The sequence below is a fragment of the Saccostrea cucullata genome, unplaced genomic scaffold (assembly GCF_032062105.1).
Source record: "Saccostrea cucullata isolate Sc308-1 unplaced genomic scaffold, CSIRO_AGI_Scuc_v1 ctg2083, whole genome shotgun sequence".
In the NCBI taxonomy this organism is placed as follows: domain Eukaryota; kingdom Metazoa; phylum Mollusca; class Bivalvia; order Ostreida; family Ostreidae; genus Saccostrea; species Saccostrea cuccullata.
The window spans coordinates 12,065-84,153 of NW_026919626.1; the positions used below are offsets into that span (position 1 = coordinate 12,065).

General features: G+C 34.0%; 4 protein-coding genes across 4 annotated transcripts; 1 reads left to right on the forward strand and 3 right to left on the reverse strand.

The window, feature by feature from the left end:
• Positions 1-3,876: 3,876 nt before the first annotated feature.
• Positions 3,877-11,294, reverse strand: LOC134234860 (uncharacterized). The gene is made up of 12 exons (XM_062716908.1): positions 11,177-11,294; positions 10,627-10,826; positions 9,231-9,358; positions 8,947-9,149; positions 8,710-8,811; positions 8,073-8,191; positions 7,714-7,816; positions 7,369-7,521; positions 7,079-7,197; positions 6,428-6,616; positions 5,891-6,019; positions 3,877-5,170 (listed from the first exon to the last, which is right to left on the reverse strand). Exons 2-12 carry the CDS (start codon positions 10,777-10,779, stop codon positions 5,120-5,122), a joined length of 1,449 nt encoding a protein of 482 aa, XP_062572892.1. The 5' UTR covers positions 10,780-10,826; positions 11,177-11,294; the 3' UTR covers positions 3,877-5,119.
• A 1,210-nt stretch (positions 11,295-12,504) lies between these two features.
• LOC134234884 (uncharacterized) lies at positions 12,505-13,098 on the reverse strand. The gene has a single exon (XM_062716938.1). The coding sequence runs from the start codon at positions 13,096-13,098 to the stop codon at positions 12,505-12,507; it is 594 nt and encodes a 197-aa protein (XP_062572922.1).
• Positions 13,099-33,656: 20,558 nt separating this feature from the next.
• Positions 33,657-37,804, forward strand: LOC134234867 (uncharacterized). Its single transcript, XM_062716920.1, has 5 exons — positions 33,657-34,209; positions 34,321-34,569; positions 34,965-35,143; positions 35,739-35,870; positions 36,187-37,804. The coding sequence occupies exons 1-5, from the start codon at positions 33,950-33,952 to the stop codon at positions 37,284-37,286; spliced, it is 1,920 nt and encodes a 639-aa protein (XP_062572904.1). The 5' UTR covers positions 33,657-33,949; the 3' UTR covers positions 37,287-37,804.
• A 215-nt stretch (positions 37,805-38,019) lies between these two features.
• Positions 38,020-38,931, reverse strand: LOC134234895 (uncharacterized). The gene has a single exon (XM_062716948.1). The coding sequence runs from the start codon at positions 38,929-38,931 to the stop codon at positions 38,020-38,022; it is 912 nt and encodes a 303-aa protein (XP_062572932.1).
• Positions 38,932-72,089: the final 33,158 nt, after the last annotated feature.

Below are 72,089 nucleotides of genomic sequence, written 5' to 3' on the forward strand. Positions count from 1 at the left end.
GTGGCTCTCAAGTTTTCAGTATATTCTCTCACGTTCCGCAACTCTTGTGCATCATTTGCTCTGCAATATATTAAGTCGGCTTGCAATCTTACTTCACTCCCTAACATGATTAGATTCGGAGTCAACTTGTGCTCTCTTGTATGCTAGCTCTGGAGGCTGCAGTCAGGTATTGTAGATACAAGTCCCATTCTCTAACATCACCCCTTTATGAAGGAATTAATCATCTGTATCAATGTTCTGTTAAATCTTTCTATGTTCCCATTACATTTGGGGTTTCTAGGACTGATTCGTGTTTTCTGTATTTCTAAAAATTTGCAGACTTCTTGGAATACTTCCGCTTCAAAACACCCCCCTGATCTGTATGAATAGATAAAGGGCATCCAAATTTTGCGATAAACTCTGCATATTACATTGGCACAGGTCACAGCTGTTTAATTGGTATTGGGTAGGCCTCAGCCCATTTACTGAAATGATCGGTTAGGACAAAAATGTACTGATTTCCTTTAGAAGTTTCTTGCAATGGCCCTACTAAGTCATTGATATTCTGTCGAATGGTGCTCCAACACGCATATCTCCTAAGGCAGCTTGAAGTTTTCGAGAAATGTGCTTCATTCTGGAACATGCATCACATTTACACATCCATACGTTGACATCTTCCCTCATTTCAAACCAATAAAACCTCTGTTGTAGTTTCCTTTTGTTTTCTTTTGGCCTAAATGTCCTCCAAGTAGACTTTTGTGTGTCAATCGCAAAACTTAAGATTTCATTTTTTCAGAAACCATGATTTGAGCATGTTTTGATAGTCCATCTAAGTATGGTACTCTGTGTACAGAATTCCATCTCTTAGGAACAGGGATGACCATAAATGCCAGTAATGAGGTAATGCTAGACTCTCAGTTACAATGGTTCTGTAATCCAGACAATGACTGTTCTTTACCCACCCCATCACCTCCTTTATAGTGGTATCCTCATTTTGAAGTTCGGCCAATTCTTTTGTTCCATATACACCAAATCTAGTGAGTGGTTGAATTAGAGATGTTGATCTGTTCATTCTGTTGTTTATCCTATTGACCTTTTTTGGCGTTTCAGACTCATCTCCTGTACTAGATTTTGTTCCCTGTTCCATTTTTACACTTAGATTTGGTCCTACGTGTACCATCATTTGAGACTTTCTCTTACATTTCTGACAAGGTCCACACTTCAATATCAAAACTTTGCATGCATTTTTTCGTAGATTCCATAAGAAATTCTTTTATCTCGAGAAGCTTTTTCCAAAACTCCGCATGATCTTTGATATCTTCTACAGCGAAGTCATACACAAATTCCAGGGCTGATTCAAATAACTCGGACAATTGTGTTTCATGTCCATCATAAAATATTCGAAAAGATTCCAATATACAAGTGTCCCATTGCAAAACGTGGTTTCCTCCAAACTTTCCACGTTTCACGTCGGAGTTGTAAGAATCGTCAGCAGTTCAAGCATATCCTTATTGCAACAATTGCATTCTCTGGATAATAAATGCGAGACATGGCATCAGCATTTTGGTACTTGGTTCCTGGTCGGTATTCAACGACAAAGTCAAACTGCGACAAATCCTCAATCCATCTGGTTACCCTTCCATCAGGTTCACGCTATTTAAACAGTCATACTTATGACTCATGATCCGCTCTGATCGGAAATTTTCTGCCAAACAGATATTGTCGATAATATTCCGTGGTGAAGTATCGGATTGCAAGAAGCTCCTTGTCTGTCACACAATAGTTTGATTCAGCCTTGTTCAGTGTCCTGCTTCCATAAGCTATCACTGTCTCCCATCCGTCTTGTTCCTGGCTTAAATCATAATTAACAACCCAGTAATTATGTGGAGATTAATACGATATACAGAATATCTGTGGGTTTTCTTTGGTTAATGGGGTCTCAACTAATTTTTTATTTGTCTAAACTATTTTTTAACTATTTATTATCAAAGAATCATCTTTTCAGTGATAAAATATGAATGATTCATTCTTCAAGTTAATAAAAGCGTCACATGGCACAAAATTGAAATGAAAGAAATCTACAATTATAATTTGTGGAAATGTGCCAGAAGTGGGGTGTTTTTATTAAAAACTTTTTTGCATTTTTCATTATTAAGATCAGCATTGTTACCATGCCATATAAATTTGTACATCTTGTATGCGAATGCAGGCAATTCATACTTTACTTCTCAACTTTCCTCAATGCAGGAAATTATTGATTTTGGAGAAGGTAATGCAAAGCTTTGATCAACAATTCAATCTCTCCATACAGGCATTATTTAACCTTATGATTTCTCAAGGCATTGGCCAACTTCATGAGTTCTCAATGCAGGCATTGGCCGACTTTATATAGTTCTCAATGCAGGCACTGGCCGACTTCATTGTCTCTCAATGCAGGCATTGGCCGACTTCAAGAGTTCTCAATGCAAATATCACTTTTTAAAGCTTTGTTTATAGATGACTCGAGCATCACCTTACAAAAATCAATGCTGAAGCACACATTTGAATTGACAAAATTTTACTCTTCAAAGTTGAGCAAAATAAGGTTAAATTGGTAAAAGTAAAATACTGCAATTCCAGATGGAAATGTTTTTACTAGAATCATTTTTCCATTTTACATCTCCTAACCTGCATTGTTGCAATGCTACCGAATTTGTACAACTATATCCGAATGCAGATAATTTACATTTCCCAATTCTCCAATGCAGGATTTCCATTACTATGCAGTATGAATGCAGGCTCAGTCATGCATTGTGCATTATAATGTCTTTCAATGTTAAGTCAGTCAATGCAGGCATTGGCTAGTCATTTACAATGCAGGCAAGAAATCAGTCAGTCAATGCAGGCATTTTTGGCCGACCTCACATCAGTCAGTATGTTAGTTTCCAATTTAATCATACAAGGAGTCAATGTTTTATAGGCTTTTTTCAAAAAAATGTCAGGCATTGGCAGTAAAACTGACACAACAGTCAGACACACATTCAAACAAATGCGCACACTTAATCAGCATTGGCTGATTAATCAGTTTTATGCAGGATATTGACCTTCAATGCAGGCTGGCCAACTCTCAGTCAATGCAGGCATTGGCTCACCCCCAAGTCAGTCAAAATATGAATGCACATCAGTATATAAATGCAGGCATTGTATTAGAGATAAAAATAATAGGCATTATTCACTGCACAACAGTCAGTCAATGCAGGCATTTTCGACTGCACAATCAGTTTCTCTCGAGCTCCAATGCCAGTGTATACCTAGCAAATGTAGGCATTGCTTTAATCTCTCAAGGTCCAATACAAACATTTTCTTTAAAATGCAGGCATTGACTCAGTCATGCTAATATAAGCCTTAGGTATTTACAGACTTTCTTGAAAGTTAATGTAGGCATTGTCATTGTCTGACTTAAGAAATTTCTCAGACTATTTCATGAAGATTCTTACTCAAGTCAAGGGTATGTTAGTTTCCCATTTAATATACAAGGAGTCAATATTTTATAACCTTTTTTACAAAAAATAACTTTTTACAGTAAAACTACACATTTACATGTAACATACATCCATACCAATGGACTCTTAATCGGAATGTTTATTAATAGTTTAATGCATTGATATTGACCTTAACCTGAATATTTCAATGCCCCTACCCCCAACTACAAAAGATGAATCTGCAGTATATAATTTGATCACTGTATTAGAGATAAAAATAATATTTATTCATGTAGTTTCAAGTTCAAGTTCAAGTGCATTTATTTCACTCACACCAACATCAGTGGTACATGAGGAACAACATATAAATTAGTTGTCATAATTGTAAGAAAAATAATAAATATAATTATGAAACAATATAGCATAAATGAGAGGAATAACATATGCACATAGTATAGCAATAAACATACAATGAAAAAAGAATTTAAAAAAAGAAAAGAGAGGGTATGGTAACATTTAGATTATGGAGGACAGACAGTGTCTTTTTTTTCAGATATAAATATACAAAGGTTTTTTAAAGATTCTAAATTTGTCGTTGACATAATTTCACAAAACTTAAGAGTATTTGGCATTTTACAATATCTGGGGTGTAAAAGATTCTTTCTGATACAATTCAATGTTTTACACTCTAAAATAAAATTAATTCATCTGCTATTTGCCCTGTATTACACAATTTACAAACTCTTTCCTCTAATGGAATATTTGACCATCTACCAGTTTCAATAGGGAGGTGGTGGTTTGAGGTCCTAAATTTTATAAATATTTTTTGGAGTTTATTAGGTAAAATACTTAGATATTTTTCACATCCAAATTCGTTCTTAAAAATTTTGTAAATACTACCTTTTGATGAATGATTAATATCACTATGCCATTTTTGAATAAATTGATCTCTTAATCTTTGCTTCACTGCTGCAAGTATCCAATTTATGTCAATAGAACTTTGTTCATACCAAATGTTAGAAAAACCACAAGAGGTTAAAATTTTATAAATGAAATCTACCCATGGGTTTTTTGGACCTCCTTGAAAATAGTGAGAACATAGATATTTGTACAAAACACAAACTATTTTAAATTATTTTCTGAAAAAATTGTGGTAAGCAATTTTAACCAGTAGGAGATCATTCTTGTAAAAATGATAATATACAATGGGAATCGCCCAGTCTCTCCATACACCATATACGATGACCTACTACTCTTTAAATGGAAAATATGTCTTAAAAATTTTAAGTGTACACGCTCAATGATGTCAATGTTTTCATAACCCCAAATTTCACAGCCATAAGTCAAAATTGGAACAACAACTTTATCAAAAAGATCCAACTGACATTCAATTGGTAAGTTAAATTGTCTTATCTTCCTTATAACACCATACATTGCTTTCTGTGCTTGTTCACATAAATGTTTTTTGGCCTTACAAAATGAGCCTGAGCGTGAAAATATTATCCCAAGATACTTAAATTCTTTTACATTTTCAATTGCATTATTATTGTAACAAAATACCTTTTTTGACATTGGTCCTTTAGAAAATACTAGAATTTTTGTCTTACTAACATAAACATTTAGTTTCCATTGTGTACAATACAAAATCATCCAGAGCCTTTTGCAAATCTACATCAGTTTCAGCCAGCTGTTTTCCTTTTCTTTTGGTGTAAGTATCGGCCAGTGTATACCTGAAATTAAAAAGATACGCTTTAATCAACTTTGGTCTCATGAGCCAAACTTTCCTTTACATGTCTGATGCAGATTCATTGAATCAGTAATGTAATATAAGGCTATCTAAGGACCTATGTTCAAAAAGTCTTTATGTGAAATTTTCATAACTTTGACAGTTCTTTACTGACCACTTGCTCTTAATTTTTAGGTATTAAAACAATACCTCTATATGCTTATTTTTACACAGGAGGATGTTCAAAAACACTGTGAAATGCTTAAAATAGATTATTTAATTCAGACATTATTGTTCTACCCCAAATATGCGCAAAAAAGACAAAAATGTTAATTCACATTCAAATCAACAAATATTTAAATCATATGACTTGTATCTTTTAAATGAAGGCAAATTCATTGAAATTCATCTCGCAAAGAGTATACCTTTATGATAAAATATATGAGAAATATGACGTTTTCTTTTATTTTTGTACTCTTGTGTCATAAATATTGATCTTTCTGCACTAAAAAAAAAGCTAAGAGGGACTGACAAACATCTGAATATAAAACTATTTTGCGAAAAAACTAGTATTTTGCTTTGAATACGGCATAATTTCTTACACAGAATTTTCATGTTATTGGACAAATTTTAAAAAACAGGGCAGAATTGTTTGCAAGTGTGAAAGGGCGAAAATCAGACAAGGTTAAAGTATTCTTGATTATACGGTTATGATTATTCATACCAATGACTTTCTTTTTGTCCTATCAACCAGCTCCTGTAGTGTTCTCTCCATTAGTTGAATTGAGTCGGGAGGTTCACTTGATTCTGAGGGGCTCCTTACAGGAATCAAGTCTTCTAAGGGGAAAGTTACCTGTGAAATATTCAAACGTTGAATTATAGTTAAAATATTATAAGCATCTACAAGAATTCTCATCACAATCCATTTTCTGAGAGATGTGGATATTGTTTATCTTTATGACTATAAGGAGTTATGGTATAAAATGTTATTGCAATAACACAAAATTTCCTTTGAAATCCCCCAAAAATGAGTTTTTACACACACATAAGGAGATGTGTAAAATGTCTTTTTAAAACCTGAGAGGCTTTTTTGAGATATCTCGTGGAAATTACAGAGTTACAGATAGACAGAAATAAATACAAATGGATAAAGTACAGACAGACTGAAATCATCCCCCTATTTCAGCAGCAGGATTTTTTCTTAGGTATACATGTATATGAAAGTGACATTACACATTGAATAGATTAAAACTTTATTTACATTGATTGGCGGTGTAAGGAACTTTTCCCTCGCTGTAGAAGAGAATTCCTCCCACCATTGCCTCTCCTCATCTTTCAGAAGCCCACACTCCAGCAACTTTGGGCAGGTTTCCTGAAGAATTCTGTTCAGGTACATGGCCTTCTCTGTAGGGACCACATATTTTGGTTTTGTCCTCAAAAAATCCATGTCCTTCAGTTAGATTTGAAATACATTGACAATGTTAGTGAAAAACATCAGTTACTATATTTGACATTTTGATAGAAATTGTAGAATTAAATTGTATTTGATTTTGATATACATGTACAGTAAAGTATAAACAAAAGACCGTTTCTGCTCATGTGTCTACGAAGTATCTGATCTTGTCAAAAAAAAATTTATACACAAGTACCGTATATACTCGCCTGTAAGTCGGTTGTATTTAATAAGCTTAAAAATCAGAGGGACTGACCTCATATAATACTATTCATTTTATACCTCGCCTATAAGTCGGACATAGAGTTTTGGACCAGAAATTAACTCCCAAAAATCCGACTTATAGGCGAGTATATACGGTACTCTTCTTTATAAATTGGGTTTTGGAATTGTCAGAGGTTACGGCATAGTTATGTTTATTTAGTGAACATTATCTGCTGAAATTATTAATGTAATCACCTTAAAAATTTGAATCCCACACTTATCCTGCTGATGTTCAAAGGAGTTTTCATCTTCACAGTCTGGCAGCCATCTTTCACCTTCACCCCTTCTATAATGGAAGATGGGGGTCCTGCTTTCTGCAGTAACAATCATTTATTAACAAGGTTCTTTTTCTTATATCATGAAATGAAAACCACATGCAATATAAAATATCATTATGAATTGTACTGACAAAAATCATGCAGTATATCAACTCAAAGCAGTTTGTTTTATAAATATAATATTTCAATATTGTCGTACTCCTCTACCTTTGTCAAGAGTATGGATTCTGAATTCAAACTGGTCTCCTAGACCATGGTTGTTGACCAGGTGATGTACCATCCAATCTTTAAAATCCCAGACTTCTTTGACAATTTTTGATTCCTTGATGTAACTTAATTTCTGAAAAGTCCTTGTCAATTCTGAAAAAGAAGGGAGACAACTCTTTATAAATTGTACAGAAAAAAAATACAAATATTTTCGAATTATTTTGATCGGTTATTTAATTTATTTGTAATGTATTTCTTTAAAACACATCTTAATTCTCAATTTTTAAATGCAGCATGCATATACATGTATATCATTGTTCAAATCATATTGTATTCTACAATTACCTTCCAATGTCATTATATCAGCTTTTAACAAGCTGGAAAAATTGGAAAACATGGCATCTATGTCTTCATGGGTATGACCAACGGGTAGCATATGCAAATAACACTAAATAATTGGAAAATAATGACTAAATACTTGACTGTAATATTTCAAGAGTTCATATTGCAAAGGAAAATAATTTAATTCTGCTTGTAACATATGTCACTTGAATGGTTAAAACAATTATTTATGACAATCTTTAAAAGAATATTTGTTTGCTCTCTCCAAACTCAGGGTAAAAAAAAATGGGTTGACAGGAATGTGGAAAATTTCAACAGACATGTGCATATTATTATACATAAAATGGATTATAAATTTCTACCTCTTCAAAAATGCCAAGGTGAACCATAATACCAAGGAAGCCAAGAACAATCTTATTTTTGTTATCAGATGCACTGTCTGTCTGCAAGTGCAATTCCCTTCCCAGGCAGTCTTTGTAGTCTGCAAATATATATATATATATACATATATATAGTTTTAACAAGAATTGTTATTTTATTTTCTTATTGATTACTGGACACTGTGATATTTTCTTTGGATATTTGAGCGAGGGTCGGAAAACGTGATAGAGGACAATTAAGGCTTGCCAAGCCCTCCATGTGTTCAACCCAAGCCCCAAAATTACTAAATTTTCAAGGCGTTATCAATTTTTGTACTGGCCCGGTATTTTGTCTTCTCCTGTAATAGATTTAATTAGGCACATTTATGGAGTAATTTACTGTGACACCAAACTGTAAACTTTGCAATGTATATGACGTCACAGTGGTTACCTTTATTTCATCAATGTAAGGTGTTGTTGCAGGATAAAATCTTTAAAGTCAATACAGGGTGTTTCACAATATATCTGTCACACATTTTACATGTTGAGAAAGTATATACAAACAAATCCTCATGCCATATTCAATATTTGAAATTAAAATTACACTAGATGGGAAAAACTATAAATACAGCATAGTTACCAAGTAGAGTTTGCAGTAATACAGTCAGATTGAGATTGGAGTCATGAGGATACTGGAGAAGATCAAAATAGCCATATCCAACTTTCCGTGCTCCTGATACCTCTAAAGTGTATGAAATATAGGTACATCTTACAATTTTTATAAATGAGAAAACTATACATTGTAATAGCTAAGTTACAAATTATTCAGCTCATATTAAAATAATTTAAATAAATTCAAAATTTATTTGCTAACGACCTGAATCTCTGTGTACAAGGAAGCCCAGCAAATGAGTCCTGACTTGCTGGAGATTGCCAATCTGCTTCGAATTCCTAGATTTGGAAAAAAGAATGGGAATGTTTGTTTTTTTCTGGTCCATTCCATCCATGATAATGGTCAGGCATTTGCGGGGAAACAACCTTGACACTTCTCTCCTCTCATAGTATGCTTCTTTTTGTCTCCTGCAACATCATAATTATTATCACTAAATCTGAAAATTTCTAATGCTTACAAATGACAGTCAATTTGTATACAACATTTACCTCACGTAATCCCAATGCTGCTTTTTTCTCTCAAGAACAATCATTTTTGCATCTCTCTCATATCTTCCACACTTCTCAAATTCGAAGTGGAGAGTTGTGCAAATGTGGCACTTTGAAAAGGGGTTTTCCTATCAATAAAAAATAAGGTGCAAAATTCTAGTTGAGCGGCTGAAATATTAAAGTTTAAGGAGATATGTGTAGATGAAAAACATTGTTAACATAGATTTTAACCAAACACTCAGGCAGATATTAAGCTGATATAGTCTCTATCAGGATGATTTACTATCTAAGTGAGCTAGGTCAGAGAGTAAATTTTACAACATTTTTTTACTGAAGGGAAGCACTTCTAATATAGAGTTAATTAATGGTATGTTATGCATTTAAAGAATGAATTAAAAAGCAACATAATGCCCTGTTCACACGGAGTGTTTAATTTGAATTAGACGTAAAGTTACTGCGAATTAGTTTCGCTTAGCGTTCAAACGGAGAATTTAATGCGAATTAATTTCATTCGAATTAGTTTACTGCACAGTAAATTACTTCGCATTAGCTCATTGTGAACGCTAAGCGAAGCTAATTCAAATTAGCTCATTGTGAACGCTAAGCGAAGCTAATTCGAATTTAATTTTGAGGCATTTGTAATGGCAAAATTGGGTCAAGTGCAACATTTCCGTGGTAAAATTGAAGTATTAATTTGTGCCATCTCTGAGTGAAAAACTAAGGAAAATAGTGTTAATCGCTAAAATGTGTGTACAGACACCATAAGGTGACGTGATTTGCGAATGACGTCATAATAGCCCTTACTGACGCCTGGCCGTAGAAGTAGAATTTTAATTTCGCATTAGTTTACTTCGCATTAGCTGTCTTGTGAACGCAATTTAATTCGCATTATTTTGATTCGCATTAGTTTACTTCGCATTAATTTACTGCGAATTAAACTCGTCGTGTGAACAGGGCATAAGTTTTACTGTATAATCTGGGTTGAGGCAGTTTATGCTTTATAAACCATGGAGCTTGTCATAACTCTGGACATATTTCATCAGCTTAATACACAGAAGTAGAGAAGATTTTCAATGAATTAATGCATTTTTACTTAATAATCAATAGAGCCCCGCCCTAACACCAGAACCCCTGACCCAAGGGCAATTTTGAAAGAGGCACCCTTCCTTGTCATAACTATGTGCATTGTATATGGCATAATACTCAGGTCAGCGCAGAAAAATCTTTAAATCCCGAATAATGCATTTCACTATTTATTCAACTCAGCCCCACCATAGTACCAGAATCCCTGACCCTGGGGCATTGAATTTCAAAATTTTTGTTCCCCTTCACCATAGACACTGAAAATGTTTAAAAATTTACGAAAGCTGAATGCGGACAGACAAAAAGTACTAACTTTAACCACTGTTATGTGTGGAAAGGACCTTTTCCATATCTTCAGAAAGGATGACTTTGTCAGGGATTGAGAGTCAAGGTCAGATGCCATTATTTTCCAGACCTCAGTCTTCTTCATTCCTGCTGGAAGAGTAATCTTCTCCTGATGTGGCATGTGTTCCCCAATATCATTTACAAAATTCTTGAACCATCCAATGCTCTCTACCATAAAAGGAATGATATGTACACATAAAGTAATTTGAATCAATACATGTTGATACATGTGCATGTACATACATGCATGTGGTGTACATGCATGTGAAATAAACAAAATAATGTAAACTTACAGTTAAACAATATTTATCCCCTCACCAAGGCACTGGGATAAAAAACATAGAACTTGTTGGATAAAAATCACATCCAACTACAAATCATGTGAGATCCTATATATTTATATCAATGAAATGAACTAATTATTCTAAAGAGAGCACTGATGTTAATTTTCTTTTTTCAACTGTATTATTGAAGATTTTTAATGAAAAATTCTTGCAAAGCAATTATTATCATATTACCACTGTTTTGAATGGAAGGTCTCACTGATGCTGTGTTTGCATGAATCTTTTCTCTGACACCATTTCTGCTTTCAGTAAGATATTTGTTGTACTTGTATATCGAAACTTCATGAACTTCCCTGTAAAAAAAAAGTGCCAGTGTTTTATTTTTACAAGAGACAAAAGGGTCTGAACACTAATTAAGTTTAGTAGGCCATAAAAGTACATGTGGCTCTAAAATAGTCCATCAATGCCTTCATTTGGCCTTTATGACAGTCTCTCAATGCCTGCATTGGCTTTTAAGACAGTCCCTCAATGCCTGCATTGGCTCTAATAAAAGTCTCTCAATGCCTGCATTGGCTCTTAAAATAGTCCCTCAATGCCTGCATTGGCTTTAAGAAGTCTCTCAATGCCTGCATTGGCTCTAAAAATAGTCCCTCAATGCCTGCATTGGCCTTTATGATAGTGTCTCAATGCCTGCATTGGCTTTTGAGACATTCTCTCAATGCCTGCATTGGCTCATAAGAAAGTCTCTCAATGCCTGCATTGGCTATTAAGATAGTAGCTCAATGCCTGCATTGGCTTTTGAGACATTCTCTCAATGCCTGCATTGGCTCTTAAGATAGTATCTCAATGCCTGCATTGGCTATTAAGATAGTAGCTCAATGCCTGCATTGGCTATTAAGATAGTCGCTCAATGCCTGCATTGGCTCTTAAGATTGTATCTCAATGCCTGCATTGGCTTTTAAGATTGTCGCTCAATGCCTGCATTGGTTTTTAAAATAGTATCTCAATGCCTGCATTGGCTTTTTTTGTAGACTTCTCAATGCCTTCACTGGGTCTTCAGACAGCATTTCAATGCCTGCATTACCTCTTTTTTAAAAAAAAAATCTGACATTGATCATTCTTATTGGGGAATCCCCTTCAAATTCTATTTTCGTAAAGTACATTCTGCATTACAAGTTAATTAATTTTCCTCTTGTCCACCTACATTATGTATTCCTTTTTTGCAACATTTAATTACACGAATACATTTATGCCTCTTTCAACTGCGTATGTGATTCCAATATACACTTATCTAATTGAGAACAAATATTGCCATAAATATAATGGACAGTGTGTCGACGATTCATTAAATATTGATACTGTTAGATTTTGGAAATAAGTTAGTCACACCATAACACTCATGTTTGGCTATTTTTGTGAATATTGATAGTTTTCTTGATAGATTGATAAAATTTCATTTCTTTTATGAATAGAAGTCAACATTTCTTTCCATATTTTCCAAAATATTGACCTCTGTCAAAAAAAAAATAATTGAGACAAATAAAAATTAGTTGAGACTCCACTTAGTGCAGTATTGCTGAACGAATGCTGCGCCAATATCTGTGCATTGGGGAGGAAGACACAACATGGACTGGTGAACCTGGGCATTGTAGGTGTACCCCGTCATAACAGAGGAAGTTCAGGTCACTCCAAAATCCCCTGTGGTGCCAAAAATGGACTCCTTCTAGGTCGGAACATCCTGCCTTAAGAAAATTGTTTGCGGCAACGATTTTCGCATTAAAGTCGCTGGAGGACGCCCAAGGCTGACGACGCAACAGTTGACCGACAATCACAACTGGGATATCCATCCCCTCGTGTAAATAACTTGCTATTGAAAGGATATCCGTTGATAATTTTTCCATCTCATAGCGCAAAATGTCATTTTCGCCAATCTGAATAAAACACACATGTGGTTTGTTTTTAAATTTGATAAAATCCTTTAACTGGGACACACGTAATCCTCCTCGGGCACATACCCACACATTAAAATTGTCCGAATCCAAATTTAGATTCATGAGACTTGAGTTTGAGTCCATGTAACGCTGGAGCCGAGACACAAATGAATGTCCTATTATGCAAACACTGAGACGCTTCACGTCGTCCATGTTGTGGTCCATCTCCCATTTGTAACCGGTTATAACCGGATCGCGCACTGCACGGGCGGGCCGAGCCAAAATTAACAATTAGGGTAGTGCAAAAGCGTTTGTTTACACTCACCGTTCTCTGCCAAACAAAGATATATGATCGATATAATGTCACTAGATGTTCCTTGCAGACGAAGGACGTAGGTACATCAATAAACTTCGCAAAATCTTACAAATTTCACTGCACCAAATTTGTGTGGCTTCTATCAAAATTCAATGAATGCAGCATGGCAGATTGCTGAATTATGATTGGCTAAAAGGCAAAATTTTGGGTTAGGTTAAAACTAGGCCACAAAACGTTTATACCCGTAAGACGGATATGGGTAAAATAAGTGAAAACTAAATAAACACTGCACATGTCACATAAAAGTTATTATTTATAATAATCACTAATTTTGATCATATCCCATTACTTTAAACATAATTCACACAATAATCGGTAGGATTTTTATATACTCTTGGTTGATATATTATGAGAGTTTCCAAATGGTTTTTCATTGTTGCAAATGCAAATGCAACCGTCATTGTAACATTTCATTTTAAAGCATACTTTTGCCTCGCTTTTTAAAATACAGAAACAGTGCAGTTCATGTAACTTCTGTCTTTTCTGAACATTAATATAACACTAAGGCGCAAGATGATAGAAGTATTTCTCATCTGTTTGACTGTTTTCCATGGTAAAAAAGATGGCATTTTTTTCAGGTTAACTTCCTGAAATCTAGCACCATAAAGGATACCTTCCAACGCAAAATTTCAAAGTTTCAGACCATACATGTAAAAGAATTTTCTTTTCGATAGTCACAATTTACTTTATTGAAAGATAAACAACACTTTAGTTTCCCATCCTTTTACATGATTTACTTATGCAGTTTTGTCATTTTTCGGCTGTGAATTTCGACAAAACCAAGACAAGTATGCAAAATGTGCGAAGTACATCGAAAAATACTCATCTTTAAGAAGTAAATTTGAACGTTTTAACCAAAAAATATCAAACAAAGTTCCATTTATTAATATGGAAAAATCTATGATAGAATCATACACATTTAACATCATAAAATTTATAAACAAATTTGCTTTTAGAACATTGACTTTTAAAACTTAAGATAATGATTTTAGAGAATGTGCCCCTTTGAAACATGAAACAATTTAATACTATAAGGGTTATGTCTCGTACCGAAACTCGATAATTTTAAGCTTTATTGCAAGAAAAATGTGACCTTAATTTGTGCGAAAAACCATGTGAGTTTAAAAAGTTTGTTGAGCTGTATAGTCAGCATAAACAAAACGTAGGTGTATCGTATATGTTTTGCACACGGCACTTTATAGGTGATGCAAACAGGTATATATATAAAAAAACGTAGGTAAAAAGTATTTTTTGCACACGGCCCTAAAATAAATCCATGCTATATATATAAACCAGCGCTGGACATTGAGGATCACTCTGCGTGAGTACTTAAAAGTGAACACAAGTAAAAAAGTTTCAGTGGTCAAGTCAGAGGTATGGAACCAAGGTATCGCTTGTTTTATTGAGAATACTGACAAGAGTGGACCCTGGATGAAAACCCTAGAAGAAGCCGCAGGATTACCATAAAACCCATTCAGAGGAATCTAATCAAACAGTATGGACTTGGGAGGAATACTTTAAAGAACTGTGGGGCTTGGATAAGATGATTCCTGAACAATCTAAAGAAAAAGTTGAAGAAACTAAACAAAAAGTATGGTTGAAAAAAAGAGTGAAATTTCCTGAAAATTATGTGGTGATAAGGAAGCACTGCTCTTTTGAGGGAATGAAGGGTTATCACGACTACAAATGGGAGATCAGAGGTGAGGATGATGATGGTTTTCGGATTGAAACTATATACTTCCCCGAGTTAGAATCGTGTATTGAACATTTACTTCTGTACAAGAAAGAAGGAAAAGCCTTAAAAAGACCGCATCTAGGTACTTATACAGAGTATCTCCATGGAATAATTCCTTATTTTCCAAATGAAAAAGGTATCCCTTGGATGACACGAGACTATGATGATGATGATGATGATAATTTGGACTTTATTTTAGATTAAAAGACAGCCTGTAAATTGTTGTATTTTCATTCTGAATAAAATCTGTGTTCTTGATATAATCTGTCTTGTGTGTTATTTGTTATTGTTTTCAGTAAAAATCCAGTTTGAACCGGCTGGCTGGCTAGACTGGCTAGACTGTGAAGCGTGACGTCATAATCACATTCTTGAAATGTTTTGCACACGGCGCATTTACCTGTGTCCATAAACAAAACGTAGTACCAACGTACCAATGTAAACACAGTGTAAACAACTCCGTATTTAGGGATAGGTTAGGGGATAGGGTTAGAGGGTTAAGGGGGTCTAGGGTTAGGGTTAGGGGGTTAGGGTTAGTTAGGGTTAGGGTTAGTTAGGGTTAGTTAGGGTTAGGGTTAGGGTTAGGTTAGGGTTAGGGGGTAGGGTTAGGGGTTAGGGTTAGTTAGGGCCAGGGGGCTTAGGGTTAGTTAGGGCTAGGGGGTTAGGGTTAGTTAGGGTTAGGGGGTTAGGGTTAGTTAGGGTTAGGGTTAGTTAAGGTTAGGGTTAGTTAGGGCTAGGGGTTAGGGTTACGGCTCAACCAATCAAAACTGATCACATGATTCCTCTCAGCCAATCAGAATGCGGGGCTATCGGGACGCCTTATACTACTGACGTTGTGAATTTTAACACTCATGAGTTCTCATAAATAAAGTGATTTATATTTATTAATTGAGTATTTCACAAAAAATGTATATTATAAAATATGTACAGATATTACTTCGATATTCTGTGAATGAAAAATATATAACTTTGAATTTATAACATCAGGTATAAACAAGCTTATGTACATGTACAAGTGAAAATGACAGCGTGTCCGTTCAGCGTGCAAATCGTGGTACACGTAAATAATTAAATAATGATTAATCAATGTTTTATAATAATAATTTTATCAATAAATAACACAAAACTTTATGCATTTGATATATTAATCAACCTGTATAAAGCCTTTAACTGAATAAAACCTGAAAATGATAGCATTGTTTCAATTACGGTTAACACACAGGTATGCACAAGCATCTATTTGTACTTTCACTTTGCCAGAAAGATGAGTCCATCATGGTTTTGAGAAAGTGAACCCAAGCAGCAACGTATAAGCTGCCGATTGAATTATAATTTTTTTCATAGTAAATAATTAAAAACACACGCCTTTCAGTATGATTTTGATCATATTCTCCAGTCAAGAAGTTGTCCATACATGTTAACCTATTGTGACGAAAAATGGGGAGATTCAGACCTCTAAAGAGGTATCGCGTGATATTTGACGCACGGGTTTGTTAAGATATTATTTTTCTCAAAGTAAACATCTTCATGTATTAGCAGAATGCTTTCACGACCAATAATAAAATTTTTTAGAAGAAAATCAAGTAATAAAATGATTCATTTTACATACTCTATACAATGCTTTTATTTCATGACAATCACTAGACAGGGTAATAAAATTTCGTTTTCCCCTGCCATCTTTCTGCTTTTCAAAATATTTAACCATTTTCAACACTTGTGAATTTCGAGAAGTACCTATACTTCGTTGAATAAATACTTCCGCCTTTCTCTAATTTTTTGCAAAGAACCGAAGTATATTTTTGACACAAAAAGGAAATATTGGGCTAGGCGTCTTTAATTCCGCAAGTGGGCACAGTAGCTCTAGTTTTTTTTCTTTTTGGGGGGGGGGGGAGGAGGGGGGCATTGCATTTTGTTATGTAACGGTGAATATACATGTGATTATGTAATTATCTATCTAATATAAAAGGCAAACAATATTCACCTAATCTGAGCACGTTAAATGTTTTTTGAAGTACTGGAGAAGAAAATAGGGGGGCATGATATTCAATCGCAGAATAATATATCCCGACCTCCCGACCGGGGTACATGTATTAAATCAACTTCTGCCATTCTTAGCATATCATTGTTTTTGCGATTCTGTATTTAGTAAAGGTGTAACTTTTTTTATTTCGGGAAAACCTAAATATCGATGTTATTAATCTTAATTAAACGGGCCATTGACGGAAGAAAAATTCTAGTAAATGTTGTGATAAATGGCAAAACATTTTCAATCATAAATATCTATGCTTCAAATAATCTAAATAAAAGGCTTAAGGCTTGACTTACTTTTTTATCACTCTTTTTATAACATAACTTATAATTATTTACTGATATATTAATCACATAATCAACGCAGAGAGGGAATGGAAAGTCCTCCTCTCTCTCTCTCTCTCTCTCTCTCTCTCTCTCTCTCTCTCTCTCTGGGATATACTGACTACCTTTTTTGATATTTAGACTAAATGAAAATATTCAATGTATGAGCAAAATACAAAAACATCAAAGTGTTCAGTAAATATAAACATACAGCATCTGTAACTATATAGGCATTGTTCAACATTAATCGTTCTACCCGAAAATGCGTGATTTTTGTAATACAATGTACGCAGAATGATAAGTAGGCCTAAATATAATTAAATAAATGTCCTAAATAGTCATAATGTTTTTTTTTTTAATTTTCTGCATTTCATTTCTCAACAATTGATTTTTTTTTTATTTGGAGCAGCTAAAAATATTTTATCTGAACACTAGGAAAAATTGTTAGTCCGCGACTTTGACGTCATTTTCTGCACATTGTGACGTCAAGAGCTAGAATAGTTTGACGGCTTGTCAAATGTTGAAAAAAAAAATTAGTAAATAGGCATATTATGGTTATAACCTGGCTGCTGTAGAGGGCTTCTGTTAAAAAAATGCTCCAGAACAGACATGCAAATGTGAAAAGCATAGACTAGTGCAAATACATTTCTCCAATTTTTAAAAATGTTTTTATATGAGCTAATAGGCTATTAAAAAGCTGTTTAGCCTACAATATTTACTACGTATAACTGTTAAATAGTGTATTAAGACTAATTTAAAAGATTTGCATTTCTGTTTTTATAATGTACAGTAGCATTTCTTACGATAGATAAAATCCTTGCAATGTTATATTTTTAATAACAAGAAATTATATAAGGTAACTTTGCTTTCTGCATGATCCACCTGACCAAACGACATTCATAAACATGAATTTTAAAAATGGGGCGCATTCATCTCGGAGAAAAAAAACTTGTTCAGAAATATGCATAAGATACCAATGTTTTATTTTATACTTGAATTTTTTTTTCGGGAGGAATGCGCCCCACGTGAAATTTTGAAATGAATCTGGAAAATCGGTGAAAAATTCCGGAAAACTCAAAACCTTTATAGGTTTTATCCGTTACGATGCAAAAGCCAACATCCGGTTTGACTAAAACTACCCATCCCTGCATTGATGAAGTCGAGTAGATAGAGAAACCACAAATAGTTTTAATGTAAACGATGATTTATTTTTTACGAAATTCACAGGCCGTATATTGTACTTTCTGACTTTTGTTCTTTGTGAGCTATGAAATCATGATATACGGCTTCCGCTTGTTTCCAAAATGTTTATGCGGATACCAAAGGTAACAAAAAGTTCATATGACCAGAGGTCACCTAATATTGTATCATTAGGGGGGACCAGAGGTCACCTCATATTGTACATTAATAACGGGTCCAGAGGTCACCTTATACCTGGTATGTACATTCATAGGGGACCAGAGGTCACCTTAAGTGCACATCATTAGGGGGACCAGAGATCACCTTATAAGTATATCAAAAGGGAGACCAGATGTCACCTTCTGTTCCACGTAATTAGAGGGAACAGAGGTCACCTTATAGTATACTGTACATCATTAGGGGACCAGAGGGCACTTTATATTGTACATCATTAGGGAACCAGAGGTCACCTTATATTGAACATCATTACGGGGACCAGAGGTCACCTTATATTGAACATCATTACGGGGACAAGAGGTCACCTTATATTGAACATCATTAGGGAACCAGAAATCACCTTATATCAAACATCATTAGGGGACCATAGGTCACCTTATATTGTACACCATTTAGGGGACCAGAGATCACCTTATATTGAACATCATTACGGGGACCAGAGGTCACCTTATATTGAACATCATTACGGGGACCAGAGGTCACCTTATATTGAACATCATTAGGGAACCAGAAATCACCTTATATCAAACATCATTAGGGGACCATAGGTCACCTTATATTGTACACCATTTAGGGGACCAGAGATCACCTTATATTGAACATCATTAGGGGGACCAAAGGTCACCTTATATTGAACATTATAAGGGGACCAGAAATCACCTTATATCAAACATCGTTAGGGGGGCATAGGTCACCTTATATTGTACACCAATAGGGGACCAGAAGTTACCTTATATTGAACATCATTAGGGGGACCAGAGGTCACCTTATATTGAACATCATTAGGGGACCAGAGATCATCTTATATTGAACATCATTACGGGGATCAGAGGTCACCTTATATTGAACATCATTACGGGGACCAGAGGTCACCTTATATTGAACATCATTAGGGAACCAGAAATCACCTTATATCAAAAATCATTAGGGGTCCATAGGTCACCTTATATTGTACACCATTTAGGGGACCAGAGATCACCTTGTATTGAACATCATTAGGGGGACCATAGGTCACCTAATATTGAACATCATTAGGGGACCAGAAATCACCTTATATCAAACATCATTAGGGTGCCATAGGTCACCTTATATTGTACAGCATTAGGGGACCAGAGGTTACCTTATATTGAACATCATTAGGGGACCAGAGGGCACCTTATATTGAACATCATTAGGGGACCAGAAATCACCTTATATCAAAAATCATTAGGGGACCATAGGTCACCTTATATTGTACACCATTTAGGGGACCAGAGATCACCTTGTATTGAACATCATTAGGGGGACCATAGGTCACCTTATATTGAACATTATTAGGGGACCAGAAATCACCTTATATCAAACATCATTAGGGGGCCATAGGTCACCTTATATTGTACAGCATTAGGGGACCAGAGGTTACATTATATTGAACATCATTAGGGGACCAGAGGGCACCTTATATTGAACATCATTAGGGGACCAGAAATCACCTTATATCAAACATCATTAGGGGGACCATTTGTCACCTTATATTGTACACCATTAGGGGACCAGAGGTAAGCTTATACAGTACATCATTAGGGGACTAGGGGTAATCTTATATTGTACATCATTAGAGGTACCAGAGATCACTTTATATTGAACACCATAAGAGGGACCAGAGGTCACCTTGTATTTGAAACCATAAGCTGACTAGAGATAAGCTTATATTGAACATCATTAGAGGGACCAGAGGTCACCATATATTCTACATCATCGGAGGGACCTTATATTGAACATCATTAGGGGAACCAGAGGTCACCTTATATTGAACACCATAAGCTGACCAAAGTTAAGCTTATATTGAACATCATTACAGGGACCAGAGGTCACCTTTTACTGTACATTATAAGGGGGACCAGAGGTAAGCTTATATTGAACATCATTAGGGGACCAGAGGTCACCTTATATTGAACACCATAAGAGGGACCAGAGGTCACCTTATATTGAACATCATTAGATGGGCCTGAGTTCACCTTATACTGTTCATCATAAGGGGGACCAGAGGTCATCTTACATGTACATGAATAGGGGAACCAGTGGTCACCTTTTATGTACATAAATAGGGGGACCAGAGGTAACCTTTGATGTAGAGGACCTCAGGTCATCTTATTTTGTCTAATAGGGGGACAGCATGTAGAAGTCACCTTATGTATTAATATATCTATGAGTAGACCAGGGTAACCCTATATTGTACATCATTGAGGTACCAGAGGTCACCCTATATGTACATTATTAGGGATACCAAAGTTTAGCCCATATTGTACCTCAGTAGGGGACCAGAGGTCACCTTATATTGTACATCAATAGGGAGACCAGAGATCAATCCACATATACATCGTTAGGGGGACCAGAGGTAACCTTATGTTGTACTTAATTATAGAGATCTGAGATCACATTATTTTGTATATTATTAGGGAACCAGAGGTCACCTTATATTGTACAATAGTGGGACCAGAGGCCATTTTATATTGTACATCAGTTGAGGGACTAGAAGTCACCTTATAATGTATATAAATAGGGGGAAGGGGTCACCTTATATTTCACATCAATAGGGGGACCAGAGACCACCTGTTTTTTTATATCAAAAGGGGGACTAAAAGTCACCTCTATTGTATATTAATAGGGGGAAGAGGTCACTTTATATTTTACATCAATAGGGGGACCAGAGCCTGAGTTTACTTTTAACGTTCATCAATATGTGGGCCAGAGGTCGTGTTTTGTACATCAATAGTTTGACCAAAGGGCTCCTTTTCTTTTATATCATCATGGAGAATAGAGGTCACCTTTATATTGTACAACACAAGGGGTGACAGATCTAGAGGTCACCTTATACTGTACAAGACCAGACGTCAGATTATATTGTACACATATCGTTAGGGGAAGCAGAGGTCACCTTATACATCAAAAGGGGGCAAGATGTCACCCTATGTTGTAGATCATAGGGGGACCGAAGGTCACATTATTTTACAACACAAGGTTGACCAGAGGTCACCTTATACTGTACATTATTAGGGGAAGCAAAGGTCATTTTATATTGTGCATAAATAGTGAAACCAGTAGTCTCGATTGTCGTAGATTTTTTAAGGACACCAGACAAAAATAAAACTTACATGATTGCAGAGATAAGGCATCAACGATTCTAGACTCGTCTTAACTTAGAGACATCGCAAATGAAAATAAGTGTGGACCAGAGGTTACAGATAAAATGCATATTAACAGAATACCAGAGGTTCACTTATAAGAACACGACAAGAGGTCCATGGGTCTTATAGGTCATCTGAATATCATGTAAAAACTTTACAACGATTGAATTTGGTTCGAGCATGGAACTAGAGGCCATGACATTCGCAATTTTTTTAAAAAAAAAAAAGCACCATTGCTCATCATAGCTATATACTTAGCATGCTTAGTTGGGTGCGTATCATTACCGCGCTACATTTTCGAAATTTTCATTACCACTACAAAAACATTACATTACCGCTACAAATAAAAGTATACATTACCGCTACATTGCCAGCCACTTGTGAGAGAACAGATTGATGTAAGTACAACATATACATGTATAAGACCTGTATCCTCTGAAATACAACATTAGACATTCACATGCGACTGCAAAATATGTAGAATAAGATATAACAAAAAATGGACTACAAATATTATATTTAAATATTTGAAACAGTTAATGATTACATGGCAGCAACCTAAAGTTTTATTTGACTCTGCTATTTATTTCAGATTCCCTATAAATCAAACAAACAATATGGATGTTCTTTTGCTTGTTTAATGTGGCGCTTCTGGCCGCGGTGATCAATTTGCTGGGGCTACCACAGGGCTGCCCCACAATCAACAATCAATACAAATAATGTGACGACCCAAATCGGGCGGATCATGCACTGGGTAGGTCACAAGTGCATGAACGTCACCAATGCAATAATCAAATTCAATCAATCAATTATTAATCAATCAGTCAATCAATCAATTCAAATATCAATCAAGTCAATTACTTGTCAATCAATCAATTATTAATCAATCAATCAATTCAAATATCAGTCAAGTCAATAAACAATGGAATGAGCGTAAGAATATGTGTTGCACTCGTCCAACTGCGTTGAGGTGCGACGGAATACGCCACTTGCAAGGCCATGACTACCCGTGTCTACTACGAGTAATCATGGAACTGCAACCGCCACCAATGGGGTGCCAAGAACCATGGTGACGGCGGAAGTACCTCAACGCAAATGGTCACCGTCGACCAGGGCCTGCTCATTCACCAATAAAAATCTACAGAATAAGTGATTACACAAGTTTTACAAACGGAGCCAAGGACCGGACTTGTCCGTATAAAACAAAGTCTATTTTCTCTAACATTGTTGATACTTACCGACACTGTATTTTTCTATTGGTTTCCAATGGTTGTATAATTTACCTAAAAGGCTGTCACTCTTTATATGGCTTTTAAATCATTAAAACACATCTTACCAAGTTTCCTTGCGGGACAAAGTGATATAGAAATTAGAAAAAATATAACTATCTTTGCAAGTGTTGCATATAGTTGTCTGAAAGGATTCTGTACTGAAACAAACCCAAATGTCATACAGAATTGGAAAAGGAAAAGATACTGTGACCTCTTAGCTTAAGGAACTAAGATACTTTTAACAACTTTTAACAATAACAATGAGTGTCCTAATCCCCCCCCCCAACCGATCCCTTTATATACTTATCTATATAAATTCAAACCCTTCTTTAGTACTTCACAATTTATGAACCAACTATCGATTAGTAATAGGAAAAAATCAGAATACCAGAAAAGAGTGAAAAAATAGGTGAACACATGGTAAATAAATACATTTATTAATGTATAAACGAAATGCTTTTGAAAGGCAGCAATTTTCGAAATTATGATAATACTCGTATCCTCGTCCTCCACTGTTGCATTCTGATGGGAAATGTGTAGTATTTGCTACCTTAATTGAAGTGAGTGAGATTTAATATGTATCCTACAAAAATGACAAATATATCTTATAAACTATCCAATACTGTCTAAACCCACCCGCAATTTCTGTTAAAAGGGAGTTGAACCGATCGTCCCATTCAACCTCTCATATAAATCTTCAATTAAAGGAACCGTATCTTTTAGATTTATATTGCATCTTGTCAACAGGGCAATTTAACTCAGTTAAAACAAAAACAAGAATTGTAAGAATGTTGACCAAAAAAAAATGGTTCGAAGAGAATAGTTTTATCTCAGAAAAATGGTAATAGTAATTTATATCAAGCTTACGCCCTTAACGTTAAGGTTCATAAACCCTCTGCTTACTCATATGAAATTTTTCTTTAACTTTTATGATTTTCCAAAGGAAATGTATATGCTGAATTAAATACAAACAATTAAAGCATGTCTTGCGGGGCAAATTTTGACAAAAAAGGCTCTTAAACTTGAAAAATTTATAAAGGAATAAAAGACATTTGTGTCATTAAGAGTTATCTCTCTGATCAGTGTATCAATGTACCTTAAACCTAGTAAATGTATATTTGGTAATTAAGGTAGATCCTAACTTAAACGAATCTTGCTTAAATTATTTAATGCATGTCTTTGTTATGTTTACTTGAGATTGTTGAGCTTATGGAATTTGGTATATTGTTATATTCATGCGGAATTTAATATTTGCCATCTGCAAGTTTGATTACCTCAAGCTAGGTCATTGTATGCTGACACACAGAGTGATACACGCAATTCTTAGATGCCTTAACGCTAAAAAGGAATTGTTTTTATTTTTATATAAATTTACTTTAGATACATGTATAATTCATTTCAAGATAGCATGATTCTTTATATATTTTTATTTTTAAAATTTGCCAAGAATTTCGGTAAAACTTGATATTACTAAAATTAGGGTATACCTGTCCCAAAGACTGCTTTGTAAAACTTATTTTGATCAATCATGATAAAACATGTGCCTTATCAATTATGTTACCTTACAAACCTTAGATATTATCATATCCAATACAAGTCGGCATAATATAATCAATTAAGAGTTATTATGATTATTAAAAAGATTTAGGGATTTTGTGATGCAGACTCAAGATCAATCTGTTGATTTTTGTGTTTTGGTGCAAAACTACAATATAAAATACTCTACATTAAATTTTAGCAATTGATCTGAGGATTATGTACTCTTAAACAGGTTGTAATTCATGACAATAAGAAAGCAAATATATGTCTTGACTGGGCTTTTTGTTGGTTTATGTTACTTGACACTTCCTTCTACAATGCTTCTTATACCATCATTCACACATGCAAAATAGTTCAGATAAGTTGGTGGGCAATGGACACACCTATGCGTAAATGAAAATGGATTGGTCAATGTACAACAATTTTGAATGATAAAATTAGGTTAAATAGCTGCGAATATAGAGTCTGGAGTATGTTGTAGGTGTGTGACATTGAATACATTAAAGATGTGTTACTGTTAAATACTCAATTTCTTTCGTCATAACTCTCATTTATTACCATTAGCATGTACGGGTGGAATGTGTCCTAATTTATGACCTTAAATTTTGGTAAGAATTATTTCCCTTGATCTAAATTATTTAAAAGAATTAATTTAAAATATTTAATTTTACTTTATTTATTTTTTTTTTATTATTTAATTTTTTTTTTAATTGGCATTCTATTTCTACTGTTTTCTTACATCTTTCCACCCCAGTATTTAATTATAATATTCTATTATTTAATTTTTATTTGTTTAAAAGTTACTTTCCCCCAATGCAATCTTTGTTAAGTACTGCTTAGTTAATGAATTTTGTTTCTCCTGGGCAATGCTTTTTGACAATAAAATGCTTTAATATGTCAGTAATGAGAGTATTACGACATTTAAGGGTAGAGAATTTAGTCCTATTAGAGATTGAAATGATTAATATTTCTATTTAAATGCTTATTTACAAGCTTTAATTTGCATCCCTGTAAATTCTAGGAAGTTATTGCAAACTCAATCTGAGCAGGTTGATGTGTTTTCTTAACAATTTGTGAAGTTTAATTTCATTTTTAAAGGACCAGTATGAATCTAGAGACATCATGAGATAGTAGTAACAGCTTCTTACCCTTGTGCGACTCTTACGCCTTGTACTAATATAATTTGCTCCTTGTTTGTGGCTGAACCCAGCATTTCTATTCTAAGGCATATGAATTATTAATTATTGCTGTTTTACTCTACAGTTTATGAAGCCAAATTCTACAGCAGCTTCTTGTGCTAGAACCTTTGTCACCCTGAGACAAAAATCTCACTCCAAAAAACTCTAAAATTGTACTTTTTTATAGTCATTGACCAGGTGGACAACAACAGTTCCCATGGTTAACCATTAAGTATCCTCAGTTCCAGACCCCCCCCCCCTTTAAAAAAAAATTGTTAAAATATTCTTCGTGTATGCCTTTATGCATTTTCTTAAAATGTTCCCATAGACCAGCAAACAAATGAAATGATACCAAACTGCAAATGACGCATAACAATGATGATATTAACCAACATCCTTTCGGTACTTTCAGTACTTTGATTACTGCAGAAGTGAAAGTGACGCAATATTCGCGTGAAGGCCATTTAAAGACTATTGAATTTTGGCAAAATGTTTAAATACTAATTACCTTCTTCAGGCTTCATAACATTGGAAAACAAAGCTTAAAACGGATTAGTATGCCTGACTTAATATTTCTGCGCTTTACCCCCCCCCCCCCCCCAAGAAAAAGCGAATCGGGAATTGTTTACGTTTTACTCCTAAAAATAATTACTTACATGAAACCATCCCTTGACTCCCATATGTTTTATATTGCTGTTATCTATCATTCAAATTATACCATATTGTGTAAATTCAACCGATTATAAAAAATAGTCGACATTTGATCTTAAAAAATATCGGGCCAAATCCAAAGTAAAATTACACCATCGGCACGTCTAATTTGGCTAGAATTCACAAACCATGATAGTTACTCATGAAATCAAACTTATTTCATTACGAAAATTAAAACATTGCAACAATTCAACTTCACAAAATTTTCCATGACCTTACCGTTTTATCCGTTTATCGAGAAAGGAAGAGGAGGAAACAACTAAATATTAGACTAGTATATGTAAACGGACCTAAATATTCCGGATTGATAGGTTGGGACTAAGGGTACATATAATTATATATCTGTAAGGACTTAAGATATCCGGAATGGAAGGACATAGGGTTACTGAAATAAACTCACCTATCCGAGACCATGCTCGTATAAGTGGTAATATTAAACTTCCGTCAACATTGCCAAAATTTCAAAAATTTTAGAATGAGAACTGTAAAACATCGTGCTGAATTCTTTGTGAAAGCTTTGTGATTGAACATATTATATTCCGTACCTGCATACCCGATTAATTCCATATGTAGCAGTAATAATCGGTCGAAATTTTGAAAAAATTGTATCGGTAATGAGTTGAAATTTTTGGCAATGTAGCGGTAATGTTGACCTCCCGCTTAGTTTGGCTTCTTAATACCCATAGAGAGTAGGGGAACAAAAAGTACATTTCAAATAAGTAATAATTAGTTTTAATTACCAATAATGAGCAGTGCCCATTCACCATAAAAAACCCATCCTGGGGTCATACTTTTCACAATTTTGGAAAAGGCACCATTGCTCATAAAAAAATTTTGGTTTATTCCAAAGAACAAATTTCAAAGCATTATTTCAATTACAGTATTTAATTAGAGCCCCCACTCCTCAATGGTACCTATAAGCCAGTTGCCTTAGTTAGTTTAAAGAGGCTGAGTGGTCGTGGCCATTTTTAAACTATTTTGATATCCATTAGAAGAAGAGCTTCATATAAAGATATAATAAAATGATCAAATTTTAAAGCTAAAATTCATGAATTTTTCTTTGCCAAATGACAGTTGAGAGTTTAAGATATCATATCCCAAAATTTAGGTTATATCTGGTGGTTAATAAAAAAATAATTAGTTGACCCATTAGCCTCCTTAATATATATCCAGGAGCAGAGAAGATCTTTTTTTAAGAATAAATGTATTTTAACTTTACAATTTATATAGCCCCACCCTAACACCGGAACCCCTGACCCTTGGGTCATGAATTTCAGAACTTTGGATAAGACACCCTTCCTCATCATTACTATGCATTTAGTTTGTTTAATATCCAGGAGAAGAGGAGAAGATTTTCAGAGAATAAATTCATTTCACTATATGATTTTTATAGCCACGTCCTAACCCCAGAGCTCCTGACCCTGGGGCAATGAATTTCACAATTTTGGTAGAGGAGGAGTCAATGCTTAAAATAAAATAATTATGCCAACAGTTTTACGGCTTAATGTCACTGAGTAAAGTAGATTTTTAAAGATTGCATCAATTGTAGTGGTTTCGCCCCAACCCTCTGACCCAGGGGGTGGAGGGCAGGGACCATGATTAAAAAAAATTCCCCTTCACACATAGATGCTTTGTGCCAAAATTGGTTGTAAATGGTTGAGGGATTGCAGAGAGAAGCTGAAAATGTTCGAATGTTAACGCACAATGCACAGCGCACGACGCAAGAAAAAAGCCCTAGATATCAATAAGTCACATGAGTTGATTCAGGTGACCAAATAAGGACTCATTTGGTCTCCATATTTATATATATGTAAAATATCAGGCGTCTTCTGGTCTCAATGTTTACTTACAATATAAGGTGACCTCTGGTTTCTTATTGATTTACAACATAAGGTAACCTCTAGTCTCCCTACTGATTTACAATTTGAGGACACCTCTGATCTTTCAATTGATGAACAAAATAAAGTAAGCTCTGGTCTCCCTATTTATTTACTATATAATGAGACCTCTGATCTCCGTATTGATTTGCAATATGAAAGAACCTCTGGTCTCCCTGTTGATTTAACAATTTAAGGTTATTCCTGGTCTCCCTACTAGTTTTACAATGTTAGGTGACCCATAGTCTCCATGTTGATGTAAAATATAATGTGTCTTCCGGTTTCTTTATTGTTGTTCAAAAAAGTGTGATCCCCCTAATGATGTACAATAGAAGGGGACCTCTGGTCTCCATATTGATGTACAATATAAGGTGACCTCTGGTCATCCTACTGATATACAATATAAGGAGACCTCTGGTCTCCCTATTGATGCACAATATACGGTGACCTCTGGTCCCCCTACTGATGTAAAATATAAGGTGACCTCTGAACCCCTTCTGATGTACAATATAAGGGGACCTCTGGTCCCCCTATTGATATACAATATAAGTTGACCTCTGGTCCCCCAAATAATGTACAATATAAGATGTCCTCAGGCCCCCCTTATGATGTGCAATAAAAGATTACTTATGGCCCCCTATCAGTTCAAAATGTGAGGTGAACTATGACCCTTCTAATGATATACAATAAAAGGTGACCACTGGTCTCCCTTCTGATGTATAAAGTGACCTTTGGTCCTCCTACTGATGTACAATATAAGGCATCCTCTGTTCTCCTGTTCTCCCTATTGATGTATAATATAAGGTTACCTGTGGTCCCCCTACTGATGTACAATATAAGGAGACCTCTGGTCCCTCTACTGATGTACAATATAAGGTGACCTCTGGTCTCCCTATTGATGTACAATATAAGGTTACCTGTGGTCCCCCTACTGATGTACAATATAAGGAGACCTCTGGTCCCTCTACTGATGTACAATGTAAGGTGACCTCTGGTCCCCCTATTGATGTACAAAATAAGGTGATCTCTGGTCCCCCAAATAATGTAAAGTATAAGTTGTCCTCAGGTCCCGTTTATGATGTACAATAGAAGGTGACCTCTGGTCCCCTAATGATGTAAAATATAAGGTGACCTCTGGTCCCCCTAATGATGTAAAATATAAGGTGACCTCTGGTCCCCCTATTGATGCACAATATAAGGTGATTGCTGGTCCACCAAATAATGTACAATATAAGATGTCCTCATGTCTCCCTTATGATGTGTAATAAAAGAATACTTATGGCCCCCTATTAATTATACCCGCACTCCGAAGGAGAGGGGGGTATACTGTTTTACCCTTGTGTGTCTGTCCATCCGTCTGTCCGTCCATCTCTCTGTCCGTCCGTCTGTGTGTAACAAACTTTTGTCGCACTTTTCTCAGCAACTACTTATGGCAGATGCTTGAAATTTTAACACAGTTTTCTCTGAGGCATGTCATACGATGAGAAACATATTTGTTCAAACCTAATGTCAACTTCCTGCTTGTCTGTGCATCTGTCCGTTTCATACATACCAAATTTTCATTGTAGTTTTCTCAGCAACTACTCATCACAGAGGCTTGAAATTTTCAGACAATCTTCTCTGAGGCATGCCATATGTAGGGATACACTTTTTTGTCAAATCCGATGTCAACTTCCAGTTTGTCTGTGTGTCTGTTCGTCTCATACATAACAAATTTTCGTCACAGTTTTTTCTGCAACCACTCGTTGTAGATGCTTGAAATTTGAACACAATCTTCTCTGAGGTATGCAATACAACAGGATACATTTTTGGTCAAGTCCGATGTCAACTTCCTCTTTGTCTGTGCGTCTGTCTGTTTCATACATAACACAAATTTTCGTCGCAGTTTTCTTGGCAACTACTCATTGTAGATGTTTGAAAATTTAGTACACTCTTTGTTGAGGCATGCCATATGGTGGAATTAATTCTGATTTAAATCTGATATCAATTTCATACTTTTCTCTGCATATGTCCGTAATTCAACTTGTGTATATTAACATGATCGTGTTTATTCACATCAGAGTGGGGGTATTCCTAGTGAGATTGGCTCACAGATTTCTTGCTTAAAATGTAAGGTGAACTATGATCCTTCTAATGATGTACAATAAAAGGTGACCACTGGTCTCCCTTCTGATGTGTAAGGTGACCTTTGGTCTCCCTACTGATGTACAATATAAGGTGACCTTTGGTCTCCCTATTGATGTACAATATAAGGTGATCTTGTCCCCCAAATAATGTACAGGATAAGGTGTCCTCAGGTCCCATTTTTGATATACAATATAAGGTGACCTCTGGTCCCCCTACTGATGTACAATGTAAGGTAACCTCTGGTCCCCCTACTGATGAAAAATATAAGGTGACCTCTGGTCCCCCTATTAATGTCTCTGGTCCAACATATAATGTACAATATAAGCTGTCCTCAGGTTCCCCTTATGATGTACAATATAAGGTTACCTCTGGTCCCCCCACTAAAGTACAATCTAATGTGACCTCTTGTCTCCCTATTGATTTAGAATATAAGGTGACCACTTGTCCCCCTACTGGTGTAGAATATAAGGTGCCCTCAGGTCTCCCTACCGATATTCAATATAAGGTGAATTCTGGTCCCCCTACTGATGTACAATACTAGTATAAGGTGACCTCTGGTCATCCTACTGATGTACAATATATTGTGACCTCTGGTCTCCCTATTGATGTACAATATAAGGTGCCCTCTGGTCCCCCTACTGATGTACAATATAAGGTGATCTATGATCTCCCTATTGATGTAGAATATAAGGTGACCACTGATGTACAATATGAGGTGCCCTCTGGTCTCCCTATTGATATTCAATATAAGGTGACTCTGGTCCCCCTAATGATGTAAAATATAAGGTGCCCTCTGGTCTCCCTATTGATGTACAATATAAGGTGACCTCTGGTCCCACAAATGATATAGAACATGAGGTGTCCTCAGGTCCCCCTTAATTATGATATGTGCAATAAAAGGTTACTTTTGGCCCCCTATTAATTTAAAATATAAGGTGAACTATGATCCCTCTAATGATGTTCAATATAAGGTGACCACTGGTCTCCCTACTATTGTACAAGATAAGGTGACCTCTGTCCCTCTAAAAAAATCCACGTTTCTGCTGATACATGAATATATATTGTATATATATATTGTATATTAGAAATTAGATCTGTAATACGTTATACATTAGTTTATTTTGGAATAAGACAAAGAAAACCGTCTATTATATGAAATTCAATCAATACACTAGTATGAGGTGACCTAAGGTCTCCGTATTGGTTTGATATCGATTAATTTACTTTTGTGCCTTTAATGCTTGAAGAGTTCCTAAAATGTTTTATTACTACGCAAAATGACGAACTATTTGCGGGGACCCGAGGTCCTAGTTGAGCGTACGTTTTATCCTTCTGCATTTATAGCGGTCAATAGAAGGGAACTATATACACTAACCAAAGGCAGTATATTTGTATTTCAGTAACCTATTCACCAATTATAATCATTCCACCTAACAGAAAATCAACCAAAGCTCGAGCAGTACCAATTCCTGTCTCCCGACACAGCAAAACACGACGGGTACAGGTATCGAATACGGAACCTGTGGCGACAGCTACACCTCTATCCCCAGACGATTTGGAAACGATCACTAGACAAGTCACGCAGCGGGTCACTGCGACAATCAGGGAGGAGCTTACAACGCTCATCAGCAATGTGACCAGCAGCACCATAGCCAATAGTTAGGGGAGTATTACATGTAGTAATAATACTGTGGGGGCTCCTGTCATTAATAATCCAAACATGACTAATTCTGTTAATTGTGGGCAAGAATCGGCTGCTTCATGTGCACCCAATGACCAAGTTATCCAACAGTCGGTTGAAGCCTTGGTCATTAACCATACTGAAAAAATAGCAGGTAAGAGTCCCAGTGATTTTGTCAGTACGGCAGTTCCAATAATGCTCGGGTTTCTGATCAACTCAAGTCCAAAATTTGGTCAAAACAGTACGTTGACTTCGTAAAACTTCTGTCTAAGGACAAGCAAAAGAAAGGTAATTTTTCTCTACAAGTTGAAGATGGTGACAGTCCCGGTAAGTTGAAAATACACCAGGTGGACAACGATTCATTAGATGACACATCTGTCTCTTCCATGCATGACTGGATTAGCATGGAACAGATTTTCAGCAATTTATTGCATGAAATATCCCGATCAACAAGCCATATTGGCAAAGCATTTAGAAGCTGTCAGGGAAATAGCAGATGCAAAGGGTAATTGGAAAGATTATGATAGGGACTTTAGAACACTAGTCGCTCGGGACAAGTAAAGTCACAGTGGTAGCAGAGTGCAACATAACTTATTGTTTCTATATCATGTATGAAATTGAATATGTATAAGATGGAGGGCTCAGGAGGTTAAAAAATGGTTAATTTCATTATCGAAGGAAATGCATATTAATGGAATATACATGGAAGTATGCTATATTGGAATGTTGGGATTCGAACATTGTCAATTATGGATAAAGAAATTTACAATTCTTAAAAAGAAGACTCATTTCTTTCTTTCTTCTTTCATTCTTTCTTCTTGTGATACATATGGAGATAACGAATAGTATTCAAGATCAAAAGTCCATAAAACAATACAAAATAGGAGAAGAGCAAACACGGATCTCCAAAACAATGGAGGTGGGATTAGGTGCCATGGAGAAGTGAGCATCCCCTGCCGACCGATCACATCTTGTCATGATCAGGAAATAACGGAAAAATCCGTCGTCAATTCAGTGTATAGATAATGAACTAACAATTAGTATGAAAAACGTGAGTCAGCATTTGACTTAATGATAAATTGTATTTGCTGACAATGTCTATCTCTTCTTTCATTTGTCGACTTGATTCATCCCCAAATATGAGAAAAAAATATATGAGTTAAGCACATCTGCTTCATGTGCTAAAATAACCGCATTACGTTTCTGAATGAATTCTACTACACGTGGATACAAAAATAGATATGTCTATAATGGAGCGTATTTAAAAATGAAGCATCCTCTTAATATCAACTTTGGATTACTTGTTTGTACGATCGGAATTATTTGAACAAAGTAACTTGTCTGCATACAATAGTTCTATTGCACACAGAGCGCCGCCATATTGAATTACCTATTTATGTATGCGTGTCAAAGGTCATAGGGGAAAAACAGCGTAAACAATATGGACGCCACTTGTTGATGTTGAGAACTTTTGTTACCTTTTTCGATATTTTACTGGTTTTTTGATACGTTTTTACACATTCTGACTTGTACACAAACCCTCACACACATATAGACTCATTTTTCCACACCATGGACACAGAGGACAAGACTTTAACTTTAGAAGATTTTTCACATTGGAAAATTCCTGCTCTGAGAAATTATTTATCATGTCGTTGATTTTCGATTGGCGGGAACAAACAAGAGATGGTTGCGTTGGCATCTCGGCACATGTTATGAAGATTCCACCCCAGGAAACGTCTATTGAAAAGCAAATTGTTAATTCAAAATCTTACAAGGAAATGTTACAGTTCGGCGACATGAACCTTCCAGACCCACTTCAGTTATATGAAAACTGGCAAGATGAAAAGTTTGGGATGAAGAATTGGCCATCACTTTTTATCACCGACTTAACAGCGTTTTTAATGAGGTATGCCTAGCAGTATGATCATTAAGCTTTATGGTGCTTTCATTTGCTTGTTTTTCCATCACTTCTTAATACTTGTGCACATAATTTTATTTGAGTAATTATTTTGGTAAGGTATGAGACAGAAGAGAGGGCAAAGAAACATTTAAACCAATATAAAGTTGGGAAGGCCTACCAGTACTTCCAGAGCCAGTGGCTGAAAGAAGTGTTTTACCACCCTATTGACAGGACCAGCCCATATTGCTTCCTGCGTGCCACATGTACCCCCTCAAAAAGCCTGCGTTCTGAACCTCATACAGTGTGGGTTTGCTGTGTTAAAGACTCGGGGAAAGTCAAGTCTGCTTTCTGTACTTGTACAGCAGGGTGAGCATTACATATACATGATATAAGCAGACACATACAGTGGTGCTATGCACCACCTCGCTATTACACACAAAGGTCATTGATATACAGGTTGAATTATATTTTTTTTCTCTTAAAACATGAACATGCAGGTTCAATTCAGTTTATATGCATTAAAATTGTGTTTTAACTACTCGCAGTAATTTGCTGGGAAAAAAGTATACTTTTTTTCTCAATTGATAGTTGAATGCTTAATAATCAATACTTTTGAGTTTACCTTGCATGGTCAGTAGCTCTTTATCCCACTGAATCTCCATAAAATAATAAAATAATTTATTACTTTAAATTACTTTCAGTTTTGAATTTTTTTTCTAGTAAAGCTGTATTTTAATGCTTTTTTCTGCTCTCAAATATAGGTTTGGACAAACATGTAATCATGTTGCAGGATTGCTATTCCGGGTGGAATATGCCAACAAGATGGGGTGCACTTCATGTACATCTAATAAATGTGAATGGGTTGTACCAAAAGAGCGACCACTAAAGCCAGCCATGCTGAAGGACATGACATTTGAGAGAGCTAAGCATGGAAAAACCGGTATTAAATTCAATAACTTAATAATAGTAAAAATGGTCAAAACAAATTTTATAGGATTAATTCTTTTTTTTAAAAAACAGTCTCAGAAGAATTTGAAACTAGAGGCACTGTGAGCAATGAGCACACGAAATGACATCCCCTGTCTCCCATATGAATATAATGGCAGTATTCATGTTTTGCTCTGGAAAATCCATAATATATGTCAGATCAAAAAGTAAAATAGGGGGTGCTCAATGGCATTATGTCATAAAGATTTTGTGAAAATTTCGTTATGCAGTATGAGAGGAGTTGTAGATAAGAGATGGGTACCTCAAAGCGTAACAGATGGACGAACAGAGAGACAGACAGACATACCAATTACTACCCCGGTATATACCCTCCTGTTTTTTGAGCGGGGGTACAGGAATCATTACAAAATAGTTAAAGAATATTATATCTTATGAATATTACGGAATTTTCATTAAATCAAGTACAATGTTCTTTGCAAATCATTCTAAACAGCACTGTAATACAGAAGAATAGTAGACACTTGTGTAACCTTACATACATATGTACAGTATTACAAGTATTAAATTATAAATTTATTTATTTAAAGGAAAAACGAGAACTCTAAATGGAAGCAGGAAAAACTACAATGCACTGCCAGAGGATAATGAAGAGGACAACTTTTTAGCAACCTTTTCAGATGCATTGAGAGAAATCTTGCCTGATGCCTGTTTATTTAAAGGTAAAAGATTACAATTCAATCTGTACTACATTATATACATATATTTATTTTGATAATGAAGTTTCTATTTTTTCACCATTGATAGAAATCTCTACCCCAAAAATTTGAATAGTTCATCTCAATCATCTGACAAGGTTCCTCAATGAATAATAAAATAATATAACCAGCAGGATGAATCGACAACTATTTGAATTTATTCAATTAAGTTACACATTGGGTGAAAATTGTTGAAAAGAGAAGTATATTAAATAATAAATATTTACATATATTAGTAATATTTTATACCTGGTATAATTTAATTTAATATAATTTAAAGGTCTAGATGTTGATCAACCTCACCAAGCCAAGGGGAAGGAACCACATGCTTCCGGAGCAGATATGACTGTGGAGGATTGCTCACAGATCAACGTTCAACAGTACTTCATGAAGTCTATGTTGTCGTCATTTGAACAAAATGACACTAGCATCAAGATCCCTCCCTCTACCATTACATGTATTAGTAACAGTACTAAAGGTCAATCGTCTAATAGTACATGGCATGATATGAGGATTGGTCGTTTGACATCCTCCTACTTTTATTCTATTCATACCAAAGTTGGTTCAATCAATAATAAACCCACTGTTGTCCATGACGTTAAACCACTTGTTAAACATATTATGGGTTATACAAAAGTGAATCCTAACATAAAGTCTCTAAAATATGGTAGGGAAATGGAACCAGTTGCAAAGGGTATTTATTTGAAAGAATTTTGTACAGCACATAAGAATGCCAAATCAGATGAATGTGGTATTGTTCTTGATTCTGTACACACTTACATTGCAGCCAGTCCAGATTTGTTAGTTTCATGTTCATGCTGTGGCGATGGCTGTGTCGAAATCAAGTGTCCATTGATAACGAAATGTAGTTCATGTTTGTCATTTTGTACATGCAAAATACCAGTTTATCTTATTAACAAGTCAGGGGAATTGTCGTTAAAGAGTAATCACTCTTATTTTGCTCAAATTCAAGGACAGATGCATGTTACTGGAAGAAAGTGGTGCGATTTTTTTGTTTATACTTGTAATGGTACTTTCACAGAGAACATAGAGTACAATGAAACCTATTTTACAGATATTCTCAAAAGCCTTCAGTACTTTTTCTTTTCTTTTGTGTTGCCAGAGTTAAAATCCTACAGTATAGAAAAATCACTAGTGGAGGAAGCAATGGAAGTAGATGAAAATGCAAATATTATTGAAGGAGAGACATATTTTTGTCCATGTTGTAATCGAGTCATTGTTAACAATGTCACTGCTTTAAAAGATAGAAGTATTTGTTGTGATTTATGTGGTCTTTGGTACCACTTTAAATGTGTTAATCTAACAGATGCAAAACTTAAGAAAACACCATCTTGGTACTGTAGTGAGTGTTCTATGTGAATACAGAAGTTATATATACATGTACTTTAGTATATAGCTGTTACGTGTAAAGGTAGTACAAAACACTCATGGAATACTTTAATTCATTTCTTATTAAGTACACCAGAAAAGGTCATTGTATTTTCAATTGTCAAGGATTTTTGTAAGAAAAATTATAAACTGTGACATATTTTTGCCATATTTTGTATAAAATTAAAGACACTGGATCATATATATCGGTCATTTTGGAGCCTACATTTTTGATTGTGTTTATGCATATTTAACTGTAAATTTTCCATTTCTGGACTATGTATGTTTTATTTGTAAATCACATATGTCTCAAAAACACTGGTACATGTATTAAAATATTTACTGAATTTTAGTAACAAAAAGGTTGCCTTATAAACAGTCACACAAGTTTGTAATAGATAAATTGATAATTTTAAAAAGAATACACTTTCTCAGGTCAAATGTCTGATGTCACAATTTTTATATGGGTCTGATAGGCCATATTTCAAACTGAATTTGAAGATTGTCATATCTATTGTATACTATCTTTAAGCATAAGTACAATAAAATGTCAACTTTCTGAAAATGACATTACCAATGTCAACAATGTATTGACAAACATGTAATGTATATATTACAATTATTAAAGCTTTGTCATGTACTGATTTTATGTTATTGCAAGATTTTAAAATCTTAAGGTTTCTGAAAAAAATTCCCCATAGCTTATTTACAATTTTTTACCATTTCAATCATACCTAGGGAGGGGTGGATAAAGATTGCATATTCCACAAACAATTTTGAGTATATCGTCTAAATGTTGACAAATTGTAACAGGAACTTCAAATTTCAGTAAGCGAAAGAATTTAATACGTCTTATGGCTTGTTCTACATATATTCTCCTATTTGCTATTTCTTTTGTTTTTTGAACATCATATGCAGTCATCTGTGCAATACCATGCCTTCTTGGTGGAACAAGCAAATTTGCTTGAGAAAGAGTCAGCTCTTTCATGAGACTACTGAACCTTTTGTCTGCCATGACACTATCGTGAGGCTCTATCAAGTCAAGGAAGCCAGAGTTAATTGTTATACATTTGTCACTGGCTCTACCTCCCCAACAGTTCGACACAAAATTGATCATTCCAGCTGGAGTGATACTTACAAGGAATTTTGCAGTGTAGTGGTGTTTGTAATCACTCCAGCACTGGTTTGAAACCATCATACTATGAGGTTTCTCAATGAAGACCTCCGAACAATCAATAATGTGTCGAACTGATGAGTATTTCTGTGTTTTGAATTTGGGGGGCAGATTTGCATGAACCACTTCTTTCGGAGGGTTGAAAATTAGTTTACTGAGGTACTTGCTAAGAATCTTCACCCAAGTGGTAAAGATTCTTGACACATACGACACAGAAATAGAAAATCTGTCTGCTAAATCTTCATCCAATAACCCAAGTCGGATTTTCATTAAAGTTAAAACTAACTCGTCTTTAGTAGACAGTTTTCTTGTGGCTCTAGATTTCTTGAAAACCTTATGCTTCAGTGTATTGCAGTGGAAGGATGGTCCTTTCCAGTACCTCACACTTTTTAGCTTAGGTTCAAGAGCATTATGCAGAGCATTGAATGAGTTCATTGATGGAAAACCTGTATAAAACCTCATTTTTTTGTCAGATTTTAATATGTTGGTAGGTTTTACATTGAATGTATTTCTCTTTAGCTTGTGATTCTCCTCCCTTGATTTGGCGAGTTCATATTCAAGAACTTTAATTTTTGATTTAAGTTTTAAAATTTCAGTACTTTTGTACATGCAAGGGTTACAAACTTCAACATAGTCATGATCAAAAGAAACACTTTGTTTCAAACAATCTCTCTCCAATTGATCATCATTCTCTCTCACTTCATCTTGAAATTTTCTCTTTTTGATTGCCTGAGAGAAATCATTTCTTTCTTTTGGGGAGCTCTTCCTTGCTGAATTGGATTAGAGTGGCCCATGTGTAGAGTAGGGTAGGGGTTAAGTGTAGTTGGTTTCCCATCTACAAAATGGTATGAGCACACCTTCGAGTAGTAGGAATCTGGCTCCCAGTTACGATTCCCTGAGGAACGATTTACATTTTTCACCCAGACAGCTCTTGCATGAGGGTCTTTTGCCACAGTTGGTAATGGAATAAGGACAAATGGAGGTTCACAAATACATTTCCCTGTTCCATAATTTGTATTGTGAACTGAACAAAATTCTTGTCTCCATTTTTGTAAGCTATACCAGCTGTTTGTACATCCTTTCACTCAACAGCTTCTTTTAGACATGATAATATTTAAAGAGTTTGTGATTAGTAGCTCTTGTAAATTGTAACAAACTGTCAACAACGTACGCAAAAAAACACAACACATCAAAAAGCACATTTACCGACATTGATTAGCGCTGAATATCTGAAAATATACATTAGTATGAATTCCCGTCACCAAAAAAAAATGCTTGTGGCTTATTAAATTCCTAACTAGTACGTACGACGGAAAAGGAGCAAAGTGAAAGTAAAGTTTAAAGAGCAGACAATTCCACTCACCTATTTTACAAGCTCAAATTTAAGAAAATTGAATGAAACTTTATAATCTTGAACTCTTGATAATTAGCTTAGAACATTTTCTCTAGTTTCTATATATTTTTTTTAAACTTACGTGCTTAATTAATGTGTTATGAGCGGTTATAATAAACTATCTTCCTTTCGACATTCGATTATTTACCGGCATAAGAGCCCGGATGTAGTTTTTTTTCCCCTATGACCTTTGACCTGACATGACGTTTTAGTGTGCAGTAGAACTATACGGCGCAATTAACAATCAAACATCCTCTTAATATCAACTTTGGAACACTTATTTGTACGATCAGAATGTTTTAACAAAGTAATTTTGGAATGACAAGGATAGTTTACTTACGAATTCCTTTTTCATTGAACAAGCAGCTGTCTATCATGTCAAAAATATATAAAGTGTAATAGCTGTATACAACGTCTTGAGAATAAGTCGAAATTTTGAACCTTGATGTTAGTAAAATAGTTTAATAAAGGAATCTTAACTTTCTTCCACACTGAAATCTATGTACAATTTTTGTACATATATCTATTGAAAGAGGAAAAATCTAGGGCAAATTTTTGAAGTGATGAAATACTATATTTTGAAGGTATTTTACAGTATTTGAGTTTAAGAGTTAAACAAATCTTATATAAATATGTTACCAAAAATTTAATTTGATTTTGACTGATAATTCATTAAATTTTGAAATCCAGATTACGTTGCCCCATTAAATGAAAATGGAAATTCTCAATATTTCTCTTGAGCATCTATTACAACCTTGATTCTCCTCTGCATGGAGTTCATTTATTTACAGTGCATTTCTATCTTATAGAGATATTCATTCAATCCATCCTGCAGAACACCTCCTAGCTGGGCGAGATTAGATTGGTTACAACGACGCCTTCAAACCCTATCCTCAAGTTACAAGTAGACCCAAATACAGATTTCCGTTTCGAGAAAAAAATTTATCGGATTGTTAAATGTAAATATATTAACGAAAAAGGTCTTTGTAATCTCTAATATTTTCCTGGAGGGAGTATGCTGATTAAAAAAAAGACTAATAACACAAACACGTAAATGAAAGTATCATCGACAACACGTTGGCCAGGTCTAGGACTAAAACTGAGCGATGTATTTTTCCATTTTCCAGTTTGATAGTGAATGTTATGCTTATGACTGCTTATAATATCATAATCACTTTCAGTAGTAATACCGAGAAGAATACACAAGTGTAGGGGTAAAAAATCTTCATATGGTGTTTGTTTGCGATAATGTTACGGTCATAGTTGATTGGAAATCGTTCCTGTTTCTATCTGTCAACGTATGAAATGTTTTAAAGTGAAAAACTAATAACAAATTGCACAGCAACATGTTGTTCCTTTATTTTTCTTTAAGCAAATCAGTAAGAGGAATGTCAGCCGTACAATCATAGTTCCTTTTTGGTTTCTGGTGGTCAATATTCCTCCAGCGCATTCTATATTGATAGCTGTTTTTGAATTATTCACAGTTTTTTCCACAATGTCTGATTTATTCTTCGCATGAACATCAGCCAAGTTGTCCTGGGACGCCCAACCAACGTTTGCCTTGGGGTTTCACTTAATCGCTTGGCGTATAATGTCTCCAAATGTTTTTTTTTTTCGGTTTTTCCAATATTTGCTGAGTGATTGGGTCTTGGTTTTTGATTTTCACAAGTTATTTTCTGCCCATCTGATGTTAAGACATCTGTTTTGAGGGTATGTAATTTGTTGGAGGTGGTGTTGGTGACTCTCAATGTTTCGGATCCATGGAGGAGCACATACTGATCATTACTGTAGTAGACACGAAGTTTAATAATTGTGGACACTGTTGTTGATCTACACATAGGCTGGAGGGTGATGTAGGCGTGATTCGCGCATTAATTCTTCTCTTTTATAAATGTCTTTAAGAGTACTGTGCAACAATATATTCAAGAAATAATGTAAATTAGATGTCGATACTTAAAAATTCCAAGGAACTTTTAGACAATTTGAAATCACAAGATTTTACCAAAATCAAAAGCTTAAAACCTTACGATTTTTCAATTTTATACACAACCAATCCCCACGAAAAATTTAAGTCCAGGCTTTTTGATATCATTGATAGCTGCTCCTTTTTCAATAAGAATAGAAATCGTAAAATAACTTACCTTGCCATTGGACATTTCCAAAATCATTTTGTTAAAAAAACATTCTGATTGAACACACATGTACTCTGAAGTTGACGTAAAAAGATGCAAGAGTTTCTGATCGACAATATCTATGTTGTCTTTTGGGCCAGGCCTTCCAAAAATCTATTGGAGTTCCCATGGGTACCAATTGCGCCCCGGTACTAGTAGACCTATTTCTGTATTCATATGAAGCAGAATTTGTCCAAAATCTTATGTGTAAAAAGAAAGAAACACTTGTTGTGGCCTGAACTCGTCATTTAGACATATCGACGACGTATTGTCAATTAACAATGGCAATTTCCATTCCAATGTCGATACGATATATCCTGGTGAGCTTGAGGTAAAAGATACCACAGAGTCTGACACAACTCTTTCATATTTGGACAAAGACTTTATTGGAAAACTAGCAACCAAGTTCTATGATAAACATGATGAATCTAACTTTCCAATTGTGATCTTCCCTTACTATGCAGAATTATACATTCATCCCTTGCATATGGAGTTTATATATCTTAGTTGATTCGATACTAAAGTGCATGCTCAACGTATGAACAATTTGTAAAACGAGGTAAATTATTGACAAACATGTTGATGAAACAAGAATAGCATCAGTCTTGTTTCAAGTCATCATTTCGTTAGTTCTGTGGTTGATACAATAACCTTGTCAGCAAATACAATTGAGTCAAATGTTGACGGACGTTTTTCAAAATAATTGTGAATTATGGTACACTGAATTTACGGCGGATTTTCCCTTTATTTCCCGATCCCGATTAAAAAACTTACGATGGGTGTGACCGGTCGGTTGTTTTATGGACTTTTGATCTTGCATATTGTTCATTATTTCCTTAAGTTTCCTATGTTCTCCTGTGGCTGAGAAATAATGCTAAGTTTGTGAAAGTATGTATAGTTATACAAAGCCTGGTTTTCAGACAAGAAACATTTTTACTTTATCCCTGATGTTAATGAAATGAACATCCGCTGTCGGCAAACAGAAAAAAAACCTGGATTCGAAGGCATGAAATTTTTTTACGGATATACTGAATCCATTAAGCATATTCTTAGCTACGTAAGATGATTAAGTTCTTCTTAGCAACTTGCTAAGTGATGTTTTAGCTAACAGATCATAATCTGCCATTCAATAAAATCACAAGTGATGCTGAACAAGACAGTAAAGAAATAGTATTATGAAACAAATAATGCATATTATTAAGGAATCACCTATATTGTTAAGTCTATTTTGTTTTATATGTTGATTAATTTGAACACAATATATTGTTTGATATTGTTGACATGTTTATAGATAAAAAGTCGCTAACAAGAGAAAACAAATCCTTGCCAAGTTTGCCACGGGAGATATAAGACAGAAATTGAGAATTATCACTGACAAGACAAACTCTACTTCCTCTACATTGCAAACTATGGGTAGAGGAAATGGCACAACCGAGGGTAAAAGAGAACCAAAGTAACATTGAAATTATTTTTAGGGAATGGGAGGACAACGTGTACATTTTTCCCAAGATGAAATAAGGTTTATTTTGACTTTAAAATTCGTGTATATAATCTCATATCTAATATTTGGCGCTTTTCCTGAATAAAAGAAACATATGGAGATAACGAACAGTATCTCCATATCTCCATGTTTTTTTTTTTTTTTTTTTGAAAAGGAGAGCCCATATTGATGGCTACGCGACGACAAAAAATTGTGGACTCTTAAGGCTGACATTCTGTCAAATTTTGGCGTGCTTTATTTAAATAGTAAGGCAATTGTTTATAATGCAGTTTGGAAATCTGATTATTTTGTTTATCAAATGAAGACAGAGTACAAAAAGAGAGGCGATATTGCTATAAATAAAGGATTTGATTACGCATTAAACGGAAAAAAAGTTCATATTGTAAGAATGTCATTCAAATGTAAAGCAAGGGAATCCTTTGTTGAGATCTTGAATATTGTTCGTTACCTCCAAAAGTTTCATTCTAAAGAAATCTAAACGCAATAAGAGTATAAATTATTTGAATGGTTGTTATATTTATTATATTCTACTTCTGATTAGCATACGTAATTTCAGGTCACGCATCTGCTTGTTAAGGAAAAGAAAAAAAATCATATCTAAGATTGCAGTAGAATAGAACTGAGCAGTCAGATAGAAATATGACTTTTTATTTCATAAAGCTAAATTAAAATTGTGTCTTATAATATGTATTTATCTTGATAATAAGTTATTCCGTAGCATTGTAAGTAAGAAAATTCAAGTCTGACCGTTAGTGTCATTTACAGAAATATTTAATTCCCATTTATTCTAATTGACTGGACCCTATATATTCTTATAGGATGTTTGTTACTACAGATCATACAATCTAAAACTTCAGTGTCGTGAGCTTATAATAAGCCTTTTAATGATTATTGATATGTTTCCGCTTAGATAAATGTTAACTTTTTTGTTTCTTATTTGTTCTTAATTCTCACCATAATAAAAAAAAACTAGAAACGATCTCGTTGCGAGCAACGAGAGGTCTTCCGTCCGATCCAAAAAATCTCCCTAAAATCGAACTGAAAATCTATTAAACATTTTTTGCACACACTGGTAATTGAAACGGTCACTAGCGTGAAAATCCGATACACTTATCGATTACGCTATTTGAAAAACTTCTCTAAATTCACTTGTATGTACAAGTAATTCTGCAACAGTTAATCTAAATTGGGATTATGAATGGAGGGTCACTATTCATAATTTCGCGCCAAACGCCAGGAGTAAATCTTAGCGCCTTTCCCTTGCCCAAGTCGGAATGTTCTATTAAATAGGTGAGATAGCTTCAACCAAACCAAATAACAAAAGAGCGTTCTTATCGCCTAAATATCGAGGAGTGGAAAGTATATTTAACGCATACATGTAACATATCGTATTTAGGCAAATAACACTAAAGCAGTGAAACAGCTAGGAATGGTTAATTTTTTTTTTAATTTTCCTGTTAAGTGGACTATTCCGATTACCTACACTTTCATGATAAAGGTTGTGTGTTTTACCGAAAAAATGCCGCGATCGCCCTGCGAGGGTCAAGGAATAAGATTCCATTATGTTCAATAACTTGCTATGACAAAAAAAATTGTTTATATAAAAAGTCAATTAAACAGTCTTTTAAAAATAGTTGTCTTCAAAAACATTTCTTATTATAATAGTTGTCTTTTCTATTAATTTAATATGACACAAGTGTGCACCAGGGAAAACAATGGTCACGTTTTATACTTATTATATATATTGTTTCTTGAAAAACTATTACTTATAACTACGATTTAAGCTATGTGTTTCCGTGATGCAAAACAAAAGATAGTAGGTATTGTACTTCATTTGCACATTAATTCTTTTCTATTTCTACTTTGAGAAACAACTTAAACCAATTAAAGAAGACGTGTAATGAGAATTTAGATTATAAAAGTAGTTTGACACAGAATTGCAACGTACCTACGTCGTGACAATCCAAGTATTCCTTCACATTTCATTGCTGCTTATGTTACTTTCGTTCAAGCAAACGCTCGGCTGCCTCTGTAAACCCCTATTGCGAAATGTCGGAGTTGACAGAGACCGCCGCCATTTTGGTCCCGCTTCAAATTTTTGATTGTTAATATCTCGAGTTTGGATTTATCAATTTAAAAACAAATTATATATTCAGCCTAATCTAAAATGTTTCTATTAGCCATACCAATATAATTCGAAAAATATAGAAAAACAAAAAAGTTAGAAAATTCGACTTTTTTAATTCGCCTGCCGTAACGACAGGAAGTAGAGACGACGAACAAAAGATTGCGTCCTGGAAAGTACTTATCACGATCTATAATCCCTGAAAGTTTCACAGTGATATCTTTTACCGTTCTTGAGATTAACCACGGACAAAATGTCATTTTAAAATCAGAAAATTGTCTGTAACTTGGCACCAGAAAGGAATTTCCTAAAAATCTCTCGGATAAAATAACTTCAGATAACAACACATTGTTCCTGCAAATTTCTTGAAAATCCATCCAGTAATCTTCGAGAAATCGCGTGCACAAAATTAGATGGTCAGGAAAATAATAATAATAAGAAGAAGAAACAGTAGAATTCACTATAAGGTCTTCCGTGAAGACGGAAGACCTTAACAAACCCTTTAGTCATTTGGTTGATTTGCTCTCCCACTGATTCAGAATTCGAAAATGGGTATTTTTACCCCCCCCCCCCCCCCATTCTCTCTACTATTGCTATTACTACTACTAATGAGTGACCCCGCACCCCACCAAAAGAAAATTGAGAAGAGCAAACAAAAATTAAGCTCAAGCGCAATACAAAAAAAGCATCAGAGGTGGAATCAGTTTCCATGGAGGTGTTAATATCCTTATAAGATCTATATTATAAAATCTGCCATTTTCTATTTGTCATAGTCAGTCAAACGACAAAATACGGATTTGAAGATAGTAGTTTTGCAATTTGTAGGAAAATAGTTTTTAAATTTGTTTTAACAGTCCCCCGCATACTATAGTGAACGTTAGCACGTTAGCATACTAAAGTTGGCATTTGCTCTGGAGTCGGAAAGCTAGGATTTGATCCTTACATTGCGGGTTCTAATCTGGAACGAAAAAATCATTCACTGCTCAAAGTCTGCATGTTTCAAGTACAGGTCTAAATTTAAACCTTCCATCAACAAAGGTTGCGACTCAAAATGAGAAAAAAAAATCAAAGGATCATTATTAAACAAATGAGATCTGGAAAGCTCAAAGTCTTTTTAAACAATACAAATCGGGAGCAGAGCAAATACATTCCTCCAAAACACCAGAGGTGGGATCAGGTGCCATGAAGGGGTGAGCAACCCCTAACAACAGAACACTCTTACCGTGTGTTCCCTGTAAAGATTTGGAAAATGGAAAAAACAATTAGTATGAAAAGCGTCAGTCAGCATTTGACAATAATGATACAGTAAAACTTGTTTAGTCCGCACACGGATATAGCGATTTCACGGATAAAGCAAAATTTGTCTGGGTCCCCGGCAAAATTCTTAACAAATCTTTGTAAAATTTTACGGTTAGAACGAACTCTGATATAACGAATTGACGGATATAGCAAACTGATTTGTCCCGTTGAGGTTAAATATAATGAAATTTACATCTTTTATAACGAACTTTCCAAGATTATAAAAAAATTGATAAATTGAACTGACTTTATTTCCTTTTAGCATTTGTATATAAAATTCAATTCATGATAAAACCTTAGTTATCGAAGATATGTTTTGTAATATTTGCTTCCCTAACATATTTGGTAGTAATGCCTGAAGGAAAACATGCATATTGCGAATTCGCTATAATGGTTATACGAATTCGTCATACGGATATAACGAATAACGGATATAGCGAATTAAATTCACAGGTCCCAATGACTTCGCTATAACCGAGTTTTACTGTAGATTGTATTTTTGACAAAGTCATTGTATCGATCCTTTAAGAAATTGCTAAATGATGACTTCAAACGTCCCAGACGATATTCCTGTTTTATCAACTTGTAACATAATCATTGCGTCGTTTTAAAAATTGTTCATATGTAGAGCATACTTTTGTTTATGTAATGAACTGAGAGACATCGTCCTTTTTTGCAGGTGTTAAGGGTATATTACTACATAAGTAAGGGAAGTTTTAAACTGAAAATTTTTCGTCATTTCACGTGTTTCATTTATCTTTCTTGTTAGGTTTCATAAATGTCTTTTTCTAGTGAAATATTCAAACATGAAACAGAATGTCACACTCCTTGGTATCTTGTATTTTAAGCAAATTAAGATATAACGAAGAGTTAAACGAATGGAAGTAAATATATATATATATATAAATTATATATATAAATATATATATATTTATATATATATATATATATATATATATATATATATATACATGTATATATATTCTGTATACTATTGTTTTTAACAGAAGGAAATGTGTTTATGTGAAGTATTTGTCCCCTCTCTTTCTTTTTTTACATTCATCTCTCTCTTTTCTTAAAAAGCTTACGAACTACATGATAAAAACTACTGAATATCAACACAAGAATTGAGTCATTAAAAAAGTTGATACAGCAAAGCTGGAAAAAAATAAACCCACCCAGAGCAAAACAATCGAAAGGTTATTTAACAATGGAGTGAGGCGATAATTAGCACCTACAAATTTTATAAGGAACATTAAACAGAAAAAAGCTAAAGCCGTAGAATGCAAAAAGACATTGCTTCATAGATATTCATAGTTTTATACGACTGCCTTTATATATATCCCAAATCAAAGAAGAAAAACAAGGAAGTTCGAAAAAAAATCGTCTCGAACGCTTAGAGACGCAAAAGGAATAGATTTCCCTAGCAAATTTAGAAGTTTGTTTAAACTTTAACAAAAAACTATTTTTCTGTCATTCTTTGAAATGTTCCACACCAATAGTTACGTAACTATTTTCATATCAGATGTGGATTGGATAACGTTTTAACCGATATTTAACGACACCATTATGGTGGTAAAGAGACCTTGAGAGGTACAAAAAAGCCTGATCACACCTTTCAATTGACTTTAACACATAGGTCTAACACACATATAATATTGAATTATAAAAACAGCATTACTTATAAATGAATTTGAATTTAAAAAGAATTACTTTATTTTCGATTAAAATAATAATTTTGCGAGTTATATGGTTGAAAGGTTGTCAGGCTTTTCCCTAAAAGTATTATATTGTAAATGTTAACAAAAGTAAAGAAAAAAATCATACGCCATTATTACTGAACCCTTGGATCCTCCTCATCAATAAAAAAATTATTATATAGTCTATTTATAGTCCCCATATAATCTATACAAACTCAAAGAGTTCATAACACTACATATTCACCGGATTTTAGGCCGTATTCACCGGAGGGTCAATGAGCGTGCAAATGCATTGTGACGTCTCAATCAAAACATCAAACAACGTTGTAAACAGTGGTTGCAACGGACGCGGCGAGCTACGTATCTGAACAGAAAAACAATTATTCAAACCTATTTCAGGATTATTTTTAACATTTGGACGTCCACATAGCTAAACTCGGAAAGGAAAACACGGATGTTACAAACAGTAATCTGGAGATTTTTTTGATTTTCAACAATAGATAATCGCAAATGAAAATGGTGTCGTCATACAGCTTTCAATGTCTTCTTAATCAAATCCCGACTATATAAGAAAACAATTATGGACTGTTTTGGTGTTGAATATGGTTTGTTATTCACCAGAAAAATATCCATATGAATATTTTTCTGGTGAATAACAAACCATATTCAACACCAAAAGAGTCCATAATTGTATAATATTTTGAATGGAACATTTTTATGCAATAGTCAATCAAATTTCTTAATATACTGCAGTAAAAAATTAAGGGGAAGAAGGACTTTTAGCTGAAAAAATACCTGTCATTCAATTTTTTTCATATTTTGTATATCTTTAATTTAGTATGTCCCACATACCTTAAAGCAGATATATCAAAAGGTTTCTAGACTTATTTTTGAGATATTGAGCTACAAATACTCTACCCCACAGTGTCTAAGTGGAGTTTTGATTCTCAATGTTTCTGCGCCCATTAATCGATCCATAATGGTTTTTTTCAGCATAGATAAAAATATGTCAGCGGACATGTGTCTTAAAAATTTTTCAGAGTTGGAATAGGAATAGGATTAAAAATCCGAAAAAGCAATATTCTATTGTCACACCGCATCTGGAGACGGAAAATTACGTAGTTTTTTAAGACAACTTAAACAACAAATAAATTAATTTACAAAAAATCCTATCATTCAATATTTGAAAACTTAAGTTGAAATGCAAGATCGTCATGTTATTGATTAGCTGTAAAAATATCGATTGGTGAAGCTGAGCTCAATATTGCACAGGGCATAGTTAAACAAGACATGAACGTGAAAAAAACGTGTCATGTTTACATTTCTCGAGTACGGGAAAACCTAACTATGACGTCACACATTTGCGAAATAAGCGGAATGAGACATACCTATAAAATATTTCCGTCAACAGCCATGTAAAAATTATTTTGTGTTCCCTAATTCACAAAATACCCCATCATGTACTGATCATGACCCGTTTTTAAGATATTCTACTACCCGTGTTTTACCGTGTATAATCTTACTGTACTTAGAGATCCACTATGACGTCAACGACTCGTTGGACGCGCAGTGTAGGGAAACAGAAGAGTAGAACAATCCATTCCGTGATTTGATAATATTTGCAAGAAAGTTTGAATTTTCTTAGATATTTTTATACAAGATGGTGAACTCAAACAAACAGTTAAAAATAATACAAGTACTGTGGCTTCAATCATGTTTTGTACATATTTTGTCAGAGATTATGGCGTAATTAAACTGAGTCATGTGACCAAACATCCTTCGTCCCCTTAAATAAAACCTTGTATTTGTAGAAGCACTGAGATTTAAAATGTATTTTCATAGATAAATGAAATTCGGTACTATGAACAAAAGAAATATATTAATTAGTTCGTTAATTTACTTATATACAGGTCAGTTTTCGAGGTAGGTATGTGTTGGGGAAGGGGGGGGGGGCAACCAACCCTTGAAAAACATATATACAGAAAAGTTTCCAAACTCTAAAATGAAATTTAATTCTAGATGGAGGGGGAGAAGGACATTTCCTGAACTCAAACTTTTTAGTACAATTTTTTAAACGCTAAAATTTATCCGTTTGACCGTATAGCAACAAAAAGTTAGGATAAGGGTGGCAAATACCTTTTAATTGTCTCTTTACGTGGCAAAACCTTATCTAAAAAACCGTTTTTCATCAAAAAATAAAAAATAAATGAGAAAAAAAATTCCCCTGTACTCTCCCTCCATTCTTGATATCCAGGTATTGATTGATGAAAAGTACGCCCCGGCTCATAATGAAATTGATCAAATTCGTGATAGAAATTTGATTTTCGAAAAAAAAAAACAACTAAAAAATTGATTTTTGCATCATTGGTTTGTTTTGGAAAATTCATGTATTAAATTTCAAATCTAACAATTCAATGGTATAACCATGAAAAGGAAAACCCGATAAGATTCAGGTTAAAAATCTTTTCAGATGAAAAGATAATACGCATGTTTTAAGATGTTCGACAAAAAAGAATAATTTCCAGTTGGGCATTTCCAAAATAAGAAAATGTTTAAAGTAATTTGTACTTTTGAGTTATTGCTTTTTCTAACGCCATTGTAGAGAGAACTTTCGAAGAGTGTATCATTGTTTCAATTTTCCATCATCTCAATTTGGATCATATATATAAAATGTTTCCAAGTAATGGGGAATAGAGTGTACTACAATTAAAGGATTTTTAAAGTATTTTGCATATAATGTAATATTTTCGAACGGTTGTTAATGGCATTCATCGGAAACGTTTGAGAAACCTATAAGTCGCCGTCCAGAACAATACCAACTTTTTTTTGGCTAGCCTACATGAATAAGTCAATCATAGGGTTTTGTAAAAAAAAAAATGCAACTCCCTAAATAGAGACTTTTTGGCTAGTATGTATAATTATACGGTAATACGTTTTAAACACTTAATTCCAGTCAAACCAAAATGATTTTAATATGATATCATAAAATGATATCAATAGAACTCTGTCTATTTGCCCGTTTGTCCGCAAAAAATATAACCTGACCATTACTTTTGAGTGGGTGAGGCTATAGATTTCATGTTTCACAGGCCTATTCCTTGTGATAATACCTTTTTTCGAGTATCAACATTTTGGACCTCTTGACCTTGACCTTAAGAAAGTTTGATCAAATTTTGCAATAAAAAATTTATCCTTTGGCATACATTTAACTTTTAAACTGTAGTCTGTTAAGTTTGTGCAAGGGCTTTCATACTTTACATGTGTATTTATTGTGAAAAAACTTTTCACTGTGTAAGAAATATTTTTAACTTTTGAACTTGACCTTTCAACCACTTTTTAAAAACTTTAATAGCCTTGGTCATTAGTTGTAAACAGTAAGTACTACGGTTTTCATATTTCACAGATGTATTTCTTCTGACAAGAGACTTTACTTTGAATTTTGTAAATTTTATTTGTAAATTTCTTATATCAACCACTTCCCTGGGCATCTTTAAATTTAACCCTTTGATCATGATCATTTGACCTTAACCTAAGAGTTAGACTTGCATTTGAGAAAGTCCAATCTTCGCCATAATCTGCCATACGGGGGCATCAGTGTTTCACAAACACATTTTGTTATACATTTGTATTACATATTCTTGAAAAAAGCAACAAAAGGCAGATAAAGATGCGAGAACATATTCCTATATATCATACCGAAGATTATTCTAATTTTAAAGATTGATAATATATAAAAAATAAATCTTTAGTTAATAAAGAAAAACATTGCATTTTTCAAAACTGTTTAAAAAATAAATTTGATGAAACATATGGAGATAACTAACAGTATTCCAGATTATGAGTCCTTAAACAATAAAAAATAGGAGAAGAGCAAACTCGGATCTCCAAAACATTAGAGGTTGGATCAGGTGCTAGGTGTAGGGCTGAGCATCCCCTGCCGACCGGTCACACCCACATGTGTTCCTTGTCATGATCGGGAATTGAGGGGAAAATCCGTCGTTAATTCAGTGTATAGATAATGGACTAACAGTTAGTATGAAAAATGTCATTCAGCATTTGACTCAATGATAAATTGTATTTTCTGACAAGGTCATTGTATCGATCAAAGAACTTACGAGATTACCTCGTTGTAGAAAGTGTTCATACGTAGAGCATGCTCTGGTGTATCTAATCAACTGCGATATGTAAACATCGTATGCAGTTGATGAAGGTATATTGCTGCATAAGTAAGGGAAATTGACAATAGAAATGTTAAAGTCATCACGTTTGTCATAGAGCTTGGTTGTTAGATTACCACTAACGTCTTTTTCAAGTGAAATATCTAAATATCGAAAAGCCTAGACTTTAATTTATCGCGGGGAATGGTTGTGTATAAAGTTGAAAAGTCGTATGTTCTTAAGCTGTTGATTTTGGTAAAATCTGATGATTTCAAACTGTCCAAAAGATCCTTGGAATTTTTAAGTTTCCACATCTGATTTACACCACTTTTTGAATATATTGTTGCACAGTACTCTTGAAGTTTTTCCTTCACTACTATTAATATCTTAGTGAAGAGTAAAGAAAGAAGCTTGGTTGAACATTAAGTGAAAATCGCTATCTAGCTTTGTTTGTAAGGATTCTTTTGAAGTTTCGGAATCGAGTATATATATGGCGGTTCAAATTCATTTTGATTCTTCGGGATGCTAAAAATATTCAAAACTGACATATGAAGTTGAAGAAATTCTTCCTTAGAAAGAGACCTATGAGAATATGTTAGATTACCACTTGTAGAATTTAAACCAAGTTCTTCTAAAATACAATTTATATAATTGCCTTACAAACAGAGACAATGTTGTTACCTGCTCTGTCAGCAGGGACCAGTACATACTGATCTTGTAATCTATCTAATTCTTTGTCACTTCTGTATTATTGAATACAGAAGGATAGATGGTTTTCATAATAATATCCCCTCAATCTTTTAATATGGATCTGATACATTTAATGCATTCTGACAAAGTGTCAACGTCTTCTTTTTTATTACTGTCTCCTGGCGTAATCTTCAACAGAAGCCCTAATTTTTATTACTGTCTCCTGGCGTAATCTTCAACAGAAGCCCTAATATTTATGAAAGTTGAAGTATCGGGACTCCTTTTATTTAGGACTTTTTAGCCGGGCTTATTGCACAAAGAGCAATTGCCGGCTTATGTCATCCTGTTCAAGACAGGAAGTCAACCTCATAGTCGCCATTTTAAAGTTACGTGTAAAAATTTAGTTCTTACTCTCAACCGCTTTGAGATAATATACAAACGCTAAATAATGCAACAAAAATAAAACGAAGTTTTATCTAAATAAATAAACATTAGTAGTAATGACTTTGTAAACTTCAGTCTTAGGTCAAAGAACATAGTTCATTAGCGTAAGAATTTTTGATAATCAGTGTTATTGTAGTTCTCTACACATACGAGGAAAAGCAGGAGAGGGAACCAGACTGACCTGTTTGTTTACATTCAGCTGCGGTACCAGATTAATTCTGATTCTGACAAAATCGGACAGTGGTATTAGGATTGAAAACTTACTGTCAGTGTCTTATCATTTATATTGATAGTTTAAAATAATTTTTTCATCAGAATTTTTAATCTGATATTATTGTTATTTATGTTTTAATACAATATAAACTCAGATTTATGTAAGAAATTCATTCTACTCTGTAAATGAGCCCGGCTCTCTGTACTTCTGGGTACTTTGATTAAAATAAGTGATCTAAGGTCCAATTATCAACTATATTTTCGTCACCTATAATAACGTGTCTAGCACGACTATAGTTATAGGGCGAAGAAAAACATGAACACGATGAAGGATTGTGTTTAAGATACTCGATATCCAGGATATGTAATTTTTTTTTTGTAATTAAAAGTTTGGAATGTATCTTTAGACATGAATTGATAAATAAAATTAGTTAACCCACCACAAAGTCTACAAATTTCAATATTTATTCAAATAAAACTCCGAGTAATAGTAAATGTATTGAAGCATAGCAAGTTGTTTCAAAATTTAAACAAAAATATAACTCAATATGTAATTCTAAAATAAAATTCATATCTATAATGTTCATGTTTGGAGTGAACTGTCCTTGTTGTGAAGTGAAATAACCTTGTTATGGAGTGAAATAACCTTGTTATGGAGTTAAATAACCTTGTTTTGGAGTGAAATAACCTCGTTTTGGAGTGAAATAAGCTCGTTTTGGAGTGAAATGTCCTGGGAAAGAATAGAACTGGTCGTAAATGACATAAGTGCAATAGGCACTGGAGGGAAATGACCCGGATTCTTCCGAAACAAGGATAAAATCATTTGACTAACGCACGTGCATTAGTCCATTAACAACTACTTCTAAGGAATTATTATACAGTTAAAAAGTGTATCATTGAGGGAGTAAGCAAGATGCCAGTTCCCAATGCCAAGACTTTACCCCGAGGCGCAGCCAAGGGAAATAGTCCTTGTTGACGGGAACTAGAATCTTGCTAATTCCTTCAATGGTATACTTTTAAACTGTGTAACTTTAACGATACAAAAGTAAAGAAAGTAGAGGATTACGAATGATAGGGACTTGGCTTTTAGAGCGGGAATTAGCTCACTTGACTAACACACGGGGATTAGTCCATTCAATGTGATTTCTAGGGAATTTTGCACATTTTACTACATAATTCTTAATGTAGGAAAATATCAACAGAGGTATAATAAAACATTTAACCATCAATTTTTCTATAAGGAAAAATGAGTAGAGGCATAATAGTTGTATTTTATTTCATCATATCATTTTATGAATTTTTGGTATAACTAACAGACGACAGGAAATGATTAAAGGTCCCTGGCTGATCTGATCTAGAAGGAAGTTTAAAACTTAACAAAAGACGATCGTTTTGTCCAATTTTGGCATGTTCTAGATCAAAAGGTACGGATTTCTTATATATCAGATTTGGTATCGTGCATTAACTTTGATACATTCACATGTATAATAATAAATAGCAAATAATAGAGTTATTTAGAATAGAATTTAAAAAAAAAAACAATTAAACAGTTTCATGTAAATAAAGTATTTTTTCTGAACTTAACTTGCAGTATTATTTTCATGGAAAGTCAAAGAAAAAATATTTTTATTAAATGGTTTTGATTAAATTCACAAAAAGCCTTGCTCGGGTAGTATACCTTTTCTGAGAAATATCAGAGAAAAGAACATATTACGTTTTTCTACTTATTCGGCTCTGAAATATGAAAGTTATTTAAAAATCTAAACTCGAGCATATGCTTATCTAAATATGACTTAAAATATGTCAGTTATTTCACCACTATGTGCAAATCCGCTTTTACCTGTTTTAAATTGCATATTTTGATTTTCAGCACTCATTTTATACTATAAAACTGAAACGTTTGAGATAACGAACAGTATTCAAGAACTCAATGCATCTCCTATTAAGAATTATATATGTTATGTTAGAAAGAATGTACTCAACATAACTGTGGACACTATTTTTTCCTAAGAATAATAAGACCTAAAATAGGTAATTTCGATGTCCTTCCATCAAAAGTAAAATTATTAGAAATAAGTAATTTCCGGAATGTCCCTTCTTCATGCAATACTCCTCCATCCATGGCGCATCATTTCGTATTTAGATTACTAAGTTGTTTCAAAACTTAAGTACCAGTCCATATAAAAATCATGCAAAAGCTGATTCACTCAGGTACTCAGAATTCAATTATTTTCCACACATAGATTTCTCTTAACCTATGATCCATGTTTGTAAAATAAAAAAATGTTTTGGATCATGGTTACTATGGAAACCTGATCAAAGTAATTTCCTTAGCAACCAGGCAATTTTTCTATTCGAAGGCACTGAAAATCACTGATCTTTACAGCCTGAAATTATATATAAAATCTTTAACAATAATTCTCATTTACTGGTATGATAAAGACACACACATTATTTGTATAAAACACACAAGACATTGATATTTTATCTGAAGCTAGTACTATGGTAGACATTAGAATATATGTATGTTTTTTGCATTTTTGCTGATTCAGCATTTTCCTTGATTTTGACAATATCCAAGGTCAATTTAAAAAGAATACCAAGCTAATACAGATTTTGCATGGCTTTCACATAAAAGTAGAGAACTTTCTCTTTTACAGATTGACTTTGAAAGCGTGGGTTTTTTTGAAAAATTCTATTCGTTGCCTAGCAACAAAATTGGATGTTTTGATAACTAAAAAGTGAAATATGGTAAAGGGTTGGGTCAAAAATCTTATAAATTTTTATCTTTTTGTAGCAGATACAATTTTTCAAGCAATAGAAAACTAGATGCTGTCATGAGACAGTAATAACCGCACTATGGTGTTTGCCTCTAAATACACACTCCTTCATATTGGACTTTCCAAGGAAGAAGTCAAAATAATTCTATAATTATCACCGTACATGTATTCGTCAAATTGAACATAAAATTTTCAGGTGACCATATGATCTATGAGCCTCACATATGTATTTTGAATACTTAATTCATTACCAGTCTGAAATAACAGAATTTAATTAATGATTGAAGTAAATTACTTAATTAGATTCAGATTTAAATATTTTGCCCATAATTTGGAACTTTTTAAATTTACTTTCTCAACGACATATTATTTTAGTACAAAGCGTTTTTGATGAATTTATCAAAATGTGCAAACTGATTTTAGTACTTGGTCGGGAAAAAAACCCATTTGAAAATACAACCCGATTAATTTGTCAATGCCTATCTCTCCCCCCCCCCCCAACACACACACTCTCTCACTCTCACATTTTTTAAAAATAGACCTAGATGGCAAAGTTATGTTAAAACATAGTTTATTATGATAGTTTGAAATTTGTTCTTGTACTGAACAGTTTTACGTGTGAACATCTTATTTTCTACATTCACAGTGGGTTTGCGTCACCCATTATCATATTTATAGATATCACCTCTCGGCACACCTCGGCCGATTCATAGTGGCAACGGAATCAGCAAAGGTTTGTCGAATGAGATTATTTAGCACATGTATGCTGACGATGCAGTGTGGTCAGTTAAAATCATTTGTGTTTTAATTGGATTCTATGGATTATATTTCATGAATTCGTTGTCACGACCTATGACATTCGGTAAGTACAAGATTTATTATAGATTGCATAAAAATAAATAAATGCAAATGGTTAGGTTGAAGTTCAAAAAGGGTCAAAGATCATCGCATGCCACAGTCGACAAATTTCACATTGTCAAGTTATCTCCCGTTGCGGACATTCAGTATATACAGGCGCAGATCCAGAATTTTTTTTTCAGAAAGGGGGGGGGGTGTCACACCTCAGTCAAAAAAATCAGCCCAAGATTTCCTGAGAAGCAAATAAAAAATAATAATAAAATCAATGATGGTGGAGTCCCTGTTTTCTAAGGGGGAGGATGTCCAAAGTCATTTTTATTCTCTACAGTACTACAGTACATAGTCTTATTTAAATAACTGCTAATTCCAGGGGGGGGGGTGTCTGATCTCCCTAGCCACTGACTCCCTGTACCTGAAATGACAATTGATCTTATGACTCCAAAATAGTAGAAAATTTTTTCATTTGACTATATATACATATTTTGTTTCCTATGTTTATGTATGTTTGTCTGTCCACAGAAACTTTAACCTTGCCCATAAGTTTTAAGTGGATTGGGCTATACACATGGCTTCAATATTTCATAGGTAAATTTCTTTTGGCAAAACCTTTTAATGGGTACCACTAATTTTGACCTCTTGATCTCTTGACCTTGGAGTTTGACCCACTTTTACAAGAAAAATACCTTAAACTTGGACTAAGTTTTGAACAGGTGGTGCTAGGACTTTCATGCTCTAACATGTGTAATCATTGTGAACTTTCAACAGGTATAATTATTTTTGACTTAGACCTTAGAGTTGAACCCAATTTAACTTTAACCTTGGCAATAACTTTTGAACAGGTGAGGAAGTTCTAGGGATTTCTCTCTTTTTTCACATGTGTATTCCTTGTGACAAGACTTTCCCTTTGATACCAACAATTTTGACCCTTTGACCTTGACCTTGGAGTTTGACTTACATTTGAGAAACTTCAACCTTTGCCAAAAACTGCCATAACAGTTGATGTCACAACAAACAAACAAATTACTAAAAAAACACAGTATACATGTACATATTTTATATTCAACAGATATACATCTGGTCATATCTCTAGTTCTCCCTTGAATGAGACATGGTGATATAAATTTTAAAAAATAATTATGATAAGAGTTGAAAAGGTTGTGCATCCCGATATTAAAATATACTAAGCTCTGCAGATGAATTAGATATACCAGTTTAGATATACCAGTTTAGCTTAATTTTGCTACCCAAAGCACCTTGATTAACTATTTATAAGCATACTTTTTTCTGAAATGTACTGATTTCTGTTGTCCATCTGTTTGTCTGCAAACTTTTCACATTAACTTCTTAAGAACCACTGGGCCAATTTCAACCAATTTACATTTAAATATGCAGGGGACTTTTTCCAACATAAATCTTCTTCTCAAGAACAGCAAAGACATTTATTGTCCCCCATTTTCGCTAAGGTAGGGTACATTAAATCTCATTTGTTTGTCAATCTGCCCATCTGTCACAATAAATTTAACCTTGCAATTGGTCATCATGGTCGTATATTTTGAATGAGAAGAGACTTTTATATCAAACATGTGTATTAGTATTAAATGGGACAATACCATTCTAAATACACTATGATTTTTATTACCCCAGACCTTGAAGTTTGACCTAATTTCATAAACAAATTAACCGCTTTGAATTAATCATTTTGAAAGATAAATGAAAGGGCATTCATATTACCTGTGATAAGACCTTTCCAAATGTATCGTGACTTTTTGACTTTGTGACCTTGACCTTGAAGTTTAACTTAGTTTTCATTAATGTTGTATTTCCTTTTCATTGAGAAGAGATTCGACTTTCACATTTCAAGTGAAGATTACCCATAACAAGATGTTTCCCAACATGCTATGATTTTTTACCCCTTGACCTTGATGTTTTAACAAAATTTCAAAAGAGTGAACTCTCCCAAAAGAGGATAAGACCACTGTTTAAAACGAAAAAGGAGTTTAGGGAAGACTGGGCTTTTTCCATAAAAAAGGTCATTTTTCGACCCTCATTTGACCCCCCGGGCAAAATCAAAATTCCGAAACCTAACTGCACATCTACATGACCCCACCAACCATCTCCCAAAAGATGATTAGGCTGCTGAATAAAATGTAAGAGGAGTTCAGGGAAGATGGGGCTTTTAGCATAAAAAACGTCATTTTTCGACCCCCATTTGACCCCCTGGGGCAAAATCAAAATTCAGAAACCTTACTACACATCTGCATGACCCCACCAACCATCTCCCAAAAGATGATTAGGCTGCTGAGTAAAATGTAAGAGGAGTTCAGGGAAGAAGGGTCTTTTTGCATTAAAAAAGTCATTTTTCGACCCCCATTTGACCCCCCAGGGCAAAATCAAAATTCTGAAACCTTACTGCACATCTACATGACACCACCAACCATCTCCCAAAAGATGATTAGGCTCCTGAGTAAAATGTAAGAGGAGTTCAGGGAAGACGGGGCTTTTTGCATAAAAACATCATTTTTCGACCCCCATTTGACCCCCCGGGGCAAAATCAAAATTCCAAAACCTTACTGCACATCTACATGACCCCACCAACCATCTTCCAAAAGATGATTAGGCTGCTGAATAAATTGTAAGAGGAGTTCAGGGAAGACGGAGCTGTTTGCTAAAAAACGTCATTTTTCGACCCCCATTTGACCCCCTGGGGCAAAATCAAAATTCCGAAAGCTTACTGCACATCTACATGACACCACCAACCATCTCCCAAAAGCTGGTTAGGCTGCTGAGTAAAATGTAGAAGGAGTTCAGGGAAGACGGGGCTTTTTGCATAAAAAACGTCATTTTTCGACCCCCATTTGACCCCCCGGGGCAAAATCAAAATTCTGAAACCTTACTGAACATCTACATGACCCCACCAACCATCTCCCAAAAGATGATTAAGCTACTGTGTAAAATGTAGGAGGAGTTCAGGGAAGAAAAGTGTGACAGACGGACGGACGGACGGACGGACAGACGGACGGACGGACGGACGGACATGAGTAACAAGAATATACCCGAACTTTCTTTAGAAAGTGCGGGTATAATAACTCTCATATAATTTTAAAATGAAAGAATAATTTATAATCATTAATCTCCATGGCAGCAGAAAATTTTCCCTAGCAACAATGCAAAAACAGTTATTTTTTGGCCCTTTTGGTATAGATTTTGATAGATACAAATAGATATTTTTTCTTAAAAATGCAATTGGGCATAAATGTCAATTTGATATTGGTCTGATAAAGTTATTTTGGTACTTTATGAACCCAGGGGTACAATTCTAAAGACTTAAAGACCACTTTTATATCTACAATTTACTTTTACATTCAGGCATTTTTTTCGCTAAATTTTTGGGGCTGAAATGAGATCGTCCACAAAAGACGTTATAAATGAAAAATAAATAGCTTCAGATACAATATTATTGTGTAACAAAACATTTTTATGGATGACAAGATTCCATAATCAAATCATATTTGGGTTGTCATGGCAATTTAATGCACAATGACCAGAAAGCAAACTATCTGTGACCAAAATATTTGAAATTTTAGATTCCATTAATAATTACTAGTAATTCTTTTGCTAGCATTGCAATCAGCAAACACTCAGAAAGCTTTAAAATTCATACTGTAAGAAAGTGTATATCTATATGGTTACCATGAATATGCTTTGAAGCTAGTGTTGCTTAGCAACTGCGTAATATAACCAAATTTTGAAATTTTCTATTATTTCGGGTTAAAACAATTTATTATCATTGAGATTAATTCATCATTTAAAAATTCTTATTTAAAAAATTCTACAGCTTTACATTCTAGAAACATTTCATTGGTGTATAAATGCTTTTCTGTTAATATTTTATTTGGTATCTGCCTGTTTTTCTACATAAAATATAATTTTATGATTACCATGGATATAATAACACGATATTGAATTAATGTAGCTTAGGTACTATTCTATTAGCTAGCTGCAGAACTGTAGCTCTCTGCTTGAGAAAATTCGGACAGATAAAGCAGAGAGCTACAGATCCTAGCGTTGTAAAAACCTTCGATTTACGCCGACGATTTTTTGTCGCTCACTTCAGGTATTTCAGCTTTAAAAAGGTATTTTATAGAGAATAATACATACCCTTTTCCATATCACATCCTGTATCAGCCCGAGACACCAATATCAGCCAGAGGGCCGAAGGAAAAGGGTATATAGTAATATGTTTATTACATACTTAGTAATAAATTACGGCATACAGTAAGTTGAGAAGAAAATAAGTAAATAATCATGCATGAACTTCTTACATACATGTACATGGTCTATTGTCTCCTACCATTAAGGTTTGTTTCTACTTCTATTTCAATGCACTCGATCCGTAATTTTTAAAATAATCTATTATTTGTACATTAAGATTAACCTTATTTTCAAAAAGTTAAAATTAAGCGAATATGAACCCACCAAAAATTGTGTATGATCACAAGTACTGTTTTTGTGGTTTAATTTACTATGGGTTTTATATTGATCCGTATCAGCCCTGCGGTTGCATGGCTGATAACCTATATCAGCCCTGCAAATCCATATCAGCTCTGCAGTGCTGATACGGCTATTGTGACGCCAGGCATTATCGCATATGCAAAAATCCTGTATTTATTACTAAGTGTGAAATAAATAATTATAATCATACATGTAATTTGAATTCTTGATAATTTACTTACCATTCAACGCTAACAAATGGCTGTTTTTGGTTACGGACATCAAAACGGAACTCTTAAACCGACAAACAATAAAACTACATAAATATACAGGACTGTTTCGGACCGTTAAAAGGTAAATAAACTTTAATAAATTATAAAAAATAAAAGTTAAGTATATAATTAAATATAGGATACGATTCTAAAAGCCAGAGAAAGTTTAAACTACACGAAATAAATACCTGAAGTAGCGACAAAAAATCGTCGGCGTAAATCGAAGGTTTTTACAACGCATGGATCTGTAGCTCTCTGCTTTATCTGTCCGAATTTTCTCAAGCAGAGAGCAACAGTTCTGCAGCTACTATTCTATGTGAAAAATAAAGGCTCTCATAAAAATTTGTTAAATTTTACAGGCAAGAACCTCTACGAATTCTTGTGAAACCTCGTTAAGATTTCTCTAAAGGTTGAAACTTATTTATAACATTTTTTTTTGTGAAAAGGTCTATTGGTTTTGCAAGTATCTGGAAATCAATTGCTGTACTTTGAAATTTTAGTAACCTTTACTTTATATACATTTTTATGTCCCCCCCCCCCGTATTCGAAGTTTCGGGGGGGGGGGGTATATAGTTTTTGTCTTGTCCGTCTGTCTGTCTGTTTGTCTGTTTATCCGCAAAAACTTGAACCTTGCCCAAAACTTTTGATTAAGTGGAGCTAATTTTCATATTTCACATGTGTATTCCTTGTGATAAGACCTTTCTTTGGGTATCACCAAATTTGAACTTAGAGTTTGACCCACTTTTACACAAAAATTCCAAAAATCTTACTTTGGCCATATCTTTTGAACAATAGATACCATGACTTTTATACTTCAAATATGTATTTTTTGTAGAAAGACCTTTCATTTCATTGGACACGAACACCTTGGCCTTTTGACCTTGACCTTGGAGATTTTCATACTTATGAACAAACTTTAACCTTGATGTACTTTCATATTTCACTATTGTAATACCATTCTTTGGGTACCAATACATTAAATTTGCATTTAAGAAAAGTTTAATTTTTATTATGTTGCCATACTGGGGCATCAGTGTTTCACAAACACATGTTGTTGTACATGGTATAACATGCAAGACAACAAAACAGGGAACTTCAGATCATGTGTATTTTCTGATGATATAACGGAATTCACATTATACAGTTAATTGTCAATTTGTATTACCAGAATGCAGTATTGTGATGCAGAGGATGTGTATCCTTATAAACAAGATGTGTTTGTGAAACACTGATGCCCCTGTATGGCAACATAGTGAAGATGAAACTTTCCTACATATATTGGTACCCAAAGTAGGGTCTCCTGACTGGAAATACAATTGTGAATTATGAAAGCCCTATCACCATCTGTTCCCAAGTTATGGCCAGGTTAAAGTTTTTTCATAAGTACAGAACTCTTCAAGATTAAGGTCAAAAGGTCAGGGTTACATATGTATTGGTATCCAAGAAAGGTTTTGCCACAAAGAATACATATATGTGAAGTATGGAAGCCCTAGCCCTAACCGTTGAAAAGCTATTGCCAAGGTTAATGTTTCTACATAAGTCCGGAAATCTCTAAGGCTAAGGTTAAAAGGTCAATGTTATTGGTATCCAATAAAAGGTTTTGCCACAAAGAATACTTATGTGTAGTATGGAAGCCCTAGCTCTTACTGTTCAACAATTATTGCCAAGGTTAAAGTTTTATGTAAGTATAAAAATCTCCAAGTTCAAGGTCAAAAGGTCAATGTTTTTGGTTTCCAATAAACAGTCTGGCCACAAAAAATACATGTGCAGTATGGAAGCCCTAGCCCTCACGGTTCAAAAGTTATGGCCAAGGTTAAAATTTTTAAAAAGTAGGTCAAACTCCGAGGTCTATGTCAAAGGGTCAAAGGTCTTGATTTCAAATGAGAGTTCTTGTCACAAGGATTAAATGAATAAAGAATGAAAGCACTAGCTCTAACCCTTAAAAATATATGGTCAAGGTTTGTTCTTTAAAGTAGGTTAAACTCCAAGGTCCAGGTCGAAGTGTCAAAGATCTTGGTATCTAATGAAGAGTCTTCTTACAAGGATTAAATATCTGAAGTATGAAAGCTCTAGCCCTTACCGTTCAATAGATATGACCAAGGTTAAAGTTTTTTCATAAGGACAGAAATCTCCAAGGTCAATGTCAAAAGGCCAAGGTTGTTGGTATCCAATGGAAGGTCTTGCCACAAAAAATAAATGTGTGGAGTATAAATGCCCTGAAATCTACTGTTCAAAAGATATGGCCAAATTAAAATATTGGAATTTTTGTGTAAAAGTGGGCCAAACTCCAAGGTCAAGGTCAAAAAGTCAAATTTGGTGGTACCCAAAGAAAGGTCTTGTCATAAGGAATACACATCTTAAATATGAAAGTCATAGCTCTACTAAATCAAAAGTTATGGGCAAGGTTAAAGTTTTTGCAGACAAACAGACTAAAAGAGAGACAGGCAGACAGACGAACGGACATGAATTTGACCTACTTTTCAAATACAACTTTGAACATAATTTTTGAAAGGTTAGAACAAAAGCTTTCATATTTCAAGTATTCAATCCTTGTGACAAGACCTATCATTTGATATCAAGATCCTTGACCCCTTGACCTTGGAGTTTGACCCTATTTTACACAAGAAATCCAAACTTTTGCTTTGGCTCTAATTTTCAAACGGTAGTAAGAATTTCATATTTGAAATATCAATTCTTTGTGGCAACACCTTTCTTCATTTCAAACCAACAATTTTCACCTTTTGACCTTGACCTTGGACATTTCCATACTTAAGAAAACTTTGGACAAAACTTTTGAACAGAAAGGGCTAGATCATTCATATAATCCTTGTGACAAGACCTTTCATCAAATATAAACAAATTTGACCTTGACCTTGGAGTTTGACCTACTTTTTACAAACTTTTACCTCGGCCATTACTTTTGAACGGTAAGGGCCAGCACTTTCATACTTCCCATATATGTAATCTTTGGAACAAGGCCTTTCTTTAGAAACCAACAACCTTGACCCTTTGACCTTGCCCCTGGAATTCGTCCTACCTTTAAAAGCGTTAACCTTGATCATAACCTTTGAACAGGTGGTGCTAGGGTTTTATATTTTACAACTGTATAATTTTTCAATATTTTACCCCAGAGAACTAACATTAGTTCAATATGCACTACATTACTCTCTGTGCCTTTGTAAAGGAAACATAGAAATATATGTTTGATTATTTCTTAATTTGATAATTATATAAAATTAATTTGTCTAATCATTTGTGTGATAATTATTGAAAGCGATACTCAAGATATCGATTCATGCACTGTCATTTTCAATATGCATTTTGATTTCATATTAATTTCTTCATTTTTAGGAGAGAGAAGTGCGTTATTTTCTAGAAAAAGGAGCCAATAGGCCACATTTGCCTTGAAAGAACAGAAATCAGATCAGTTTGAAATGTCTATCGGGACAAACTTGAATTAACACTACCTGAAGATGCTTCCATTCCAGTATTACTAATCACAGTTTTGTTGTTCTGCAGCGAAAGAATTTTCAAAAAACTTTTTCCTAATACATGTAAATTCTTTTGCAAAATTTCACCCGTTGTGGCCCTGAACTACCCTTGGGTGTCATTAAATCTACACTACGTAAGGATACTTCTGTATTAATATTACTAATAATGGTTTTACTGTTCTAAAGAAGAAATAAGATATTTCTTAGATATTCATATGTAAAACTTTGGGCCCCTGTTGTGTCTATTCCCAACCCCAGGGGTCATGTTTTGAAGAAACTTGATTTGAAACTACCTGATGATACTTCTCTATACGTCTAATCATGGCTTAGCGGTTCTTGAGAATGATATACTTTAACCACCTGTTGTGACCCGGCCCTACCCACAGGGGTCATGATTTGAATAACATTGAATCTCCATAACCAGAGGATACTTTTATGCCTAATCATGGTTTGCTGTTCTCGAGAAGAAGAAGACTTAAAAAGACATTTACAATACATTCATACCTTAAACTTTGAATACCTCTTATGGAAAGTTATGGTGAAATGGTTAAGAAGTTACAAATGTGAAAAGTCTAGAGACAAACAGACAGGCAGATACCAAACAAAATGTTAACAGAAAAGCATTTATACACCAATGAAATGTTTCTAGAATGTAAAGCTGTAGAATTTTTTAAATAAGAATTTTTAAATGATGAATTAATCTCAATGATAATAAATTGTTTTAACCCGAAATAATAGAAAATTTCAAAATTTGGTTACATTACGCAGTTGCTAAGCAACACTAGCTTCAAAGCGTATTCATAAAAACCATATAGATATACACTTTCTTACAGTATAAATTTTAAAGCTTTCTGAGTGTTTGCTGATTTCAATGCTAGCAAAAGAATTACTATCAATTATTAATGGAAGCTAAAATTTCAAATATTTTGGTCACAGATAGTTTGCTTTCTGGTTATTGTGCATTAAGTTGCCATCACAACCCAAGTATGATTTGATTATGGAATCTTGTCATCCATAAAAATATTTTGTTGCACAATGATATTATCTAAAGCTATTTATTTTTCATTTATAACGTCTTTTGTGGAAGATCTCATTTCAGCCCCAAAAATTTAGCGAAAAAAAATGCCTGAATGTAAAAGTAAATTGTAGATACAAAAGTGGTCTTTAAGTGTTTAGAATTGTACCCCTGGGTTCATAAAGTACCAAAATAACTTTATCAGACCAATATTAAATTGATATTTATGCCCAATTGCATTTTTAAGAAAAAATATCTATTTGTATCTATCAAAATCTATACCAAAAGGGCCAATAAATAACTGTTTTTGCATTGTTGCTAGGGAAAATTTTCTGTTGCCATGGAGATTAATGATTATAAATTATTCTTTCATTTTAAAATTATATGAGAGTTATTTTCTATTGCTTGAAAAATTGTATCTGCCACAAAAAGATAAAAATTTATATGATTTTTGACCCAACCCTTTACCATTTTTCACTTTTTAGTTATCAAAACATCCAATTTTGTTGCTAGGCAACGAATAGAATTTTTCAAAAAAACCCACGCTTTCAAAGTCAATCTGTAAAAGAGAAAGTTCTCTACTTTTATGTGAAAGTCATGCAAAATCTGTATTACCTTGGTATTTTTATAAAATTGACCTTGAATATTGTCAAAATCAAGGAAAATGCTGAATCAGCAAAAATGCAAAAACATACATATATTCTAATGTCTACCATAGTACTAGCTTCAGATAAAATATCAATGTCTTGTGTGTTTTAAACAAATAAAGTGTGTGTCTTTATCATACCAGTAAATGAGAATTATTGTTAAAGATTTTATATATAATTTCAGGCTGTAGAGATCAGTGATTTTCAGTGCCTTCAAATAGAAAAATTGCCTGGTTGCTAAGGAAATTACTTTGATCAGGTTTCCATAGTAACCATGATCCAAAACATTTTTTATTTTACATACATGGATCATAGGTCAAGAGAAATCTATGTGTAGAAAATCATTGAACTCTGAGAACCTGAGTGTATCACTCAAATATCACTTTTGCATGATTTTTACACGGACTGGTACTTAATATTTAAAACATTAAATTTTAAGGTTTAACAAAGTCAATAAACAAATGCAATTACTAGAGAATCGTCCGTACATGTATTTTGATCAAAAATATGCATAACATCCCACCTCTGATGTTTTGGAAGTCAGTGTTTACTCTCCTTATTTTCATATATTTCATTGAGAATATGAATCATTTTCCGAAAGAGTCAAAATTCCAAGTACTTGAACAAAGTTCACATGGGGATAATAACAGTATGCGATTTGTGCTTAAGATAAAGTAAACCACTTGTAAGGAATGAACCTGGATTGTTAAAGAAAGTTTCGTATCTGATCAACTCTCTTTTGGAGTATGCTGATATGCCATCAGGATAAAAATGATGCAGGCATTCATAAGCCTGGTAATATTACGAGGAGATATTAAAAAGAGTTATGATACAGACTGAAGAGGAATTTTTTTACTATTCTAGTATTAAGGAGAATATGATTTTATTTAAGAATGGAGTTGAAGATGATTATAAAAATGTGACGAAGGAATAAATAACCACAGAAATTTCAAAAAAGAATAAAGAAAACGTTTTTTTTTACTAACATACGAGTATGTGTCCAGACAGGAGAAATCAGTTGAAACAGTCATCTAAAATTTAAGACAAAAAGCATATTTTTACTCTGTAATTAACCATAAATACGCAAGACAAGAGAACATCCCAGAAGTACAGAAGCCTAACGTTGTAGTGAGAACATACAACAGATAAGCAACTCTTCCATCATGTCCAGATAATCAAAAAGAAGGAACGTCAAATGTCATGTGTAGACAATGTGATGAAGTCAAACGGTAGTCAGCTATCAAACGACGTCACTTACTAAACACATAACAAGGATGGAATTAAAAGAAGCCATTCTGCATGTTATTGAGAAAAATATATATTAAATAATATGAGAACCAATCTTTATGATGCATAATGACAAATGGCAGTCTTCAGAATAGGCTGTTAATAGGCAGTCAGAGAAAAGCGAACCATACAAAAAGAAATATAAACCGACATCTATAAAACTAAAAGAAAATCTTAGGCTACACAAGAAGACTTAAATAACATAATATTTCCATTAGCTTTAGGTAACAAAGCTAAGCAGCGTCAAGTATAGTTTGCAGACACTGTGATGAATACTAAGGAGAGTCATTCTGCACGTAACTGATGTAAATAAGATATGAGATCGACCAATTGTGGTCTTCAAAATCGACTGTCAACTTAATCATTGGACGAATAAAATATTGCAATAGGAATCTAAACCCATAACTCTAAAATTTAAAAAGAGAATGAGGCTGAGCAAGCAGAATTCATTAGCATACTATTTCCATGAATTTAGGAAAATATCTTCAGAAAAAAAAGATCTAAACGACACTGAAATAGATTGATTTACGCATAATTTAGATATTGATTTACGTTTAGAAACAGGAAGTTACGATCACTGACACGGACCAGGTTTGTTTCAAATTACGTAAGATCCCAACTCTTGATTTTCCAGGGTTAAGTGTTTATATCCCATTCACAGGTTTATTCTGTGTGTAGATTTTTATGTGTGCGACTTGTTTATTTTACATTTGTATGAAATTCTTTTAATGGAAAAGGATGAATACTTTGAAATTGAAAGAAGAAAAAAAGATAGAAACCACCTCTAAACATAAAAAATACAAAGTCTCGAAAATTTTATATCAAGTATTTTATCGCATTTTATCTGCGAGGAAGAAGAAAAAGACAAAACCTATAACATATTTCAAGAAACATCATTTTATTCTCATGAGATTGTCAGAAAGGCAGTAGATACCAAAAAAGTTTTCAGCCAGAATCATAGATCGGTTTTACATTTAAAACTAGAGGTACTGTGAGGAATGAGCTCACTTAATGATACCCCGCCTCCCATATTGTTATAACTGATTACAAAGTCCATGTTGTGCTGTGGCTGGGAAACCCAAAATATGTGTCGGCTCAAAAAGTAAAATAGGAGGTGCACAATGGCAATATGTAATAAAGATTCTGTGAAAGTTTTATTAAATTTCATTCAGTGGTATAAGAGGAGTTACGGATAAGAGATGGGTACCCTAAAGCGTAACAGACAGACGGACGGACGGACGTACAGCTAGACGGACGTACAGACGGACGGACGAATGGACGGACGGACATAGCGATTACAGTATACCCTCCCACCTTTCAAGCGGGGGGTATAAAAAGATAACTGACGGGGATCGTCAAGCATACATTTTTCAAAGTACAAAAAAAGATAATTTGAGAATAATAAACACAGATGTACCCAACTAAGTAAAGTAAGGTATTGATTATAAAACATTTTTGCACTCACTCGTTAATTTTGTTTTAATAATTAAAAGTTAAAAATCAACATGTAAAGATTTGAAGGATACAGTAAACAAATTTGAAATCGTTAAACATTTTAGTGTTTCCAAAGCAATATGAATTTCAAGACTGAAGCTGTAATCTTTAATGCTCTTTTTGTGATCAAGAGGTTTTTGGTTCGATTTTTGTTTCCGACTTCTGTGTCAAACCTAAGACATAAAAGATGGTAATCACTGTCTCTTTGCTAAACACCCGACAATAAAAGTGAAAACCTAAGACCGTTACTGTCGATGAGTGTTTCTGTCGATGTTGACAATTCCAATTTTCCTGAATGCTGAGCATAGGTTTAAACTAGAAGCTTTTCAGTGGTTCCATTTATGTTGTTGTTTATGAACAAGGAGGTAATCTCTAGATAATATCGATTAAAAATGAATATTCATATCAAAAGGCAAAATGCATTGTGATTGCTATTTTATTGTCCGAGTCTTTTTTACAACACAGATGTAATATATTTCTTTTATAACTGCAGAGCTCTGTTATTAAATCCCATTTAGTTAGCGTTTGTGCATTGTTATCTAAATTCAGAAAATAGGATTGTAAAAAATTTATGACAACAAAATTGCTCAAATAGTTTGTTCAGAGTTGATTATTGCTAAGTCACATTTTTTCACAAAATTTCTCTTATAAATTGAGGCATCTTAAAATTTCCTCAGTAGAAAATTATGAAAATATAAAACCCAATAGAAAAATATAAACTTATTGTTGAAGCGGATAATGGACTGTCAATTTCTAGTGAAGAAAGAAACGAAAACACAGTTGCAGTTATAAGAAAGTTTGATAGAGTGAAGATTCAGTGAAAACTATCGTAAAATATAAAATACAAATTTTGACATGGAACAAGGCACGGTGCTAATTATTTGCGCTTTCTAAAATCTTTAATTCCATTCTTATTAATACGAATGTTAGAAAAAGAATTTATTGAGAATAGTTTTTGTAAACTACATCAAAAAGAATCATTCACTTTTTGTTATACATGATTAACAATAACTAAAAAAATATCAAATCGTCAGAATAGTTCATCATTTTCTCAATTTTAAAGGTAAATGTGTGAACTTTTTCCATACTAAATCTGTTTTGATAAAATACAAAAATTTTTGCAACTTGACTTTTGCAGACATGAAAGCCATACAAAATATTATTGTTTCCATCATTCGATAGAAATGGTAAACAATAATTCTATTTCATTTTATCATTAAAAATGCTTATAAAAGACAAAATACCAAAATTAAAAAAAACTTACCCTTGTTGAAATCTGCATACCGAAAATGAAATAAATTAATCTCTACTGCATAATATGAGGGGGTAAACAAATACCTTTAAAAACGAGCGCGCTGAGCGTTTCTGGCCAAAATCCAACTTTTAAATGCATCAACAAAGGATTTAGACATCTCCAGAAAGAACACTCTATTTTCGAGTTCTAGGCAAAATTTGAAATAACCAGCATGGGAAAATCTTTCAAATGCAAATAATTAGGGACCAGGCAAAATTTATCACAATGATTGGACCGGCATAGAAAGGCATGGACAATGTTTTTTTTAATCGAAGAATACCACGGGAAAAATAATTTT

Coding starts and splice junctions, on each gene's coding strand:
- LOC134234860 (XM_062716908.1), bottom strand. CDS start 10,779: ATGCCACATCAGGAGAAGATTACTCTTCCAGCAGGAATGAAGAAGACT. Junction 7,198..7,368: donor AATCCATACTCTTGACAAAG/GTAGAGGAGTAC, acceptor TTGTTACTGCAG/AAAGCAGGACCCCCATCTTC. Junction 6,617..7,078: donor GTGGGATTCAAATTTTTAAG/GTGATTACATTA, acceptor ATCTAACTGAAG/GACATGGATTTTTTGAGGAC.
- LOC134234867 (XM_062716920.1), top strand. CDS start 33,950: ATGTCGTTGATTTTCGATTGGCGGGAACAAACAAGAGATGGTTGCGTT. Junction 34,210..34,320: donor TTAACAGCGTTTTTAATGAG/GTATGCCTAGCA, acceptor TATTTTGGTAAG/GTATGAGACAGAAGAGAGGG. Junction 34,570..34,964: donor TTCTGTACTTGTACAGCAGG/GTGAGCATTACA, acceptor TCTCAAATATAG/GTTTGGACAAACATGTAATC.
- LOC134234884 (XM_062716938.1), bottom strand. CDS start 13,098: ATGGACCACAACATGGACGACGTGAAGCGTCTCAGTGTTTGCATAATA.
- LOC134234895 (XM_062716948.1), bottom strand. CDS start 38,931: ATGAGGTTTTATACAGGTTTTCCATCAATGAACTCATTCAATGCTCTG.